This window comes from Microcaecilia unicolor, chromosome 9 (assembly GCF_901765095.1).
Source record: "Microcaecilia unicolor chromosome 9, aMicUni1.1, whole genome shotgun sequence".
In the NCBI taxonomy this organism is placed as follows: Eukaryota; Metazoa; Chordata; class Amphibia; order Gymnophiona; family Siphonopidae; genus Microcaecilia; species Microcaecilia unicolor.
In genome coordinates this window covers 174144008-174204955 of record NC_044039.1, presented here as the reverse complement: position 1 = coordinate 174204955, position 60948 = coordinate 174144008, and the positions used below count along the sequence as shown (strand labels likewise).

At 43.1% G+C, this 60948-nt stretch overlaps 1 protein-coding gene across 1 annotated transcript; it reads left to right on the top strand.

Annotated features, from left to right (window-relative positions):
* Positions 1-1500: 1500 nt before the first annotated feature.
* LOC115478066 (potassium channel subfamily K member 16-like) lies at positions 1501-36082 on the top strand. Its single transcript, XM_030215297.1, has 5 exons — positions 1501-1776; positions 18892-19015; positions 20608-20774; positions 24968-25136; positions 34600-36082. The coding sequence occupies exons 1-5, from the start codon at positions 1579-1581 to the stop codon at positions 34866-34868; spliced, it is 927 nt and encodes a 308-aa protein (XP_030071157.1). The 5' UTR covers positions 1501-1578; the 3' UTR covers positions 34869-36082.
* Positions 36083-60948: the final 24866 nt, after the last annotated feature.

Sequence of the window (60948 nt, the reverse complement as noted above, 5' to 3'; positions counted from 1 at the left end):
TTTATTTAATATTTATTTATTACATTTGTACCCTGCAGTTTCCCACACACAGCAGGTTCAATGCAGCTTACATAGTAAATATAATTAGAAAGTATTGTAAGGAGAATATTATAAATTGTAATGAGCATAGTAATAGTAAGGTTTTAAGAATATGTGAATTGAACATGGAAAGATAAACAAGGTATGATAGGGAAAAGGAAAGAGATTGGGAGGGGTATGATGTAGGGAAGATGGAGAAGAGAAGACTGGGGTATGAGTATAAGGAGTTTGGGAGACATGGTTTAAGGTATAATCATATTCATTTTTGATATGTGTTTGATTCATTTTGAAACGTTTTTTGGGATCCTTTTATTAAGCTGTGCTAAAAAGTGGCCTTAGCATGCCCTTACCTGGGTCTTTTCCCATGCACTAAGGCCATTTTTAGTGCAGCCACAAAATGGCTGATTTTCCATTTTCTGAATGAAGGTTTCCATCAGCATGTGACCATTAACAAAAACTAGCATGTGAGCCCTTACTGCCACTGGCTCAAGTGCTTATCATGTTAAGGGGTGGCAAACAGGGCAATTGGCCTGGGCCCCCATAGCATAGGGGGCTCTAAACCTGCCTCAAGCTAAAGGAGGTATAGGCTGAAGGCCAGCTTTTGAGCCCCCTCCCTGGTTTCTGCCCTGGGCCCTTGAATGCCCAACACCTGCCCTGCATGCGCTAATCAGTTAGCGCACAGTAATGCCGACATACTAAGCCCCCTGGTTACTAAACCACGTGATAGTGGCTTCCATGCGCTAATGCCAACACACAGCCCATTCACTATAAATAGGCTGTGTCAGCATTGCCATGTGGCACAGCTAGCGTGGCTTAGTAAATGGGGTGGGGTAATTGATGAGCACAGACATGGCCCTCTGTAAAAAAAAAAAAAAAAAATTGTTTTTTTTTAGTTTGCGGAGTGCACATGCAGATTACAAAATTACTGCTGGACGCTTCAGCGTCTCCCACGCTAAGCCCCTTTTGAAGTTGTGGTGAGCACGCACTAGTGCTTAGTGCATCTTAATAAAATGACTCCTTTGTTTGCTATTTCTGGTGTTTCGACCAAGAATGTTTTTTTTGTTTGTTTTTGTGCACTTTCTGTCTGTGTATCAATACCCTTGTGTATTTTTAATTCTATGCAAAGAACTAGTTTCTTTCACTGACGGCTTCCCTCTATTGTTCAGGTTTATGGTACGGTATTAAGAAACGCAAACTTTTTTTTTTTTTTTCCTAGCTCAGGGCTTGTTTCGGAGATATTTTGAGCCACTTAAAAAAAAAAAAAAGACTGCATTGTTTAATGCTCCCGACTCCCACACTTTCATCTTCGGCTGACTGACAGGTCAGGAAACTGAAACCGCCCTCTGCGACTCCCTAAACTGCTCTTTCACCGACTTTAGTTTCTCATACACAAGCGGGTTGGACTTTGGATCGCGCTGTCCGGCTCTGCACATGGCAGCCTGTGTATAACCTGTTGATTTTCATTTCTCAGTAACAGGGGAGTAAGTAGTAGCCCCCTTCTAACACCCCCCCCCCCCCCCCAAGTCCCTGACCTGGACTATGCGCCCTGCCAAGGTGCGAACGATTGTGCTGCTGACCCTTGGCTACCTGTGCTACCTACTGGCAGGGGCGGCCGTTTTCCAAGCGCTGGAGCAGACGGCTGAACATGTCGTGAAGAACAAGACACAGCGCCACAAACTCGACTTCCTGCGCAACTTCACCTGCCTGAACAAGGAAGCCCTGGAGCGACTGATGGAGGTGAGTGACGTGTCCTACAGGGCAAACTACACACACGCCACGAGAGTGGAGTTCATTCCGGGTTTTGTTGTTCCCACTAACTATCGTCACACATTTACAAAATGTTTACTATCCCTTTAAAAAAATGTTCATGATCAAAATAAAGAGGAAATCAAATACCAGGCAAAAGATCAAGCTGCGGTTTCTTTTTTTTTTTTTTTTTGTGGGACGGTGAGTATAATGCTATAATTAATGCCTAAGGATGAATGTAGATTATGCATTCATCATAGCAACAGTAGCCGAGATGCCTTCCTTTCTCGGTCTGCTTGGCTTATTTTTAAACTGTAAATGTACACGTGTAGGCTCACCAGAGAGACTGGTTTTGTTTGTTTGCGTCTGAGGTTTCCTTTCTCTGTTTCTTTTTTACAACAAACATATGGTCTCCCGCACACAACAATGCTAGAATATCCCACATTGTTCTGAAGATGTTAATTTAAAAAAGGAAAAGAGAGAAAAAAGTCAAATGCTTAACATCTTTGCCTGGTTCATTAAGACCCGTGCATGAAGGGCAATACATTTTCAGGCAGCTGACATGTAGTTTTATGCTTTCTGTCAAAAGTAAAGTGTAATCTGGAAAATTTCTGCAAATAAGCATGAGGTTTGCAGAGATGCTGCAGAAGGGGTGTGAGAGAGAGAGCGTGTAATGACCAAGAGAGGGCAGATCTCAGAGATTCTAAACCCTTGTCAAGTTCGCAAGTATGGATTACTAACTCTCGCACTTTTCTTTCTTTTTTTGTGATCGGCAGTTGATCGATTGCTCACTTGTTTGTTCGCGTACGTAGCAGTAGGAAACAGACCACCTGTTTGTAAACGGGTAAATAAGAGAGAGCTCGTATTTCAATGGAACTGTAATAATCTGAAATCCCTTACCAGAGACTCCTCTTGGTCAGAGAACTATTTGTTTACTGGTGTTCCTGCTCTTTATGTAAATGCTGCTGGGTCTATGAACAATAAGCTTCTTACACTAGATCTGTTCTCCTCCTCCTCAGATCCAGGTTTTTTGTTCATTACTGAGACCCGGATAATCGAGATATTAATAGTCCTGTTCTCTCCCACTTATGTATACCTGGGTATGAAATACTTCATTCTCCAGCTGTTCTAATTAAGAATGTCTTAAAATTGTCATTTGCCACTTCTGGGGAAACTACAGGATGATTGTATTGTTGGTTCCAATGTTATAGGTATGCTTTCAATTTATCGCCCTCTGGGGCCTTGGTCTAAGGTGGAAACAGAATTATAGGTCAAGCGTTGTGTCAGTTCCCAAGGTTAATAATTTTAGAAGATTTAAATTTTAATTTGGAAGATATTAATGATGTAAATGCTGTACATTTTAAAGTTTTTCTACTATCCTGTGATTTGACCCTCTTGGAATGTGGCCCTGCGCCTGAGAAGGGCTATACTCTCAATTTTATTGCCATCTATCTAACCAATTTGATTGATACAGGTGTTTGATCACCAATACCATGATAGACAGTAAACATTTGTTTGGATAAATCTGTTGTAAAGTGAATGCCTAAGTTAGTATCAACTAGGATTAAAATAGATGATGTCCTTTATTGGTCTAAGATGACAGATATGTTATTATCATCAGATCCCAGTGATTAGGTTTAAGGATTTATGTTGTCTGCAGCTAGTACAGAACACAGCTATTTGAATAATTCACAAAGCTAAGAAATTTGACCATATTACTCCACTTTTGACGGGATCTCATTGACTTTGCCCATCGTAGTTGCTCCTACTAGTCTTGAAAATTCTCAAATCAAAAGAAACCCTTTATCTTTACCACCTCCTGTTACAATATACTCCCTCTCGATCTCTTCACTCACAAGATCAGAATTTACTTGTAGTACCAGCCTACAAACAAATGTTTCATGAACAAACTCATGTTACAATCTTTTCTGTTCAAAGGCCGCACCTTTGGAATCTCCTACCTACGTCTTTGCAACATTTGAGTTCTCTGCAAGTTTTTAAGACCAAACTTAAGACATACCTATTTCGAGATGCATTCACTTAGGCCCAAAAGGTTTTCATAATATGCCTATTTTCTCCCCTGACTCGCTTAAAGAACATCTTTTTGTTTGTTCTGTCCCTGTCTTTCCTTAATCTAATGGAGCTCCTCACCCTTTCCCTCACTTCTGTTGTTGTCTGTATACACACTCTATCATCTTTCTCTTTTTGACCAATTCAGATCAAAACTTGTATACTGCTAATGTCCCCTTTCCAGGGTTTGGTGCAGTTTATAGTCTAGTTAGTGTATCTAATTTGTTTAGGAAGAGAATTCCAGATTTTGGTGCATTGATAAGAAAAGTTAGCATTGTGGATTGTTTTATAAGATACATTTCTGCAACTGGGGAAATGTAAAATGAGATATTCTCTGGATGACATGGAAGCATTGCATGGAGGTAAATCAATAAGTTCATTCATGTAGGATGGTGACATACCAAATAAAATTTGATGGGCCAATGCACATAGCTTTAACAAATTCTGCTCTTTATAGGTAACCAGTGTAGATTATGTAGCTTTAGCAAAGCGTGGTGATTTACAAATTAGATGAGCAGCTGTGTTTTGAACAGTTTGTAGTTTTTTTAAGAAAGCCACCTTTAATTCCAGCATAGATGGAATTACAATAGTCGATTTTTATTAGAACAAGAGATTGGGTAAGGTACGGAAGACTGGTCTTGTGAAAAATGATCACAATCTCTTTAGTTTCCCAAGCATATGGAAGGAACTAGAGACAACATTCGAGACTTGACTTGATAGCTACCTCAAGCCACTAGCTAAGCTGATTCGGTCAATGCACACTCAGCTCTACATCTATGGGGATGACGTGCAGCTACTCATACCCATTGAACCTGACTTACCCACAGCCCTGAATAAACTGACTACCTGTCTAACATCAATTCAAGAATGGGCTAAAAACAACAAACGTTGCCTGAATCCAAGTAAAACTGAGCTTCTATGGGTCCCTAACACGTGGGCACATACCAGATATCAAAATCTCTTTTGGGAATTACGAACTTCCCCTCAGATCACAAGTCCAGGAACCTTGGAATACAGCTCGATTCAGCACTTACTCTGATCTCCCAAATCCAAGCAGCCTTCAAGAGCAGCTTCTATCACTTGTGACAACTACGCTGCCTGTTTCCTTATACTGAAATTGCAAGCCTTGTCTCAGTTGTGCATACCATGATACCATCAAGACTAGATTACTACTGTAATGCACTCTACACCGGTCTGACTACAAAGGGTTTGCACCAGCTCCAATTGATTCAGAATGCTGCAGCAAGACTAATAGAAGGTTGTAAGCGATGTGACCACATCACACCGCTTTTGCAAAAACTTCACTGGCTACCAGTACAATCCAGGGCCAGATTTAAAACTCTATGTTTGACCTTCATGGCCCTTAAAGGAAATGGTCCAGAGTACTAGAAGAGCAGGATCTCCCTCTACACACCTCTAATGTAACTAAGGTCCTCCCAAGGAGGATTCCTATCCACACCCTCTCCAAAAGACATTATACGACATGATACCTGCAAGTGAGCCTTCTCCGGAGTAGCCCCCACACTCTGGAATGCAGTCCCTGAAAGGCTTCACTTAACACAAGACTATCAATATTTTAGGAAGGAGGTGAAAGCTTGGCTCTCTATTAGGCCTTTAATGGATGAAGTAAATGACACCGGCTGCAAATACTATAGCAGGACATATTTACCCGCTCCTACCCTAGCTAAGATAATGTTCCAAGCACCTTTCCGACCTCATTAGCAACTTTCTTTAAATTAATCCCTTATTTTCTTACTCCTGTTACTCTATCTTATTTATTTTATTTATTGCATTTGTACCCCACAGTTTCCCACCTATTTGTGGCTTACATAAGTACCATCAAAGGCGTTTGCCCTATCGGTGGATAACAAATACAAAGTTGTATCTATATGTTCCATCTTTGCTTATACTCTAGGCTGTCTATGAAAATGTTTTATTACGTATTGTGTTGACATTGTAATGTAGCATACTATGCCATACTTTGTATATTTGAATATATTACTGCTGTAATTGTCTATTGCTTATGTTTGACTTATTCTTGCTGTACACTGCCTTGAGTGAATTCCTTCAAAAAGGCGGTGAATAAATCCAAATAAACAAATAAATAATGAACTATGAACATAGGTGCATGAGTAATGATGAATCATGAAATACACCCTCTTAACACATTATTAATGTGTTTATAGAAATCAAATGAATGACATCCAGTGTTATACTGAACCTAATGGTGTGAATAAACTATGATATTGTGCATAAGAAAGGTGAATCACAAAATACTAAGGGGTCCTTTTAGAAAACAGTGGTAGGGTCAACAAGCGGGTAGCACATGCCAAATAGGCACTACCGCCGGGGTAGCATGGGCACCCGGTGGTATTTCCGAAGTTAGCGCATGCTGGTTCCCGCGGTAGAAAATAGTTTTCTATTTTCTACCAGGGGGCATTCCGGGTGGTAATCAATCTCTGCATTTCACCTGCGGGTTGGACGTGTTGAGTTGGAAAATACTTTGCTGTTCTTTTTGCAACAATAGTTGGTCAATATCTCCTCTACGCCAAGGTTGGCTAATGACTTTAAACACAAACCCCCCTGTTTACTAAACTGCGCTAGTGGCTGCTGTGTGCTAATGCTGATACAGCCCATTCACTTTGACTAGGCTGTGTCGACATTGCCATGCGGCAGCCAATGGTGCAGCATAGTAAACATGTGGGAAAGAATCTTAAACCTTCAAAAGTGTGTGCAAATTCCAAGAAGTGTGGCACCTTCTGTCTGCCCCATTTCTCTGTCTTTGGATACTTTTACACACCCACGCTCAAGAAAAACTTACCACTTGAAACACAATTCTGACTGCAGTACCGAGAGGGTTGTTTGTGTGATCCTTTGTCCCTGCCCCCTAATGTATGTTGGAAAAAACATAAGGAAAGTGAAAACTAGGACTATTGAACATAGAAGTAATGTGCGGAGGGAGAATCTCACCACATACAACACTGTTTGGATTTTGCACACACTTTTAAAGATTTAAGATTTTTTGAGGGGCATAATCGAACGGGGATGACCATCTCTAAGGGCGTCTATCTCTAAGGACGTTCCAGCGAAGAGGCGGGGAAACCCGTATTATCGAAACAAGATGGACGTCCATCTTTCGTTTCAATAATAAGGTCGGGGACGCCCAAATCTCAACATTTAGGTCGACCTTACAGATGGTCGACCTTAGAGATGGTCGTCCCCGGTTTTCGGCAATAATGGAAACCGAGCACGCCCATCTCAGAAATGACCAAATCCAAGCCATTTGGTCATGGGAGGAGCTAACTTTCTTTAAAGCTACTAGAAGTTCTTTTAGACGCAATAAAGGCAGAGAGCTGAGAAGGGTCTAGAAAGACATACTTAAGCGAGTCAATCCTAACAATACATTTGCATGGGTATCTCAGAAAGAAAACACCTCCCAACTGTTGAATCGCTGGTCTCATAATAAGGAACTGTTTCCGTTTACGTTGAGTTTCTCTGGAGAGATCAGGAAACAAGGAAATTTTTAAGCCAAAAACAGAGTTTCTCTATGTTTAAAAAACATTGAGAACAACCACTGTTTATCATGTGGTAAGCCACAGTTGCCACCAACGTGGCTGCTGTGGCTAATTCAGTATCTGATGTCTCCAGAAATTGTGACAAATTTTCAAGTCTCTGTTCCTGTTGATTTTGTTGAATAACTTGTTTGTTGGGTAGGTAATAGACTTTGGTAAAAGGTGGAATATTCTCCTGCGGAATTCCCAAGTTTTCCCGCAAGTATCTTTTCAGCATTTCATGTGGTTGAATCATTTGAACTCTTGGGAAATTTACAAATCGCAAGTTGAGGTTTCTCATATAGTTCTCGTATGTTTCAACTTTCAATCTTAAATTAGTAATATCTTTTACCATAGTCGTTTGAAGATTTTCTATTTTTTTTTTATTCTTGTTCTACTTTATCCATACGAGTTACCAAAGCTTGCTGAAATTTTTCAGTTTGATCCATCTTTTGCTCTAAGGATTTTAATTTCTGAGCCCCTTTAGTTGTTTGAGCAATAAATATTTTCCCCAATTGAGACATTAATTCCCATAGGGAATCCAAAGTTAGCTCCGTTGGCTTGTTGGTTAACTCTGCTGGGAATATGACCTCCTGCTCCTCCCCATGCTCTCCTCCATCGTCTCTTTCCCCCGTTACTTCGCTCGATCTGGCTCGTCCTGTCTCATCAAGCTGGAATCTATTCCCCAGAGCGGATAGGGTCGTAGCGCATCCCTGCGCCGGCCCCTGCTCTCCCTGAAGCAGCGAGCTTGTGATTGGCGGTTGCGGGGACGGAGCTCTATGGTCGGGGCTCAAAGTTGTATCTAGCCCAAGGGATGCCGTTGACTCCTCAAACTGCAGCGCCCATCAAGGGTCCACTCCCGATCTGTAATGCAGTCCCCTGCAGGCTCACGAACTGATCCATCCGGTCCAGGAATAGAAGGAGGTAATGGGGTAGTTCGGGCAGTACACTTCCCTCTCCGTTTAGGCATAATTGCTATGAGGGATGTGAGCGTGCAGCTAGTCACAAGTGCATAGCGGCCATCTTGGATCCCTATTTGGGTTTTTATAATTTTTTTTCAGTGACTATCTACATGTATTTTAATTATCATTTTATTTTTTTGTCATATATGTGTAACATATTACAGAGTCCCTCATGGCCTTACCGTTATTTCCATATTTTATTTTTAGTGAGTATTTTATCACCTACTTATTTTATCTTTCTTATTTCATTTATTATATTTGATTAATTATGTTTTCACTGTACCTTGATATTTTTTGATAAGACCTTTTAGTTGTATGTATACATTTCTTGGACTGCATGTATATTTAGATTTTATTGTGTTTTAATGTCCTTGTTTTTCATATTCACATTCATAATGTGTTAACCAAGGTTTATTATCTTACTCCCCCTGTTTAGAAAGCCACGCTAGCAGGTGCCACGTGGCACTGCCAATACACCCATTCCACTTTGAATGTGCTGTGACGGCATTACGCCATTGGCAAGCCACTAGCGTGGCTTTCTAAACAGAGGCCTTAGTATTTATTGATCATCTTTATACATACAATTATCATAGTTTATCGACAACATATGGTTCAGTATAGCACTGGATATGTCATTTATTTGTTTTCCATATTCACATTAGTAATATGTTAACTAGGGTGTACTTCATGATTCATCAATATTCATGCACATACGTTCATAGCTCATTATAACATTCAGGTTCAGTATAGCACTAATATGACATTCATTTTCACAAAAGATCACCACATCCACTTCACAGGTTTTTCACACATTAGGTTATCTATTAAATCAAGTGTTTATAGCATTAATTCACTAACACTGCACACCAACATTGGATGTTTTGTTTAGTTTTTTGGCACTGTACATATGTCTAGTATGTTCACTCCGACTAGTTTATGTTCAGCAGTCTAGCAGACACAATTCAAATGTATTTTTTTCTGTCAGACACCATTATCACTTATCATCAACGTGGTAGGTGTTATAATGTATACTTTTCAACGTCATCTGAGTTTGTCATTAGATATCAACATGGCCACTGTACACTCACTTGCTCATGTCCACACAGCCTTTTCAGCTTATTCTGTTATTTTCATTGACTGTCTTGTTTTTTTGCGGCTGCCTCATTATCCTTTATTGTATTATAAGGCAATACTCATGTGTGCATTGGTTTTGGCGCACCTTTCTGACGTTGTGGACTGCTGTAGTCATTTCCTTCTTTATCTCCAGGTAATATTATGTCTTATGTTTTTTTTATTTAGTTCACACTTATTCATGCATAGTTTTTAATGAAATTATGTGTTTATGATAACATTCACATTACCTTTCAGTTTTTGTGTTTCAAGCATGAAGACAGCACAGCTTCACTTAAAACCTGCATGACTTTACTTAAAACCCTCACTGTTATATCGTGGGTGTTACTTTTTCCTGTAAGTGGTTTATACTGTTTTTTCACATCTCTTTATTTAATTATGTTGTCACGGATGATCTGTTTTCATAAATGCCCTGATGCTGAGTGAGCACTTTTCTCCGTGCACCGATCATCCTCTCTCCGTTAATGGTCAGCCAGACTTTTCCACTTCTTTATGATGTCACATCTGTGAATGCTGACGTAATAGCGCTTGGATTATAATAGTCTCACTGAGGAGCGTCCAGTGTGAAACGAAAATGATAAAGGGGATGGGACAACTTCTCTATGAGGAAAGGCTAAAGTGCTACGGCTCTTCAGCTTGAAGAAAGAAGGCAGCTGAGGGGAATATGATAGAGGTCTATAAAATAAGGAGTGGAGTTGAATGGGTAGAAGTGAAGCGTCTGTTTACGCTTTCCAAAATACTAGGACTAGGGGGCATGTGATGAAGCTACAATGTAGTAAATTTAAAACAAATTGGAGAAAATTTTTCTTCACTCAACATGTAATTAAACTCTGGAATTCGTTGCCAGAGAATGTGGTAAAGGCGGTTAGCTTAGCAGAGTTTAAAAAAGGTTTGGACAGCTTCCTAAAGGAAAAACTCCATAGACCATTATTAAATGGACATGGGGAAAATCCACTATTTCTTGGATAAGCAGTATAAAATGTTTTGTACTTTTTTGGGATCTGGCCAGGTATTTGTGACCTGGATTGGCCACTGTTGGAAACAGGATGCTGGGCTTGATGGATCTTTGGTCTTTCCCAGTATGGCCATACTTATGTACTTTTGTACTTATGACATGGCATAAGTGGGTCGCGACTAAAGTTGGATGCATAACTGCGGACTTACACTAATATTCTATAACTGATTGAGCACGCAAATGTGCCATTATAAAATACTAACTTAGCGCCCAGTTTTTTGGTGCCTAACTCTTAGTGCCATTTTTAGAATCCCCCCTCCCATCCCTCTGGATACAGAATTTTAAAAGCACCTCTTTCTGCACATAAAGCATTGTTGGGTACAAAATGGATTTAATATTATCTTCTTAGCATCCTGCAGCCGCATGAAATAAAATGAAACAGGAGACTAATTCCTCCAATTTAAAATTGAAATGCTGAAAACTTTGAAACCTATGGCAAAATTTGAAAATTGTACAATTAGTGCAATTTCCTGATATTTCTACTTCTTGGGAGCTAAACTGTCCTACCACTAGCCCTTCTGGATAGTAAGCAGCTGATATCTGAAAACACAAGTTTCTCAGCTGCTTTCATTAGTCTTGGCTTTCTCACTGGCAAATTTCTGCATTATAGATCTCCCTGGTCTGCTGACCCCTTGACCATGCAAAACCATGGATGCCTCTATTTTAGTGTTCTCAAAATGGTGGTATGAGAAAACCCCAGTGAATGTCATCATTCATCACATACTGATATATTCTAGGGATGTGCAGTCCAAAAATGCTTGTTTTATGTTGTTCCCCATGTTGTTGGTGGTGGGAAATTTTGTTTTGTTCAGGTTTGGTTTTTGTATTATTATTTGTTTTTTTGCAGGACCCATATCATTAGTAGTGTACACTCTTTTGGTAAATGTGCACACTCACAGTTCACAATGGTTTATACGCACTCCTCTGCACTCTCACAAATAGTGTGCACTCTTTTGGCACAGTGCATATTGTTTTTGTAAGAGTGCACGCTATTAATGACAACCCCCTCCCAATTTCAAGAATTTTTGCCTGTCATGTCAGGAAAAAAATGCTAGGATATGACATGAGAAATGTCAGTTCATATGAATGCACATCCCTAATATATCCCTCTTTCACATTTGTATCACCGTAGATCTAGAACTCATATATACTCTGGGGAATAGATGGTAGGAGAACAGAGCTAATAAAGGTTAAAGCTACATTTCAGAACTAAAAAGCAATGTTTCAAGTTCAATTTTCAAGTTTATTGAGGGTTTACTACCCAGCCCATTGCAAATTACATCTAGGTGGCTTACAAACTAAAAAGAGGGAAACGGAAAGGGGGGAAACAGATTTGATACAAAAGGAAAAAAGGGTAGAACTACAATACTGATAGAATAACAAAGGAAGGTACAAAAAAAGGGGAGGGTGGCTATTATCCAGACCAGGGACGTAGCCAGACACCCAATTTTGGGTGGGCCTGGGCCCAAGATGGGTGGGCAGAAGAACCCCGCCCCATCCCACAGGTGATTTGGTCTCTCCTTCTCTTAACCTGCATGCATACGGTCTCTCAAACATCCCCCGTTTCCCGCATACCTTTTAATAGCAGATTGTCATCCAGCAGCAACTAATACACACTGCTCATGTTGGCCCCACCGGCTATTCACCACTGACACAACTTCCTGTTTCGCATAAGTGGGAATATGTCAGAGGGAAGGCTATGGGGCCGGTGCAAGTAGTCACTGCTCGCTATTTTTTCGAGGTATGCAGGAGGGAAAGTTGTTGGGAGTTTTCAGCTGGTGGGGCTTGGGAATCTCTGCCAGCCACATCATAGGTGTTCGGCTACTAGGTGGACCTGAACCCAAAGTGGATGGGCCTGGGCCCACTCGGGCCCACCCTTGGCTATGCCACTGATCCAGACTTATCTGTCAAAGGGAAGGCCTACCATAGGCATCCTGAAAGAGAAACGTTTTTAAGTCAGTTTAAAATTTTTGAACTAGCATATATTCCCACAATTATTTGGGGAGTTTATTCCAGTTCTTTGGTCCTTGTACTGAAAAAAATAGCCGACCATATGTGCTCATAGAAAATGTCCTTAAATGATGGGACGACTAGGTGGAGTTGAGTTGTTGATCTTAACGTTCGTGAGGGAGTGTAGAGAGTAAGAACACAGGAGATGTATTGAGGTTCACCGACTATTAGGGTTTTATGAACCAAGAGCAACGTTTTGTAGGTAATTCTGTGTGGTATTGGCAGCCAATGTGCCTCCTTGAGAAATGGAGATCAAAGTTTTTCAATCCTGTGATCAGTTTTATGGCGGTGTTTTATACAAATTGTGGTTGACGGATATCTCTTTGATTAAAGCCATTGTAAAGAGAGTTGCGGTAATCAAGTTGGGTTATGACGAAAGAGTGAATCAGAATGTTTAGAGCTTGAGGATATACTAAGATTTGATTGATCTGATTTCTTGAAGACGAAAGAAGCATCTACGAATTATGGTGTTGATTTGTGGTTGAAAGGATAGTTTCTCATCCAAATCTTCTCTCAATTCCGTCACTGTAGAATGTTGTGGGACCGGGACCGAAGAAAGTACGAGAGGGTGTGTCATAACAGTATTTGGGGAGTTTGAAAATAAGAAACCTCTGCATTATCAGGTTGAGGATAAGCCTAGTACTAGTGAAGCCACATTGCCATCTGTGTCAGTTTAGAATTGATGTGAGAATGATGTAGAAGTTGAATGTTGTCCACATAGACAAATGCTGTGAAGCCTAAAGATTGAGCCCAGGTCAAGAAAGGTACCATAAAGATATTAACAGAGGCATAGCTGGGGGGGTGCCCAGGGGTAGTGGCTTGCTACCCCAAACGGACTTTCCACCGGTGCCGCGCCTATTTCTGTCGCAATTTAAAACACGCACCGGTCGCCAGCAGCAGTCCACTCTCCGCTCCCCCCCCTCCGCCTTCAAGTGGCTAGCTTAGGGATATTAAATAGCATAGGTGATAGATAGAACCCTGTGGTACCCCTGATCTGCAACAGAAAATGTGATTTGAACATTATACATTCTGATTATGAATCTACGTAAAAGTGGTTTGAAAGATATGATTGAAACCCAATCAAAGGCTGTGTTATGATAGTCCTAAATGATATAATCTATCCAGAAGAATGCTCTTTGATGCCGATATTTAGGCATCATATACTAGGAATCTAGTCCTCTAGCACTTAATGTGCCTGACCCACTCTTTCCTCCCATGTTAGCGCCCCTTTTACAGTTACACGCTTTTGGAAAGTTAGGTGCTAAGTTATAGAATAGCGCTAAGAGCATTTATTCATGTAACTGCAAATGGTGCTAATTAATGCCACCTAAAGTTCATTATTGGCAGGTAAAGCAATTAGGGTCCACTTAACAATTAAAGAGCTCTTTTACAAAGCACGCGGTAAGCCCATGCGGGCTTACTGCTCGCTAAAAAGGGAAGTAACGCTGGGCTACCGCAACAGCCCGGTGGTAGTTCCCACCCCCAGCATGCTATTTTATTTTTGTAGCGCTGGTGTGTACCCGACAATAATTGGGCAGTGCTGCACGCTGCCTGGTTACCACTGGGTTTGTGCGGGCAGCCCCTACACCACCTCAATGGGTGGCGGTAAGGATCCCTCTGAAATGACTGCACGGCAAGTGCGTCACTTGCCGCACGACCATTCCTGAAGAAAAGAAAGACCTGCCTTTTACCCACTGCAGTAGAACGAGACCTTGGCGCACATCAAAACACGCAACACCAACGCAGGCCCCCTTTTGCCGCAGCTTGGTAAAAGGGGCCCTAAATTAGGTGCTATTCTATAACCTGCACATGCAATTTTCCATACTGGTCGCAAAATTGTGCACCCAAGTGTATAGTATTAGGGGGCTAATGAATAATCAGTTAAAAACCCAGCCCCCTAGTATGTGGATTCTCCACTCTGTTTTTGTGCCTTTTCCACTCTGACTCCTCCTTAGCTGCTCTAATGTATGTATTTGATTCAAGTGGAAAAGGAACCCAGTAATGGCACTTGGGCTGCAAAAACAATGAAAAACACCTATATTTTGTTCCCTCAGAGAAACCCTATTTGGTTGGAAAATAAATAGTAAAATATACAATTTATAAACAGCTAAGAATAGAAGCCCTAAATATATCTCTCTTTACCTTTTGTTCCTGCCCTCCACCATTCTATTATCCCATCCACTTTCAAATCCCGACCCTCCCTTTCCTATTTTCACTTGTTTTTCCTCGGCCTGCTTTAATAGCCTCTGTTACCTCCCACTTTCACTCTGAAGGATCCCAGATCAATATTCTTATCCCAACAGACTAGCACACGAGTATAAATAATTTGATCTCTTTGGAGCCACAGATTAGATCAAACTACCATCATTGCTTGATTTTCTACATTGCATTCATGCATTCAAAAGTTATGCCATCAGCAGACAACACTTCATTCTAACATTGCAGACTGAGATTTGATGCCACCCCACTGTCTCATAGCTCTAAAAATTGACTAGCCTACCGGTTAGCACACTGGGCTGATAACCACTGTCGCTCCTTGTGGTCTTGGGCAAATCCTCCGTTGCCTCAGGTACAATATTAGATTGTGAATGTGAGCTCTCCAGAGGACAGGGAAATACCGACTGTACCTGAATGTAACTAACCTTGACTAACTTCTGAAAAAATGTGCGAGTTAAATCCAAATCTATAAACGGCACTAAGGGCCTCTTTACTAAGTCACGCTAGCGATTCCTGGCGCGGCAAATGAGAGGACGCCCATCCAATTCCTATGGGCTTCCTCTCATTTGCCATGCAGGAATCACTAGCGTGGCTTAGTAAAGAAACCCTAGGGTCTTGTACTAAAGAAAAAGAATATCATCGCCGCAACTAGTCCAGAAAGCACGCTATTGTTTCTCACTGGAGCTAGTTGGCAGACCATCCTGCTTATTTTCGAAGGAGAAGGGCGGCCATCTTCCAACACAAATTGAGTGATGGCCGGCTTCTAATGCCAGCCAAATCGGTATAATTGAAAGCCGATTTTGGCCGGCTTCAACTGCTTTCCGTCGCAGGGCCAGCCAAAGTTCAAGGGGGCATGTCGGCATGTGTACCGAAGGCAGGACGGGGGCATGGTTAAGGATGGCTGGCCTCGGCCGATAATGGAAAAAAGAAGGTCGGCCCTGACAAGTATTTGGCCGACTTTACTTCGTCCCTTTTTGTTCATGACCAAGCCATGAAAGGTGCCCAAATCGACCAGATGACCACCGGAGGGAATCGGGGATCACCTCCTCTTACTCCCACAGTGGTCATCAACCCCCTCCCATCAAAAAAAAAAATTAAAACACATTTTTTTGCCAGCCTCTATGCCAGCCTCAAATGTCATACCCAGCTCCATGACAACAGTATGCAGGTCCATGGAGCAGTTTTTAGTGGGTGCAGTGCACTTCAGGCAGGCGGACCCAGGCCCACCCCTCCCCCCCCACCTGTTACACTTGTGGTGGTAAATGTTGAGCCGTCCAAACCCCACAAAACCCACTGTACCCACATGTAGGTGCTCCCGTTACCCTTTAAGGGCTGTGGTAGTGTTGTACAGTTGTGGGTAGTGGGTTTTGGGTTTTTTGGGGGGCTCAGCACCCAAGGTAAGGGAGCTATGCACCTGGGATCAATTTGTGAAGTCCACTGCAGTGCCCCCTAGGGTGCTCGGTTGGTGTCCTGGCATGTGAAGGGGACCAGTGCTCTACAAATGCTGGCTCCTCCCACGACCAAATGGCTTGGATTTGGCCGGGTTTGAGATGGCCGCCATTAGTTTCCATTATCAGCGAAAACCAATGGCGGCCATCTCTAACGCTGGCGATCTCTAAGGGCGGCCCAAATGTTGAGATTTGGCTGGCCCCAACCGTATTATCGAAACAAAAAATTGGCCGGCCATCTTGTTTCGATAATATAGTCGGGTACGCCGCTTGACGGGGCCGTCATTAGAGATGGCCGCCGTTATAGATGGCCGGTCCCATTCGATTATGCCCCTCTAATTTCACCCCTCTTCTTCAGGAGGAGCACTGATTACCTGTTTCATTTTGTATTTCCTACAAACTGCTCCTGTTGGTGCATACGATTTATCATTCAGGCCAACCTTCATACTTGCCCCAATACCTGAATTCCTATTGTCCCTCTACAACACTTTGCTCTTCTCAAGAACATCTACTGCAAGTTCCTTCACTTCGTTTCATCCATCTTTCTTCCCTGCGTGCTCGGATATTTAGTGTGATGGGTCTCATCACTGTAATGCTGCCCCGTTAGCCCTCCGGTTGAAGATTGCTGCCCATTTTAAGGCTCACTTAAGGCCTACTTATTAGTTCAGGCCTGTGATTCTTACCATAGCTGCCTGCTGGTTCAAGTGGTAACATGATGGTGTCTTTCCCTACTTATATTTAAGACTCTCTTACATACTATTCTTAGTATCTATTTCTCTTTACTATCAACATTGTAGTTCTTTTTCATTTTCATTCTTTACCACTTATTGCATATATATTTTAAACGGCTTTGATGGATTTCCTTTAAGCGGTATATCAAGCTGTTAATAAACTTGAAACTCGATTAACACATGTTATCTGCTGCAGGGCCCATAGGAATAAAATAAGTCCTGCGGCAAATAACATGAGAGGAGCTCATCTTTAGTAAAAGGCTCCCTAAAGAAAGAAAAAGTTTGAGACACTTAGGGGTCCTTTTACTAAGCCGTGCGCAAAGTGGCTGGGCTACTGTCCAGCGTAGGGTTTCCTGCATGCTTTGGCCACTTTTAGCATGGCAGTAAAATTGCCACACTTTGTTTGGTGTTTTTGTAATGGCCATGTGCTAATTCCCCTATTAGCGGTAAATTTTTCTTTGTGTTCATTACCGCTGGGAGCCCTTCCCGCCATCTGTTTAGAAGTAAGGGCTCCCTGTGCTAATCAGGTAGCATGCAGTAATGTGCCTGCGCTACTCAATTAGTACAGGCATTCCTACTCTCCCCACCCCAAGACACGCCTCTTGTGGCAAAAAATAAAAAAATATTTTTTACCACAGAGTAGCACGTGCTGATGACCAAGCTACTTTTGGATGTCTTAATGTGTCCCGTGGTAGTGCCCTGGGGTGGACTGAGAGTACTCTGGGCCCCTGGGCAGTGAGAGTACTCTGGGCCCCCCCACACTGCCCGCACTGCCACCCCCACACTGCCACCGCCCCCCACACACACTACCACTGCCCCCCCTACCTTAAAGGGCCCTGGTGGTCTAGTGGCTTCTTTGGGGGTAGAAAGAACCCCACTCTCTCCTGCCTGCCTGCTGCTGCTACTCTGCCCGGCGCTGTGTTTTTAAAATGGCTGCTGAAACTTCCCGCAGGGAGTCTCAGCAGTCATTTTTAAATCATGGTGGTGCCGGGGAGAATAGCAGCAGCAGCCACTCAACCACCAGGATCCCGGGGAGGGGGCTGTAGTGTGCGGCAGCGGCAGCAGAGGGCAACCGGACAGATCCTCTGGGTCCCCTAGAGCCTCTGGGTCCTTAGGCACTGCCCGGTTGCCCAAATGGTCAGTCCGCCCCGTTAGTGCCCTTTTACCGAGTCGTAGGCCTGTGTTAGGCCTACCATGCTTTAGTAAAAGAACCCCTTAAGGAAGAGTCCTGCATTTTTTGTCCAAGTTTAAGCCTGTGTTTATTCCCTGGAAAGTTAACATTTACACAGAAACAGAGAAATATGATGGCAAATAAAGGCCAAATGGCTCCTACAGTCTTTACAAGTTAAATCAGATACCCAAGGGATCTGTTGCCATTTCAGCCTGGTAGTCCCTCCTCTCCCCTTTTATGTTTTAGGTTAATGAGAACCATTGTTGTGATCCTGGTGCCAGAAACCAACTATCCCAGGGAATCATTTCCCTCTTGTAATAAACCTTCCCACGGTTCCTTATCTGATCATTCCTAAGGCTGGGAAGTGGGAACCATATGACATGGCAGCTTCCAGAACCCTCTATTGTGGACTAGAAGCCTAGATATATCATGACTCACCTCAGGGGCTATGAGTGCTACCTTCGCAGCATCCCCTACCCCACTGATCTGGGGTGTGGAAGACCTAACCTGGGAGTCACCAGACTAGCTATGCATTTATGTACATTCTTTTTCTTTAAATTTAGGATTTATATGCTTGCTTTGGGATTTCAGAGTTCATTTGGATGCTGTCACAATAATTGCACTCTATATCAATACTGAGAGAGAAGAGAAGATGGAGATGGTGAAACACAGTGAGAAAAAGAAGGAAGGGGAAATCATTGGGGTTCTTTCCTCCCTGCCTATAAATGAAAGGTATTTGTGGGCTGGCTCACTACTGTTTGCTAATGAATTATCAACTCTAATACTCTTCCTAATTCCAGGTCATTACTGAAGCTGTGCATCAAGGAATACACCCTGTGGCTAACGAATCGCTGCAGGCTGAGCACAGTAACTGGGATTTCAGCAGCTCATTCTTCTTCGTGGGCTCCATTGTAACTACCATTGGTAAGCAGGCTTTCAACCCATCTGCTGCACTTTCAAATATTCAAAGCAGTTATGCTCCTAAGCATAAGTCTGGGGTCTGGAACTCAGAGGGGGAAGGGAGGCAGAGGGGGGTCTGGAACTCGGAGGGGGGATGGGGGGCCTGGAACTGGAAGGGAGGGAGGGAGGGACTGGAACTCGGAGGGGGAGGGGGAGGGAGGGGGAATGCATCACCTGTAAAAAAAAAAAAATGTCAGCACCCCCAATCATTTTGAAAAGTTGGCTCCTATGTATTGGGTAGTGCTTAAAAATAGGACTGACATTTAAGCGGTCCCATTTGTGCACTAACCCTTTCCACTTAAGTGCTGAATATCAGCACTTAAGTGACCGAGTGCTGACTCTGCCTCTGGGGACTCTCCATGAAGTTACATAGTAGTTACATTTAAAACAAATAGGAGAAAACGTTTTTCCACTTAATGTATATTTAAAGTGTGGACCTCATTGCTGGAGCAAGTGTTAAAAGTAATTAATGTAGCTGGGTTTTAAAAGATTTGAGACAAAGTCCATAAACTGTTATTAAGGGCCTCTTTTTTCCACACTGCCCTTTTATCACCAGGTAAGTCCCCAGTGCAGAACAGTTTAAAAAAAAAAACTGGTGTGTCGGAAATGGCATGTGGAGGGAGGCAGCCACTACCGGCGGGCTTCTTCAGTAGCCTGGCAGTAGTGCCTGATTGCTACATGCCACGCCCATGGTAGCTGTACTGTGGCACTGTGGCATTGTAAAATGGCCCCTAAGGTAGCCCTGGGGAAAGTCACTGCTTATCCCTGAGATTAAGTAGCATGGATTCTTGCTACTTTTTGGGATTCTGCCAGGTACTTGTGACTGCGACTGGCTACTGTTGGGAAACAGAATACTGGGCTAGATAGACCTTTGGTTTGACTCAGTACGGCATCTCTTATGTTTCTTATGCTTAAGATAATTGGCTTATGTTTGGCACTAACTGCGATATTCTGCAGCACTTAGGGGCCTTTTTACTAAGCTGTGTAAGCATCTACGCACGCCAAAATGGAGTTACTGCCCTACTACCATACGGTTCTTGCAGTACTTTCATTTTTGGCGCGCATCCGAAAAATCATTTTTATTTTCTGATGCGCGTAGGTCATTACCGCCCGGTTACTGTGTGAGATTTTACCACTCGGTCAATGGCTGGCGGTAAGGTCTCAGACCCAAAATGGACGCGCACCAGTTTTGATTTTGCCGCATGTCCATTTTCAGCAAAAATTTTTAAAAGGCAGGTTTTTTTTGCAGGCGCACTGAAAAACGGAACTGCGCATGCCCCAAACCCGCGCCTACACTACCGCAGGCCATTTTTCAGTGCACCTTAGTAAAAGAACCCCTTAGCCGGTTAAGTGCCACTGCGTTTTAGCAGCTAGCCCCGACCAAGTGAGTTAACTGGTCAGTAGCCGGTTTCATCATTTTTAATATCAGGCAGTATATATTTAGCACAATAGCATTTCTCCTCAGGCCCTCACAGATGCTGATTTCTCTCTAAGCAAAAAAAAAAAAATTGTTAAAATCAGAAATTGATTTGTATAACTATCTCATTTTCCAACAGGTTATGGCACTTTGGCTCCAAGAACTGCAGGCGGTCAGATCTTCTGCGTTATTTATGCCTTGTTCGGAATTCCTTTAAACATTATAGTTTTGGGTCATGTCAGTAAAGGTCTTTCATTGTTGTGTGAAAGGCTTGGAAGATGTTTATTAAACAAGGGACTGGAAAAGGTAATTTTTCTCTAGGGAGAATAAGATATTTTTTATATAAATAATAGTTTGTTACAATATTGTCCCTTTTGCAGAAAAATCTTTCAAAAAAACCTTTTTAACTGAATTTTGGTATTCTTCTAAAGCCTACATTATTTATTAGCAAAATTTGAACATGTGCTTCATCAAAATAAGTTGAAGTTACAAAGCCACGAAAATAAAATACAATATATGAAACTGATACTCATTCCCCCAGATCCACACAGTACAAAGCATATGTAATTCCCGGGTCTGTCACCCCTCATTGAGAAACTCACTGTGTGGGAGACTGGGGCTACATACTTCACGAGAGGCAGCTCTTTGCTAGAGCCACAAGTCCTGGGACCTAGGGTTCTCCATTTCCAAAAATGAACAGCCCAGTCCAGATGTTCTACAGCAATAAAAGTTTACTTAAACTGCCCAGGAATGGCTCCTGGCTGGTTAAATGGCACTTATGCTTCGATCTGGCAATATTCAGCAGGAGATAGACGACTATCTCCCGCTGAATACTGCTGATTAGCACTTAATATTCAGCGCATTGCTGGCTAAGTTTGGCGACAAAATTAGGGCAATGCCTCACTTATCAATGGGGTATCTCTCTCTGTTATGGTTTCAGTATTATGTTTACGTACTTTTTTAAAGAAACCGTTATATTGTATATATATATATATTTGTCTTTTTTAATCTGCTGTGATTCATGTGTTTCCTGTGAACACATATATCTTATTTTTTATGAGTGTTCAGTAAAACCTGTTGCTGAGGCTGGACTATTGAGAAGCAACATACCACTCAAACATTGCACTCTCAGCCCTCCCTACCTCCTTAGACGCTATAGAAGCTATTGTGTTGTAATCTATATGAATTACTGCAAGAATACCATGCACTGTCAGTGCTAATGCAAAAAACCTCCAAACATTTAGCTTCGGGCTAGATCTTTTTTTCTTTTTTTTTCGTGCAGCCTCTGTCAACAGTCTGTTCTTGTGAACGGTGTGATTTAAAACAATGCTGGATCAGCAGCTCAATATGTGTCTCAATTTTCTCTCTCTTAGGCCCTCATAATCAAAAGCAAACTCCGGCGCTAGAGACTGTTAACGCCATACTAGCGCCGTAGTTTGCTGCCGACCCATGATCAGAGCCCTCGAGTGCGTGAAACAACGCACTCGAGGGCTCGTAGCACAAGTAGCATGCAAATGCATGCTAAACAGGGCTCTTAGGGCAAGTAGCTTGCAAATGCATGATAATCAGCGCTTAACACATTCATCCCCAATGATCAGCGTCCAGCGCACCAAAGATTGGTAGTTCTTGAGTTTCAGGTTGAACCTTCATGTAAGAATTTCAAGGTAGCTTTGACAACGTATTATTTTGCAAAGGTAATTAGATCACCTGGCTGAATTTTGTTTTACTATGATTCCAGGGTCTGTATAAATCTCATCTTGGATCACTTTTATTCTCCCAAACTCTAACAATACTTTTGTGATATCGTAATGATGATTTTGACTTTGTTCAAAATATAGCAATAAATATTTTGTTAAATTAAGGAGTAGGGCTTTTTAATTGATTTTTTTAAATGTGTTTGTTGCTTTGTGCCAGTGAATTCATGTTTTTCTTATTTCTCATCTTGATTATGGAAATATGGCATATGGAAGAATAACATAAACCAACATTAAACATTTTTAGACATAGAGGATTATTGGGAATATTTGTAAGTATGATCACATAACTCCTCTGTTAATAAAGTATCTCTGGTTGCCAGTTCAGTTTAGTAATTTATTAAAAATTCTCACTCTGGCACATATGGAGGGGCATAATCGAAAGGGGCGCCCAAGTTTTCCTGATGACGTCCTCGCAGGACATCCCGGCGAAGGGGCGGGGAAACCCGTATTATCGAAACAAGATGGGCCTCCATCTTTCGTTTCGATAATACGGTCGGGGACACCCAAATCGCGAAATTTAGGTCAACCTTAGAGATGGTCGTCCCCGATTTTCGGCGATAATGGAAACCGAGGATGCCCATCTCAGAAACAACCAAATCCAAGCCATTTGGTTGTGGGAGGAGCCAGCAGTCGTAGCACACTGGTCCCCCTGACATGCCAAGACACCAGCTGGGCACCCTAGGGGGGCACTGCAGTGGACTTCAGAAATTGCTCCCAGGTGCATAACTCCCTTACCTTGGGTGCTGAGCCCCCCACCCCCACAAAACCCACTACCCACAACTGTACAACACTACCATAGCCTTAAGGGTAAATGGGGCACCTAGACGTGGGTACAGTGGGTTTCTAGTGGGTTGTGAAGGTAGGGAGGTTGGGCCTGGGTCCGCCTGCCTGAAGTGCACTGCACCCAATAAAACTGCTCCAGGGACCTGCATACTGCTGTCATGGAGCTGGGTATGACATTTGAGGCTGGCATAGAGGATGGCAAAAAATATTTTTAAAGTTTTTTTTTTTAGTGTGGGAGGAGGTTAGTGACTACTGGGAGAGTAAGGGGAGGTCATCCCCGATTCCCTCCGGTGGTCATCTGATCAGTTCGGGCAACTTTTTGAGACTTGGTCTTAAAAATAAATGGTCCAAGTAAAGTCACCCAAGTGCTCCTCAGGGACGCCCTTCTTTTTTCCATTATCAGTCAAGGGCGCCCATGTGTTAAGCACGCCCCAGGCCCACCTTCGCTATAATTATGACACGCCCCCGTGAACTTTGGTCGTCCCCACGACGGAAAGCAGTTGAGGACGCCCAAAATCGGCTTTCGATTATGCCAATTTGGGCGACCTTGGGAGAAGGATGCCCATCTTCCCATTTGTGTCGAAAGATGGGCGCCCTTCTCTTTCAAAAATAAGCCTGACAGTCTACTACAAATGGCTTCCTCCTTATCTGAGTAATTTAGGCATTCCTTATACTCCTGCAAGCATGTTACAACCTTTGCAGGATCATAGAATGATCATGCCTCACATCTCTAAGGCTCATTGGGAATCTACATGCTCAAATGCTTTTTTTTTTTTTGATTGTTCCTGTACTTTGGAATCTTCCAAAGATAATTTGTGAAGAAATGAATTTTAAAAAATTCAAGAGCTTATTGAGGACCCATTTTTTAAAATTTGGTTAAAAAAGATATATTGATGAATGTGGAAAATAATGCTCTTTTACATAGGGCAGATGCTTGGCAAGCATATTAAGGGATGGGATGGGAAGGGAAGGGAAGGGTAGAAGAGAAATGGATATGGTAAGGAAAAAGAATGGAATTGGATGAGGTTTGAGATTGTATGTGTTAGGTCTGCCCTATCATGATTTATGGAGTTCTTTTCTCAAATGATTGTGTTTATTTTTTAAATTGTAAACTGCCTTGATTTGATAAGGAGAGATGGTTGGGCTTTTTTTTTTCTTGATTCCTCCTTAACCTGTGGACCACATATTAATCAACTTTGGAGGACAACAGTCTTTCAAATGAGGCAGTTATGTTTAGTTAGGCCTTTCTTTAACCAGCGTGCTTATGCTCTGTTAGCTCAAATGCTTATACTACCTCATTTGGATTATTGTAATGTCCTGTTTTTTGGCTTGTTTTCTAACAATCTTAAAAAATTGCAGCTGATACAGAACACAGCGGTAAGACTAATTTTAAAACGTAACAGATATAGCAGTATTACAACATACATTGGGAAATTAAATTGGTTCCCTGTTAATGAGAGAATTAAGTTTCAAGATTAAACTTACTTCACTCATTATTGGACATTTCTCTGCGTGTTCGAGATCAGTTGATTTTACGCCCACCTTTTTATAAAAATGCTAAGTTTTTGAAAATGGTAAATTCCATATTTTCAGTATTGAGAGTATCATTGTGGAATTTTCCTCCTCCTTATATTAGGACAGAATATAACTATGTTATTTTTAGGAAGAAGGTGAAAACCTTTTTATTTCCTAAAAATGTTTATTAATAGGATTTTTTTGTTATGTTTGTAATTTGAACTAATTTTGTATTTTATCGTCTACTTTGTACACTGCATTGAACACTGAAGTGGGGATACTAGAGGCCAACAAGTTAGTATTTAATTTGATTTGAAACTGTAATTGTAGACTGAATATGACCTGAATTAATTTGGATTTCTTATTTGTAAGTATGATATACCTACTGTAGTGACTGATATTTTGGGTGAATTGGATTATATGCACTATTTATTCTTTTTTCAGAAAAAGGTGAAGATTCTTACCATGCTCTTTTTCCTGGTGACTGGGATCATAGCATTTCTGGGCATACCACCTATATTCTTCATGGACATGGAAGGATGGACCTACAGGGAAGGGGTTTATTATGCATTCATCTCCCTAAGTACCATTGGGTTTGGGGATTACGTAGCAGGTAAGAACATCGGTGCAATTTCTTTAAATTATTTCTAGAATTGCTATGTGTTGAAATAGAGTGTGCATTGTGGACATCTAAAGAGATTTCTATAAATGTAAACTATACCTGGACATGGCACCCTGATTTCAGTCAGTATTTAGTCTAGCCTAAAACAAAATTTAGGAGTCCCTTTACTAAGGTGTGCTGAAAAATACTAAGGTGTGCTGAAAAATGGCTTGCGGTAGTGTTGGCCCGAGTTTTGGGCACGGGCCAATCCATTTTTCAGCACTCCTGTAAAAAAGGCCTTTTTAAAATTTTTGCCGAAAATGGACGTGCGACTAAATCAAAATTGCCGTGCATCCATTTTGGGTCTGCGACCTTACCACCATGTGGTAAAGTCTCACATGGTAATCGGGCGGTAATGACCTATGCACGCCAAATTTTGGCCGTGCATATCAGATGCGTGGCAAAAATGAAATTATTGCAAGAGCCACATGGTAGCAGTGCGGTAACTCCATTTTGGCGCACATTGGGTGTGCGTAGACGCTTATGCAGCTTAGTAAAAGGGCCCCTTAGTATAGTTACATAAGTACATAAGTATTACCATACTGGGACAGACCAAAGGTCCATCAAGTCCAGTATCCTGTTTCCAACAGTGGCCAAGCCAGGTCACAAATACCTGGCAAGATCCCCAAAAAAGTACAAAACATTTTATGATGCTTATCCCAGAAATAGTGGATTTTCCCCAAGTCCAATTTAATAATGGTCTATGGACTTTTCCTTTAGGAAGCCGTCCAAACCTTTTTTTAAACCCTGCTAAGCTAACTGCCTTTACCACATTCTCTGGCAACGAATTCCAGAGTTTAATTACACATTGAGTGAAGAAAAATTCTCTGATTCATTTTAAATTTACTGCTTTGTAGCTTCTTTTAATGCCCCCTAGACCTAGTATATTTGGAAATAGTAAACAGATGATTCATGTCTACCCTTTCCACTCCTCATTATTTTATAGACCTCTCTGTCTTTTCTCCAAGCTGAAGAGCCCTAGCCGCTTTAGTCTTTTCTCATAGGGAAGTCGTCCCATCCCCTTTATCATTTTCGTCGCCCTTCTCTGAACCTTTTCTAATTCCACTATATCTTTTTTGAGATGCAGTGACCAGAATTGAACACAAGTTTTATGCAATATTTTCTACACTGTGCCCTTTTCATGGGCCCTCTGTCCAATATGCTCACTAGCAAGGGATGGGGGGGGGGGGGGGTTCTATCCTGGGATAGGGTTGATAATGGTCACCACTTGGTGCAGTCCTAGGGGCTCTTTTACTAAGCTGTGTAAGCGTCTACTCGCACCCAGTGCACACCAAAATGAAGCTACTTCATGGCTACCGCTTGGTTCTTGTGGTAATCTCATTTTTGGCGTGCATCCGATAAGCGTGGCTGAAAAATAATTTTTATTTTTGGATGCACGTATCGGACGTGTGCCAAGTGGCAGTTGGTGAGCGTAGGTCATTACCACCCAGTTACTGCGTGAGACTTTACCGCTAGGTCAATGGCTGGTGGTAAGGTCGCAGACCCAAAATGGACGTGCAGCAATTTTAATCTTGCCGCACATCCATTTTCGGCAAAAATTTTAAAAAGGCCTTTTTTACAGGAGTGCTGAGAAATGGATTGGTGTGCGCCCAAAACCCGCGCCTACACTACTGCAAGGCATTTTTCATCTCACCTTAGTAAAAAGAGCTCCTAATGATTTATCTGGGCAGAGAGAAGCACACTGTCAAGGTCCTCAATATGCAGGACTGACAGTCACTCATGAAATCTTCTCCATACCAATGGCATGGTTGTCCTAAGTTACTCGAGTAGCTATCCAAGTCCCACTCCTGGGAGCTACTCCAGACCCAGATAATCAATACTGGTCCCTGGAAGCTGGAGCAAGCAACACTGAGATGAGTGATATAATTGTTGAGATACTCGCTTACTAAGCACAATAGGAAAATATTTGGGGGTGCCCATACAAAAGGTCTTATAAACTAGGAACAGCAACTTAAAAGTAATCCTTGCTGAAGTGGGCAACCAATGTAGTTCAGCCAAAAGTGGAGAGATGTGATCAGTCTTTATTCCTCCAACCAGTGCCGTAGCGAGAGCGGCTGACACCCGAGGCGGTTCGCCACTGCGCACTCCCCCTCGGCGCACGCATGCACCCCCCTTGGCACATGCACACCCCCCGGAGCGCATTCTTACCAAAGGGGGCGGGAGGGAGGGCCGCTCCGCCCCGAGTACACGTCGCTGGGAGCTGCGTCGGCTCCGCTGGTTCCCTGCTCTCTCTCTGCCTCGGAACAGGAAGTAACCTTTTCTGGGGCAGAGAGAGCAGTGAACCAGCGGAGCTGACACCCCCCCCCCCCCAGCGGCGTGCACCCGGGGCAGACCGGCCCCCCTTCCTACGCCACTACCTCCAACCACCAGATGTGCCACTGTATTATGTACAAGTTCTAGTCTTTTCAGACTGGTCCTAGTCAGTCCTTGAAAAAGCAAACTACAATAATCCAGCCTGCTGGTAACTAGAGCATGTACAATCTTTACCAAAGAGAATTTGCTAAGAAATTGTTTTAGCTGGTGGATCATTTGCAATCGATAATAACAAGACTACAACATTTCCTATTTGCAAATTAAACCAGCAGAGAAGGAACAATGAAGAAACTGTGAGTGGTGGGGAGGCCAGGTCCTGATGAAGGAGGAAGCTGAGTCATGGGGGAACTGGACAGGAGCCACAGATGGCAGAGCCAAGTCCCATTTCCCAGAGGGGTTGAGCCTGCATGGAAGTGAGCAGGAGCCATGGGAGGTGGCTACGCCAAGGTCTTCTCCCCTCTCAAAGTAGATAGTCGGGGAACTCAGCAGCAGCCGTGGGAGGTGGGGACACAAGATGCCATTCCCCTGAACAAGAGATAGCGCTGCAGATTGCAGCAAAACATTTACTGCCAAAAAATGAGATCAGCTCCCCTCCGGCACTGCCGCAGCCATGGTAAAAAAAAAAAAAAAAAAAAAAAATAGAAGTTAAGTTGAAGAGTAGCTGTTTGGAGAAGGGGGGAGTGCAGGGAGAGGAAAGAGTGAAAGTGGCGGAGGGATAGTGAAAGGAAGGTAGCAGGGAAGGTGAAGACCGCAAGAGGGAGGATGGACAGGAAAGGGAGGGGGAATGGTGCAAAAAGATGGGAGGAACAGCAGAACGTGAAATGGAGGAGAAACCTATATGCTCACAACAACATATATAGGCCTAATTCGCACCCACCCACTCCCATGAGAGACAGACACACATACATGCATGCATGCCCCATGATATGCACACATGCCCCATGACACATACATGCATTCCTTCATGCTCTGACTTCCCACTCTCACATCCCTACATATAAACAGCTAATTTTTCCTTTTGGTGATAAATATATGTTACATCATACCATATTATACCATTAACGATCTTATGTTCACAAAAAGAATAAACCCCAACAATAGAGGGAAGCTACAAAGTATAATAATACACCATTAATGAAACATAATTAACATCATTTAGAATAAAGATATGTTTTAAGAAATTTCCGAAATAAGAGGTAGGAAGATAGTTCTCTAAGCTGCCGAGGGAAACTATTCCATAACCTAGCTCCCTGAAAGGGAAAAGACAGCTCAGCCTGTTTCATTTAACTCCTTTCAGGGAAGGAAAGCTGAGTTTCATCTTATCAATTGTATGTGCTGCTAGCCGATTACTAGCAAAAAATGTAAAATCTTAGTAACCCCTTCGGAGTTCAACCTATAAAATGATTTAAAAATCAAACTTCCTTTTTAAAAGCTATTCTCGCATTGACTGGAAGCCAGTGTAAAAAATCTAACAGGGGTGTTTCTCTTTTAGACCTGCCCAAAGTAAAAATGAGCCTAGCAGCTGTACACTGCAAAAGCTGCAGCTTCCTCTGCAACTTAGCAAGGCCGCCAAGAGACTGAGCTGGGACCGAGGCAGGGCTGCCACTGCCAGGCCCCGATCCAGGATCATCGCTGCCCCCCCCCCCCCCCCCGGACTGCTGCGTAGACAAAGCACAAAAATGGTGGGGCGGCTGGCGCCCAACGTGGGGGGGGGCACATTTTGCCCCACCTCCCTGCCGCTTGCCGCAACTCCACATACCTTGGCTGGCGGGGTTCCCTAAGCCCCGCCAGCAGAAGTCTTCCTCCAGAGCTGTTCTCCACTACGTTGCCTGCTTTTCCCCTCATGTTGCACATGCTCAGCGCCGGAGTTTTCTCTCTCCTGTCGGGAAGCGATCACCTGGGTCCCATCAAGAGCAGGAGAGAGGCAGACCCCAGCACTTGAGCATTATAAGATGTAGTACCTGTCAAGCGCCACTGCTGAGTCCGAACCTGCATTGACAATATTGGTATCCTGTATCCCCTGAAGAGCCCTTTGGTGAAATGGGTCCATTGGGTTTGGAGCCTTCCGTGACTACCATATGCAGTCAAGCTCACAGCCAGTTAAGTCCAGTTGAACTCTCACATTACTGTATTAATTACAGTCTGGCAATGGGAAGCGCTGGTTGTTTAGATATAATTTCTTTTATTCTTGCCACGATTTCTGGTATTTACACAATGCAAAAAGAAAAATAAAAAAAAGAGATATAATTAGTTTTGCACAACCATAGAAAAGAACTGTGACCAGGACGATTCAGTCACTCCAGTTCTGGAGTGGAAGGTCACCACTTTCTGAGGTCTTTTCCCCTGTTTTTGACTTTTACTTTTCAACTGTATGGTGTTAATTCATATCAAAGTTTACGCTCGCTTTTGGTTGCATTTCTGAGGTTGACTTCAAGCGAGCTTCCTTTTTTTGTGTTTGTTACTTTTGTATACATATACCCCAATAGTCACTAATATGATTGCCAACTGGCTCCAGATTCACCCAACAAAGTTGACCCAGGTTTACCCTATGGCATGCAGGGACTTGTAGTGTTACTTTTCTTAGGGAATCCAGTTTGAAGATCGGAACTACAAGTCCCTGCATGCAATAGGGTAACACCTGGACTTGATCAACCCTATTGGGTGAATCTGGAGCTTACTGGCAACTCTAGTTACTATTCCCATTCAAACAACCCCTGCTACATTTACCATGGCTGTTTCAACTGAGTCCCCACCCCACCCCCCACAACAGACATACCTGAATCTGCGAATAGAGGAAAGGGGAAATGAGCCATGTGCAAACTACTTGTACCCAGGGCCGCCGAGAGACTGGGCCGGGCCCGGGGCAAGGCCGCCCGCAGGACCCCGCCCCTGCCGCTCCCCCCTCCACCGGCCCCCCCCCCCACCTCCGTTCGCCACCGGGACAGGCCCCCTGCAGTTGAAATCACAGCACCTCTAACCTCCTTATGAAAGTGCTGCAGGCAGCAGCAGATCGCCTCCCTTCGGCCCTCCTTCCCTCTTTGTGTCACGCCCGCTCGAAGGGACAGTTATGTCAGATGAGGGCGGGACACAGGGAGGGAAAAAGGCCCAAAGGGAGGCGATCTGCTGCTGCCTGCAGCACCTTTCACATGAAGGTGAAGAGGGCACTGTGATTTAAATACAGGGGGCCCGGCCCCCGGTGGCAGACGGTCGACCACGGAGGGCGGGTGGGACTGTGGGTGCCAGGCTCCCCTTGGAGGCCTGAGCCCGGGGAATTTTGCCCCCCCTGCCCCCCCCCCTCGGTGGCTATGCTTGTACCACATCCTCTGGCAACAAATTCCAGAACTTCATTATGCATTGAGGGGCCCTTTTACAAATGGCGCTCCACAAAGTGGCCTGCGGTAGTGTGGCGCGGTTATTGGATGTGTGCTGGACCATTTCTCTTCCCACATCTGGAAAAAAGGAGGTTTTTGGGGCCAAGAAATGGACGTTCGACAAAATGAAACCAGCATGCGTCTATGGGCCTGAGCTCTTAACACCACCCATTGACTTAGCGGTAAGGGCTCATAATTACCTGCGTAATGCGTGAAGCCCTTACCGTAGCTCACACATCCAGCGCACGCCAACTGCCGATTACCGCCGAGGACGCCTCCGTGGTGGAAATAGAAAATTGTTTTCTAACATGGGTTTTTGGCACACCCAAATTCAGAATTAGCACCAGGCGCACACGCTAGCTGGGCAGTAATGCCAATTTGACGCACGCTGCAAGCGAGTTAGGTCCTTACACACCTTTGTAAAAGGGCACCTGAGTGATAAAATATCATCTACATTTATCTATAACGTACGAGTAGAGACAAGAAGTAAATACAGCAAACCTTTGCACCAGTCTTGCTGCTGCTACAAAAACTGTTAAGATTTATCCATGAAATATCTCAGATTTTTTTTAGTGAAAAAATGCCAGTGCGAAATTAAAACAATTGTTGATACTTTAACTCCGTGGTATGTTGTGATGTGAACTTATTTAAAAAAAGCTTTTTCTTATTTTATTTCTTTGAGGGTATGTTTTAGGATTTTTTTTTCGTTATGGGAGTTATTGACAGCAAGAAGCTGCAATTTAGAAAAAAGGTAGTGGAGATCTAGAACATCTGATGCAGAGTGGAAGATGTTCTTCTGGTTTATACTTGAACTCTCGCTGCTGTATTGTAAAAACGCCAACCCTGCTAATGCTTGGAAACCGTTCCATTTCCATGCTGAAACAGATGTTGTCCGACAGCGTGCCTAACGCTTCCAAATTTTCCATTAGCAAAGCAGATATTACATTTATATGACTTAATGAGCAATTAAGGTACGATGAAAGAAATACTGCGTAGCAAAGGTTTCACATGTCTGTGGAAAGACCGCGTACTTTGGTATACATAAACCAAGGAGAAAACATACAAGGTGACAGAATTCTTCATTCCTGTTTGTAGTACATGTCAGGTTGATGAAAAACACCATTTGCAGTACCTTCCTTGGAATAGCTCTGTTTTTGAAAGGGAGCAGTTGGGTGCCTTTTGAAGGATCTTACATGTTTATTTTCTGTCTGATATTCAGTCGATGCTATCAGCATTACCTGGTTTTTTACTTTTGTCGGGTATGGTAGTTAAATAAAATATGGATATGCAGCATCAGACCTGGATTGCAGCCAGTACTGAATATCCGGATTGGCCATGCCATCCAAATAGTGGTGATATTCAAACCAGTATCCAGCTAGCTTATAGGTCCTTTTACTAAGGTGCAGCGAAAAGTGGCCTGCACTAGTGTAGACGCGTGTATTGGGTGCGTGCAGGTCCATTTTTCAGCGCACCTGCAAAAAGAGGCCTTTTGGGGGGGGGGGGGGGCTGAAAATGGACATGCAGCAAAATGAAAATTGGCACACATTCATTTTGAGCCTGAGACCTTACCGCCACCCATTCATTTAGCGGTAAGGTCTCACGCGTTAACTGGGCGGTAATTGTCAGTGCACGTACAATGCTAATTAGCACCCAGTTAGCGCTACGCACCGGAAACTTTCCGGTGTGCATAGTGGGTGAGCGTAAAAAATGAATTTACCACCCGGGCCACATGGTAGCTGGTCGGTAGTTCTGAATTGGCGCACGTAGGCACCTACGCAGCGTAGTAAAAGGGCCCCTAATTGAGGTAATGACATATGCGCGCCAAATATTTTGGGGGCATGTGTAGCGGACACGTGCCAAAAATAAAATTACTACAAGGGCGATGTGGTAGCCATGTGGTAATTCCATTTTGGCGCAAGTTGGGCGCGCATAGATGATTACGCAGCTTAGTAAAGGGGCCCCTATATAAATAGTCACATATGTATCATAAAATTGCCAAGTCTCCAAACCCCCTCTAAAAGATACATAGGTAGGGGCCAATCTAAGTTCTAACTTATTTCAGCTGTACAACAGACTATGTGTCATGAGTTGTCTTTAGGCAAAGGTTTTGGACACAGGAAGCCTCAGTTTATATGCATTGGTTGATCATAAATTATAAGCTAGTGCAATTAATTCCACCAAATATAAGATGGCACCAGTTTATAAAAGTCTTATAGGTCAAAGTTAACAAGTTAAATAGTATTCTGGCTTGGACTGGTAACCAATGTAGTTTAACTAAAAAAGAGTTACTTTCTCCCATGTAGAACTTCCCAAAATCACACTGTATATATAGTGCCACTGAATACATGTATTAATTTAAGTACTCTGTGTTTAATTACTATGTTGACCACTACTGCTGAAAATTACCCTATTGGGCTCATTTTCAAAAGAGAAGGACGCCCATCTTTCGGACATATATCGGGAAGATGGGCGTCCTTCTCACAAGGTCGTCCAAATCGGTATAATCGTAAACCGATTTTGGATGTCCCTAACTGCTTTCCGTTGCAGGGATGGCCAAAGTTCAAGGGGGCGTATTGGAGGCATAGCGAAGGTGGGACTTGGACGTGGCTAACACTTGGATGTCCTTGACCCATAATCGAAAGAAACAAGGACGTCCCTGATGAACACTTGGACGACTTTACCTGGTCGTGTTTTTCTTAAACTAAGGCACTAAAAGGTGCCAAAAATGAACAGATGACCATCAGAGAGAATCGGGGATGACCTCCCTTACTCCCCCAGTGGTCACTAACCCCTCCCACCCTCAAAAAATATCTTTCAAAATATTGATTGCCAACCTCTATGCTAGCCTCAGATGTCATACTCAGGTCCATCACAGCAGTATGCAGGCACTGAAGCAGTTTTAGTGGGTGCAGTGCACTTCTGGCAGGTGGACCCAGGCCCATCCCCCCTACCTATTACATTTGTGGAGGAAACAGCAAGCCCTCCAAAACCTACCAGAAACCCACTAAACCCACATCTAGATGCCCCCCTTTCATCCGTAAGGGCTATGATAGTGGTGTACAGTTGTGGGTAGTGGGTTTTAGGGGGGGTTGGGAGGGCTCAGCACACAAGGTAAGGGAGCTATGTACCTGGGAGCAATTTATGAAGTCCACTGCAATGCCCCCTAGGGTGCCCGGTTGGTGTCCTGGCATGTCAGGGGGACCAATGCACTACAAATGCTGGCTCCTCCCACAACTAAATGGCTTGCATTTGTTCTGAGAAGGACGTCCTTGGTTTTGAAAATCACTGAAAATCAGAAATGACCATGTCTAGGGATGACCATCTCTAATGATGACCAAATTTCAGGATTTGGACATCCCTGATCGTATTATCGAAACGAATGATGGACGTCTATCTTGTTTTGAAAATACGGGTTTCCCTGCCCCTGGATTGGGACATTTTGCGAGGACGTCCAAATCGAAACGAGGATGTCCCTTTCGAAAATGCCCCTCCACATGTCTTTTCATTGGTTGTCCTCCTTATCCCATGCCAAACTTGGGTTTCCATTAAATTTTTGGAGAGTTATTTTGTCCCAGACTGACAGACATTTTCCACCCTTATGTATAAATTCTTTCCAATGTTCTGTTGGTGAAAAAAAAAAAGAATAAAAATGGCACAATTTAATGCGAGGTTTTTTTCAAAGCACTTGACTTTCTTCTCTCACCATTCAGGTTCACATCCGGACAGAAAATATTATCGCTATTACCGAGCATTGGTTGCTATTTGGCTAATTTTTGGACTAGCATGGCTTGCTCTTCTTTTCAATTTATTGACTGAGTATTTGGAAGACACTGAAAAGAAAATTGTGAAAGACTTCCGTGAAAAGGTAAAAGCCAGTAAAGAAAAGGAAAGACCCAGGAGTGCAGCTCAGCATGCTAGTTCTGGTCATGTAAAAGATGATGTTCTTTTGGACACTGTCATACTGCAACAGGACGGATGACAGCATGGCAGACCCTTCGAGCACAAGGAACGAGGAAGAGGCAAACTTCTAATAGCATAGCTTGGACTATCGAGTGTGGGATTCTCACCGTTAAGAATTATGCATCAGAGCAGTGCCAATACTAAGAAGATGAAGTAGTTATGGAAAACATGATGCCAGCTTTCAATGTACTTCAGTGCTTGAAGGGTTGAATTGTGTTACATTTTTGATGGCATAAATGCACAAACAGAAGAGTTTTACTGCATGAAACTATTGGTGGCAATTCTATAAATAGGTGCTCCCCGTTAGGTGCCCCAGTGTTGTGTGGGATGTGCCTATTCTATAATGGGCACCCAGATTCCATTATAGAATGCTAAGGTAAACCTGCGTCAAAATTGAGCTGCACCCAGTTATACCAGGTCAGTGTCAGGTGTGAATGGTGTGCCTCAGTGCAGCAGGCATCTCATGTAACTGACAGTATTCTATAAGGTGCACATGTAAGTGGCAACCATGTCTGTCCCATGCTCCGCTCATATGTGTGCGTAGCACATATATGCGACCTTATAGAATAGTGTGTAATGTACTTATGCATCTATAAGTGACACTTTTCTCTGCACTTATATCTGTAAGGCACATGTAACTGAATGCACTCATTTACTTTATTGTGAGAAAACGTCTTTACTTCCAAAAGGAAAGCAACGGTTCATCTTTTGGGATTCCAAATGACACAATAATGTAGTAGATGACAGCAGAAAAAATTCAACTGCCCCAGGCAGTCCAAATAGCTATTCCTGTCCAAACAGATATGGGTGTATCCTAGTTGTCAGTCATAGAGCTTGACTGCTTGTAGGGTATCACTTCTTATCCAGGACAGTTTTATCGTCTTCCTCCTTATATTCCATTCTTTGGGGGAGGTTGAGTTAGCGGAATCTATTAACTTACTCAGCTTAACACACCCTCTTTCTATATCTAACTAGAAAAGCTTGTAATAAATAGTCAAAATAGCTACCAATACCAATGTAGATGATACCCAAACATCTAGTATCCTAACACATTTTGACCATTTTGGACTACCACCAAGTGACTGCACTGACCTGGTTGACACACAGCCTGTCAGATAGAAACCAGAGTTTGTGGTTATTACTGTGGGGTTAATTCTTAGCCTAATGGTTAGAGTAGCAAGATGGGAGCCAGGTTCAAATCCCACTCTGGCTCCTTGTGATCTTCGACAAGTCACTTAACCCTCTATTTGCTCAAATGGAAACTTAGATTGTGAGCCTCTCAGGGATAGGAAAATACCTACTGTAACTCATCTTGAGCCACAACTGAAAAATGCTTGAACTAAAGCCTTTCCCTTCCCCACTTCTGTCATGGGTCTTATATAAGAATGTTCATAGTATTGTAAAGTCTTATGTCCAGGGCTTTTTTTGAGGGGGTACTTGGGGGTACTGAGTACCAGCACCTTGTCCATTGTCTGCTAAAAATGACCCATGGTTCCCAAGTTTTAATGAAAGAGCTCAGGCTCTACACACCAATTCTGCCTTGTCATAGATACTGTGACTGGTTGCAGGCAGTGGCGTTCCTGGGGGGGCTGGCATCCGGGGCGGATCACCGATGCGCCCCCGCCCCCCCGGGTGCAGCGTCCCCCTCCGGATACAGCGTGACGCCCCCCAGGTGAAAGAACCCCCCGGGTGCAGCTCGATCCCCCGGCGAAACCCCCCCCCCGGGTGCAACGCCCGCTGGGGGGGGGGGGGAGTGCCGCTCGCCTGCCGGCTCTTCATTTTCATGCTCCCTCTGCCCCGGAACAAGTTTGTTCCGGGGCAAAGGGAGCATGAAAACGAAGAGCCGACAGGCGCGCGACACCCCCCCAATGGCGTGCACCCGGGGTGGACCGCCCCCCCTTGGTACGCCACTGGTTGAAGGGGGCCTGGCTGTTGTGGGATGGGTCCCTCAGAAATCACCCCACCCCTGAAGGGAGGCCTGGCATTTGAGTACCGGCACCTTTTTTGCTAGAAAAAACACACTGCTTATGTCATTGTGAAAGATGTGTATCTTAGCCTTCCAGAGATATAAGTATTTTGATTGTTTAAAAATGACTCAACACACATGACAACCTTAGGTCAGCTCTGTACACCAAACAGATGTTTACATTGGAGAGGACTTGGAAGCTTCAAATGCAACTAATCTGCAAAAGTAGTGAAAACAACCCAGCCTGGTAAACGCATCTCAAGTAGCTTTGATGAGGTGATTTTATTTTGTCTTGGATACTGGTTTTCCAAGATGGCTGCCAAAAGTTCTATAATGCAGTTATAGTTTGACAGCTGTTTTGACCAATATATTTCGACTCACTGTTTGAATGCTGGCATGCACTGTGAATCTCTGTTGATGTTTCTAATAAAAACCTCATTGAGGATTCCACATGAGCTTTTTTGAACTATCAAAGACTTGGTGCTTAATAAACTCCTTTAGAACCTTGGATGCATGTTGAGCACATCTCCATAAGTGGAATTCAAATAAAGTCCATAGTTTGTGATTGTGGTCTTGCAAACCAGACAGTGGATCATATTGTAACAGGATAAACTGCAAGTAAATCAGGAGACTGAGGCAACAGATCCCAAAGCAAGAGAAACTTTATTGCCGGCAAAGACACAGCTCTGAGTAGCCTCAGGAAGACTGTGAGGGGCATAATCGAACGCAAATGCCTATCTCCATGGGCGTTTATCTCCGAGAACGGGTCCGTGAAGGGCGGGCCGAACCGTATTTCGAAAAAATGGACGTTTTTGAGCTGGGCGTTTGTTTTTTTTTAGCGATAACGGAAACTAAAAACGCCCGGCTCAAAAACGTCCTAATCTGAGCCATTTGGTCATGGGAGGGGCCAGGATTGGTAGTACACTCGCCCCCCTGATATGCCAGGACACCAACTGGGCACCCTAGGTCAGTGCGGTGGACTTCAGAAAAAGCTCCCACATGCATAGCTCCCTTACCACGGGTGCTGAGCTCCCAACCCCCTCCCCCCAAACCCACTACCCACAAATGTACAACACTACCATAGCTCTTAGGGGTGAAGGGGGCACCTACATGTGAGTACAGGGGTTTTGGAGGCCTCCCATTTACCAGCACAATTGTTACAGGTAGGGGGGGATGGGCCTGGGTCCACCTGCCTGAAGTGCACTGCGGTACCCACTAAAAGTGCTCCAGGGACCTGCATACACGCAGGCCTCTAGGACTTGTTGCTGCTGTATAACATTGGCACACCAGTTGACATCTGAAGACTAATCTCTCCGAAAACGTCCTTTATTGGAATAAGCACGTTTACTCACAGTTAACTGCAGAGGTTGTGCCCCACTGGCAACGAATCTCCATGGTACTGAGATTAGCAGTAGGTCAGAACTGGCAGAATGCTGTACAATGCCCTCTTTCAGCCACATTCAAGGTAAGAACTAAGTTGTCTAATGTGGCTAACACAGGAAAGGGAACTAAAACTGGCTTACAAAAATGGCCACTACCGCATGGACTACAACAAGAAACACAACAGGGCACACTCTGACCCAGTAGGCAGGGGGGAAAAGCACCATGGGAGAAGAGCCTACCAACAACCAACATCGTGAGACTGTAACAAAACCTAATGAAATCACGGAGCCCAATACCCTACACCCACCACAATGCAATGCTGATGTGACCCTGTAGTGCACCCGAGAGCCACATCTGACCCAGGGAAAGGCTGTGAGAGGATCAAACACATTCTGCTGTCATGGAGGTGGGTACGGCATTTGAGGCTGGCATACAGGCTGGGAAAAAAGTTTTAAAGTGGGGTTTTTTTTTGGTGGGAGGGGGGTTAGTGACGACTGGGGGAGTCCAGGGATGTCATCCCCGATTCCCTCCAGTGGTCATCTGGGCAGTTGGGGCACTTTTTTGGGACTTGTTCGTGACAAAAAAGGGTCCAAAAAAAGTGACCCAAAATCGCGGTAAAAACGCCTTTTTTTTTTTTTGATTATCAGCTACAGACACCCATCTCTCCTCGGCTGATAACCACGCCCCAGTCCCGCCTCCGACACGCCCCCATCAACTTTATTCGTTTCCGCGACGGAGTGCAGTTGGAAACGCCCAAAATCGGCTTTCGATTATACCGATTTGGGCGGCTTTGCAAGAAAAACGCCCATCTCCCGATTTGGGTCGAAATATAGGTGTTTTTCTCTTTCGATTATAAGCTGGTGTGTGTCTTTCCTTATCTGTCACATACATTTATAGATACATAGTAGTAGTCATGCGCATTGAGTTCCTAAAGCATTACACAGGACCCGAGAATCGAAACTTAACTCTAACATCCAGCTTACTGCTCAATACACAGTGCATTTTCATTACATATACCATAAAAGGAATTCTACTGATAAGCATAAGGCAGAAGCAGAACCCAGCCCAAGCTACAACTCTTATCTGGTTGCACCAGCATCCTCCAGCAAACTGTTCTTTTGCAAAGCTTCAGTAGTTCAGCTAATTATTACAAGTTATGGCTTGATTCTTTAGCAGAGAGAGAGACACAGCCGAGTGTCATTTATGGCAAAAGCTTATCCCTGAGTTTTGACACACAATTCATTGTCTCTACACAGACAAAGTGTTCTACTAATAAGCATAGTGTAGAAGTGAAACTTAGCAGGTTAGGACCATCATGTTATCTTGCTGCTGTAGCATCCTGTCAGCAAGCTGCTGCAAGGCTCAGTTCAGTTACAAGTTAAAATTTCCTTTAGCCAAGCACAATACAGTGTAGTTTATAGCAAAAAGTCCTGAATCTCCAGGTTCAATAAAAGCTACAGTAAAAGCTACCCTTTACAATATTACATAAATCTGTAGTCAGTGTTCTGTCATAGGTACACTAAACTTTATACAGCATGCAGCTCCTGAGGCTGGCTTCAAGGCCTAACCCCTCTCATCTGATTTGTGCATACTTGCTGCATGCCAGAAGAAGGAAAAACGACATAAAGAAGAAGAGGCAAGTTATCTTTTGAATATGAAACTAATATGTAATATATCTGTAACAGGATTTACACTCCAGGAGGAGAGGAAAACATTGAAAGACATTTAAACATTCTTGAAAAGTTGTTAAGAGTGTTTCAGCTAAGATTTTATGTAAAAAAAAAAGAAGTATAAATTCATACATTTGAGGTGATAAAATTGCAGATGAAAATTAGCTTTGTGGATGGAAATGTTGGAATAGTTTTAGAATAAACATTATTTGCACAAAATACAGAGGGACTGCTATTTTGACTTTCTCAAATTTTCAACATCATTCAGGAGATCTTTTTGATGCGTGCTGGTCCATTTATTACTGCGTGTGGGAAAAAGGGTATTTTTTTTAATGGGACAGGAAATGAGTGTGCACTAAAATTAAAACTAGCGCACACCTATTTACAGCCTGAGCTCACGCATAGTAACCATTTGGCGCAAGCCAACTGCTGATTACTGCCAGAAACACCGCGCGTGGTAGAAAATTAAAAAATAATTTTGTCCGCCGGAATGAGTGCGTGCCAGATCTGAAATTACCACCAGGAGGGTGCGCTAGCCTGGTGGTAATCTTATTTTGGTGTACACCACACATGCATAGACCCTACCTCAGCTTAGTAAAAGGGCCCCTTAGAGAATAAATTACATTCTGGGGAGCTTGGGCAAACAGCCTGCAGAAAACAAAGGTGGTGATATTACCTCTGTACAGATCATTTGTGAACTTTCCTCCAAAACACTGTGTTTGGATCTGGAGGTGGCATCTCTGGGATAATATAAAACATGTACAGACTATCAAGAAGAGGGCACTGGAGTAGCAGTATAGGAGCAACTGGGTGTCATTCCTGTCTTTACAAAACAGATGGCGTGAGTAAGAGATGAGGGAGGTCAGGGGAGACTATTAGTTTAGGAGTGGTTTTGGGAAGGGGCAAACATTTTCTTTTTGCTTCATTTTTGTGGTTTTTTTGTGTATTATGTGGCCTTCTTGCAATATATTCAGGCAATAGTTACCAACGTTCCTCCTCTGGGAACAAACTTGCCTTTGCACAGCCTGGCTGACCTCACCTCTTCACTGCCAGAACAATGCAGTCCAGGCATGTGGCTCTGTGTCTGTGCTTTAAACTTTAGTGGTATGGTTTAGAATTTGCCTCTCTGCTAAATTATGACAGCCTTTGTCCCATAATTATTTTAGTATGGTTTTAAGTGGAGGACTATCCTAGTGGTTAGAGAACCAGGCTTGATATCAAGGGATGCTCAGTTCAAATCCCACTGCTGCTACTTGTGATCGTGGGCAAGTCACTTAACCTTCCATTGCCTCAGGTACAAAATTAGATTGTGAGCCCTCCAGGGACAGGGAAATACCTAGTGAACTTGAATGTAAGTCCTTGAGCTACTACTGAAAGCAGTGAGAGCAAATACATTTTGTCCCACATACACGTACAGACAAGAGTTGGGGGTGACAAAAGGAAACAAGGGAATTCGGAAAGTCACCCCCAGAATAAACATGATGGCAGAGGAAAAGGTCATGTAAATATAGAAAACCACCTAAACTCACTAAGCACATGGAAAGCAATGAGCACAAATGCTCACAGTTTAAGTTAAAAGGTTCAAGACTTGCAAGCCCTGATGTTTGAAGAAAACTTGGATATTGTTGCTATTACAGAGACGTGGTTCAACAATAGCCATGAATGGGATGTGACCATTCTGGGCTATAATCTTTTTAGGAAGGCTAGAGAGGGCCGAAGAGGTGGAGAAGTGGCGCTGTATGTGAGAGACAATATCACAGCGGCTGAAATGCGGGGAACCTGGGGAAAGGAAGAAGCTTTATGGATTGTCCTAGAAAGAGAAGACGGAACCTGTATCCACAGGGGGGTTATCTACAGACCTCCGGCACAAACGGAGAAGTTAGACAAGGATCTGATAGAAGATATTCAAAAGATTGTTATGAAAGGGGAGGTGCTACTGTTGGGAGATTTCAATTTGTCTGATGTGGATTGGAATATTCCGTCTGCAGAATCAGAAAGAAGTAGGGAGATTGTGGATGCCTGTCAAAGTGCCTTGCTCAGACAAATGGTGACAGAACCCACGAGAGAAGGGTCGATGCTGGATCTAGTGCTCACAAATGGAGAAAGTGTTTCCAATATTCAGGTGGATGCCCGTCTATGTAATAGTGATCATCACACCATATGGTTTGATATAAGGACGAAGGCGGAGCGGGGATGCTCAAAACTCAAAGTACTGGATTTCAGACGTACTGATTTTGATAAAATCGGGGAATATCTGAAGAAGGAGCTGTTAGCCTGGGAACTTAAGGCATAGGAGATGTGGAAATTCAGTGGTCAAAGCTAAAGGCTGCTATAAATATGGCAACTGATCTTTATGCAAGGACAGTAAACAAAAACAAGAGAAGCAGGAAGCCTATATGTTTCTCCAAACAAGTAGCTGAAAAAATAAAAGCAAGAGAGGCTTTGTTCAAGAAATAAAAAAGAATGCAACGAGAGGATCATGGAAAAGATCATCGGATTTTGATGATAATATGATGATAAATATGGCTAGCGAAAGTGCGAGCAGAAGAAAAAATGGCTAAAGATGTAAAGACCTTTTTCAGGTATATTGGAGAAAAGATAGGAATGGAATTGCGTGACTGAAAGATAATGACAATGGCTATGTGGAGAGTGATGAAGATAAAGCGAACGTGCTAAACAATTACTTCTCTTTGGTGTTCATGGAGGAAAATCCTGGAGAAGGACTGTGGTCGGCTGCCGAGGAAACATCTGGGAATGGAGTGGATACTGCACCACTTGCAGAAGAAAGAGTTTATAGTATGAAGGTGGACAAAGTTATGGGGCCGGATGGGATACATCTCAGGATACTGAAGGAGCTCAGAGAGGTCTGGCAGGACCTCTTAAAGATTTATTTATTTAATAGATCTTTAGAGATGGGAGAGGTTCTGTGGGATTGGAGACAAGCTGATGTGGTCCCTCTTCACAAAAGTGGAGACAGGGAAGAAGTGGGAAACTACAGACAGGTAAGTCTCACGTCGGTTGTAGGAAAAATAATGGAGTCGCTGCTGAAATAAAGGATAGTTAAATTTCTAGAAGCCAACGGGTTACAGGACCTGAGGCAACATGGCTTTAGCAAAGGAAAATCCTACCAAATGAATCTTATTGACTTCTTTGACTGGGTGACCAAAGAACTGGATGAAGGGCGTTTGCTAGATGTAATCTACTTGGATTTCAGCAAAGCCTTTGATACGCTCCCCCACAGAAGACTTGTGAATAAGCTGAAAGGCTTGAACTTAGGACTGAAAGTGGTGAACTGGATAGGAAACTGGTTGACTGACAGGTGGCAGAGGATGGTGGTAAATGGAATCCTTTCGGAGGAAAGGAAGGTGAGCAGTGGAGTTCCTCAGGGGTCAGTGCTGGGGCCTATTCTGTTTAATATATTTGTGGGAGATATTGCTGAAGGATTGGAAGGAAAGATTTGCCTTTATGTGGATGATACGAAAATAGCCAACAGAGTGGATACCCTGGAGGAAGTAGAAATGATGAGAAGGGATCTCCGAACGTTAGAAGAATGGTCGACGGTCTGGCAGTTGAAATTTAATCATATATCACAAATGTACTCCAATAATCAAAAAAACATGCTTTAATTGTTAGTGATACAAGTACATGTATTATCAACAAACATACATAGGTTTTCCAGAGCTCACTTCCTCCAGTCTTGCACACCTTCAAGCACTCCACATCATGCTTCTTAATAACATATCCAACACCCCCCCCCCAATAACAGAGGTAACTTTCTTTGTGCTGTCGTTATACTGTGAGAATTGAATAACCTCTTTCACTTAACTTTGATCAGTTAGTAAAAATCATGACAAGCCAAAGTCAACAGCAAACATCAATATCGCTCCCTTCCTTCGATGATGACAAAAAATAAATGGACTAAGTTTCAAAAAATCGCTGTTATCCAATTTTTTAAAAACTTTCTGATAGATATTAAGCAACACCAAAATGCTGCATAACCAATTGTAGCTCCAACTTATAAGGGTGCTTGGTGGTCCTTCTTGGCTGGGGATTGTAGCTCCAACTTATAAGGGTGCTTGGCAGTCCTTCTTGACTGGGGAAAAGCCTGTGTAAAAACCACGACAAGTCAGCCGTTCAGCATAACTTTAACTCTCTCTGTTCCTCAATGCGAGACCGCATTTCGGTAGTCCTTCATCAGGAGGAACTTGTTCTCGAATCCTGCAATATTAATCAAAACATGCCCGCACCCTCAGATATCACAATTTCAAAATGCTGTAAACTAGTAACATCATATCATCTTATTAATATACATTGTAGCTGCTTACCTTTGAGACTAATGTCTAAGCGGGGTGTCCTAGGCACCGCCCATGAACGTTACGCGTCTCTTACGTTCTTACGGGATTTAAATACCCGAACTGTACCGCCCCCTCCATTCATTTTCAAGCTCTAAATCCATTCCACTTCAAGGTTGAGGCCCCTTGGGGCCACCGTACCCCATGTGAAAATGTAACGTTCGATAGCAAATAATTGGGCGCTAACATCGCCACCCCTACACGAGGGGGGGGACTTGTACTAACACTAGACATTTTAAATCTTCTAATGTGTGTCCTTGTCTAGTCCAATGAGCTACCAACGGCGCTTCTCTTTTTTGAATTCTGAGATTGCTAATATGTTCTGCCAGCCTTTGTTTTAATTGTCTTTTAGTATGTCCAATATAACGTAGTTGGCACGGACAAAATATACAGTACACCACTCGTTCACTGTTACAAGAAGTGTTGGCTCGCAAATAAAATTTCTGTGTAGAACCAGGGATAATAACCCATTTAGCAGTAACCGAATGCTTACAGTAAACACATCTCCCGCAAGGGGAGTGCTGCCCATTGTATACTTCAGCACTGGATCTCTTCAATAACTCACCCAAATTAGCCTTACGACGATATGCAATTTTGAGGTGCTCGTTGAATTCAGAATGCACAGTCAGAACGTGCCAATATTTATGTATCAGATGCCCTATTTTGGGTGCACAGTGGGAAAATGGGAGCACACAAGCCAGCGCTGTACTTGAAGTCTCTTGTTTGGGTAAAAACAACCATGCTCTGTTTACGTATAGCGCTCTTTTGTATGCCTTCCTAAGGACCCCTAAAGGATATCCCCTTTGTCTGAACCGCCACATCATGTCATAGTAAGTGACGGCAGATAAAGACCTGTACAGTCCATCCAGTCTGCCCAACAAGATAAACTCATTTTACGTGATATGCGATACTTTATATTTATTTATTAGAATTTATTTACCGCCTTCTTGAAGGAATTCACTCAAGGCAGTGTACAGTAAGAATAGATCAAACATGAGCAGCAGGCAATTAAAACAGTAAAAATATTCATACAACAATACAAAGTATGGCATGGTACACTAATTCAGAAAAAATGCTTAACTATCGCAGTCCTATTCAAGTGCAATATCAAGAAAATAACAAAACAAACTGCACTTTTTTCTTGCAAAAATGTCCTTAGACTGGATTTTAAATTCTTCTACTGAAGAGCATATTAGCGATCTAAGGTATCATGATGATAATTACTAGATGGCTGGAGTGAGTATAGGCTTTTGTAAATTTATTCAGGATGATGCATCCCAAATTTCATTGAAATTAGTCAAGTTTTGGCAGAGTTATGCAGAAAACAAGCTTTAGACAGTTTTTTTTTACATACAGTATACATATACAAAGAGAGACATGTATTTACTACCTAATTAAAATTCCAAATTAAAGGTCAGTTATAACTTCCTTCTTCTTGTTAGAACTTGCCAGCTACAGCTCCTCCCCTGGGGATGAAGTGCAGGGTATAGAACCAGGTCATGTGACCGGTCACACAATTAAAGCAGTTGAGAGTGTGGTGGAGACTAGTAAAATGCTTTCAGTGCTAATAGAAGGACATAGATCTTTTGACACCTGCTCCTGGGGCAGCGTAACTGTCTTAGCACCTTACCAGAGCCTGCAATAACTTAATTTACAGTTTAGATTTGCAAGCCAACCGTTCCAGGAGGGAAGTCATTCTATCCAGTAGGACCCCAAGAACATGACAAAGAAATATGTCGGTGTTGATTATGTGGCAATAATTCCATCTGCAGCATCTGTTCACATTATAAGCTTTAGATCTGCTCCCAGTGTGAGTCAAAAATCCATATCCCCTATAGGATCCCCTAGTGCACGGGAATACTACATCTTTCTCAGAAAAACTTGCAATGATATTTAAGGATTTTTTAAAAACATGTATGTGTTTTTGGAAGACAATGCTAATCGAATTCTAAAATGAAACATGGAATATTCTGCAATCAGAAGCTTTATCATGTAAGCTTGAAACTGATAAAAGAAAAAGGCAAAAGGTTAGAAAGTTAATTTCATTGAAAGATGCTGAAAGTTTAAGTTTATGCATGTTTTAAACAGGAGATGTAATTGCCATGCCCAGATTTGTTTCTTTGAAAACACGTTAACTCTATTTCAGGACTGATATGGAACACAAATGCATGAAAACTATCATGCCAAAAGTGAAAAGTTTAGATATGATTTCCCCACACCCCAAATTCCCTGATGTATACTGTCAGTGATCCACAAATTATGTACTTTATGCAGTTTTCTGCTTCTTCGGACTTTCAACTCAGAAACAGGATTGGAAAGTGGCATTTGCAGAAACCTTGTTGACTCTAATTTATATTCCACCAGGCATTGCAATGACAGCCTTTGGTTGGGAGTCATGCACCAGTGTGCCTTCCGAGGCCCCTGATACCTTAATCTGGCCACAAGGGGTCCCCGCTGCATGACGGCTGAGGTGTAAACTGCCTCAATAGAGTCCCTGGAACCCGAGGATCTGAGCCAGTTTCCTCTGCATGGGTGTACCTACATTGACAATGAGCCCTGGGCTGATCCAGTGCCCTACTGATTTGATGAACCTTTCTATTTCAAATAATTCCCTATTGATCTGGAAATGTTCTCACAGGAACTCATATGTTTTTTCTCTTGTGGAATCTTTCGCCACAGTGTGACATCTTTGGGTGAAAGACTGGCTATTAAAACCTTTATTGAAAAGGTTTCCTGAAAAGGTACAAGTGAAAAACCATAGTGAACCATGAAAAGTACTCTTCGTATAGATGACCAAAGTTGTTAAAACACATGCAGACTGAGAAAAATTGCAGGAAAACCTGAGGAAATTGAAAGACTGGGCATCTGAATGACAGATGAAATTTAATGTGGACAAATGCAAAGTGATGCACATTGTAAAGAATAATGAAAATCATAGTTACCTGATGTTGGGGTCCACCTTGGTGTCATTGTAGACAATACGCTGAGATTTTCTGCCCAGTGTGTGGCGGCGGCCAAAAAAGTAAACAGGATGCTAGGAATGATTAGGAAAGGGATGGTAAATAAGACCAAAAATACTGTAATGCCTCTGTATTATGAACATAAGCACATAATGTGTTTTAACAACTTAGGTCATCTTCAGGTCCTCAGACACTATCCCTAAGGTCCTAAGGTCCCTCTTCCTGTCTGTGTATATCAACCTCTCACCTCCTGACATAGAGCTCCCTTGGATTTCTACTTCCCAAATGCATCACTCTGCACTTCTTTGTCAAGTATCCAAGTTTATTCAGGGCTACTACCCCACCCATCATGTTATCTAGGTGGCTTGCATAGTGCAGTTAATGAGAGATAGTGAAAAGAAAGTTGATTAGAGGGTCATAAGTTGGACAGAGAGGAGAAGGGAGTTGAAATACAATTATTGATAATAAAGTGGGAGGGAGGGGGAAAATACATGAGGAAGGGGGATGTGCATTAAATTTTAACTACCAAACAGACCATTCTTCCAACTTTTGTAGATCTTTTTCATGTTTTTCATTTCCTCTGCTGAAAGGGTGAGTACCTTAACTCCAGCAGTCATTCAAGTAATACTTGGTGTACAACTACACTGATATAATCTCAGTAACTCTTGTAACTTGCAGCCACTTCCCCAGTGCTGTAGAATAATTCCATAAGGAATCCTGTTCAGAAGGAATGGATCCTCAGGAGCTTAACCGAGATTGGATAGCAGAGCCGGTAGTGGGAGGCGGGGCTGGAGGTTGGGAGGCGGGGATAGTGCAGGGCAGACTTATACGGTCTGTGCCAGAGCCAGTGGTGGGAGGCGGGGCTGGAGGTTGGGAGGCGGGGATAGTGCAGGGCAGACTTATACGGTCTGTGCCAGAGCCAGTGGTGGGAGGCGGGACTGGAGGTTGGGAGGCAGGGATAGTGCTGGGCAGACTTATACGGTCTGTGCCAGAGCCGGTGGTGGGAGGCGGGGATAGTGCTGGGCAGACTTATACGGTCTGTGCCAGAGCCGGTGGTGGGAGACAGGGATAGTACTGGGCAGACTTATACGGTCTGTGCCAGAGCCGGTGGTGGGAGGCGAGGATAGTGCTGGGCAGACTTATACGGTCTGTGCCAGAGCCGGTGGTGGGAGACAGGGATAGTACTGGGCAGACTTATACGGTCTGTGCCAGAGCCGGTGGTGGGAGGCGAGGATAGTGCTGGGCAGACTTATACGATCTGTGCCAGAGCCGGTGGTTGGGAGGCGGGGATAGTGCTGGGCAGACTTATACGGTCTGTGCCAGAGCCGGTGGTGGGAGGCGGGGCTGGAGGTTGGGAGGCGGGGATAGTGCAGGGCAGACTTATACGGTCTGTGCCAGAGCCAGTGGTGGGAGGCGGGACTGGAGGTTGGGAGGCAGGGATAGTGCTGGGCAGACTTATACGGTCTGTGCCAGAGCCGGTGGTGGGAGGCGGGGGTAGAGCTGGGCTGACTTATATGGTCTGTGCCAGAGCCGGTGGTGGGAGACAGGGATAGTACTGGGCAGACTTATACGGTCTGTGCCAGAGCCGGTGGTGGGAGGCGGGGATAGTGCTGGGCAGACGTATACGATCTGTGCCAGAGCCGGTGGTTGGGAGGCGGGGCTGGTGGTTGGGAGGCGGGGATAGTGCTGGGCAGACTTATACGGTCTGTGCCCTGAAGAGCATAGGTAGAAATCAAAGTAGGGTATACACAAAAAGTAGCACACATGAGTTGTCTTGTTGGGCAGACTGGATGAACCGTGCAGGTCTTTTTCTGCCGTCATCTACTATGTTACTATAAGCATTGCCATACTGAGACAGACTGAAGGTCCATCAAGCCCAATATCCTGTTTCCCTGGCCAATCCAGGTCACAAGTACCTGGCAGGATCCCAGAACAGCAAAACAGATTTTATGCTGCTTATCCTAGAATATGCAGTGGATTTTCCTAAGCCCGTCTTAATAATGGCTTATGGACTTTTCTTTCGAACCCTGCTAAGCTAATGAATTCCAGAGTTTAAATACTTGCTGAGTGAAGAAATATTTTCTCCGATTCATTTAAATTTACTACTTAGTAGCTTCTTTGCATGCACCCTAGTCCTAGCATTTTTGGAAAGAATAAACAAACGATTCACTCACATCTACCTGTTGCACTCCACTCAGTATTTTATAAACCTCTATCATATCTCCACTCAGCTGTCTCTTTTCCAAGCTGAAGAGCCCTAGCTGCTTTAGCCTTTCCTCGTAGGGAAGTCATCCCATCCCCTTTATCATTTTCATTGCCTTTCTCTGTACCTTTTGTAATTCCACTATATCTTTTCTGAGATGTGGTGACCAGAACTGCACACAATATTTGAGGTGCAGTTGCACCATGGAACAATACAAAGACATTATAACATTCTGATCTTTGTTTTCCATTCCTTTCCTAATAATTCCTATCATTCTATTTGCTTTCTTAGCCACCGCTGCACATTGAGCAGAGGGTTTCAATATATCATCAGCCATGACACCTAGACCCTTTTCCTGGGCGGTGACTCCTAATGTGGAAACTTGCATCATGTAACTATGGTTTGGGTTCCTTTCTCACATGCATCATTTTGCACTTGCTCACATTAAAAGTCATCTGCCGTTTAGATGCCCTGTCTTCCAGTCTCATAAGGTCCTCTTGCAATTTTTCACAATCCTCTTGTGATTTAACAACGATTGCTCCATGGTGCAACCCCACTTTGAGTATTGCGTTCAATTCTTGTTGCCATATCTCAAAAACGATATAGCAGAATTAGAAAACATTCAAAGAAGAGTGACCAAAATGATAAAGGTGATGGAATTCCTCTCATATGAGGAAAGACTAGAGGTTAGGACTCTTCAGCTTGGAAAAGAGATGGCCGAAGGGAGATATGATTGAGGTCGGATTTTGTAGACGGGCTTAGGAAAATCCACTGCATATTCTAGGATAAGCAGCATAAAATCTGTTTTGCTGTTCTGGGATCCTGCCAGGTACTTGTGACCTGGATTGGCCTCACAAACAGAAGGTGGCCAAGTCCATGAAAGAGAGATCTTAAAGGCCCCTTTACCATCGGGGTGTGAGTGTCTGGCAATCAGTGTCAGGCTCTGACATAAGACAGCAGGAATCATCTGAAAAATTGAAAAGAGCATGTCAAGAGAAAAGCATATCACCTTCAGGATGAAGAGAACACTTTCTTCAGTGAACCACTTGTTCCAGTTCTATATCAACATTTTGCATGTTGGGAATATGGGATACCCTCTTAATTCTTCTTCTCGATACCCTGTCCTCACTTGGATTCCAGGGCTCTGTCCTTTCCTGGTTCTCTTCCTACCTCTCCCTCCGCACCTTTAGTGTTCACTCTGGTGGATCCTCTTCTACTTCTATCCCTCTGCCTGTCGGCGTACCTCAGGGTTCTGTTCTTGGTCCCCTCCTCTTTTCTATCTACACTTCTTCCCTTGGTTCATTAATCTCATCCCATGGCTTTTCCTATCATCTCTATGCTGATGACTCCTAAATCTACCTTTCTACCCCTGATATCTCACCTTGCATCCAAACCAAAGTTTCAGCGTGCTTGTCTGACATTGCTGTCTGGATGTCTCAACGCCACCTGAAATTAAATATGACCAAAACCAAGCTTCTCATTTCCCCCCCAAACCCACCTCCCCGCTCCCCCCCGTTTTCTATTTCTGTTGATGGCTCTCTCATTCTCCCTGTCTCTTCAGCTCGAAACCTTGGGGTCATCTTTGACTCTTCTCTCTCCTTCTCTGCTCATATCCAGCAGATTGCCAAGACCTGTCGTTTCTTTCTTTACAACATCCGTAAAATTCGCCCCTTTCTTTCCGAGCACTCTACCAAAACCCTCATCCACACCCTTGTCACCTCTCGTTTAGACTACTGCAATCTGCTTCTTGCTGGCCTCCCACTTAGTCATCTCTCCCCTCTCCAGTCGGTTCAAAACTCTGCTGCCCGTCTCGTCTTCCGCCAGGGTCACTTTACTCATACTACCCCTCTCCTCAAGACCCTTCACTGGCTCCCTATCCGTTTTCGCATCCTGTTCAAACTTCTTCTACTAACCTATAAATGTACTCACTCTGCTGCTCCCCAGTATCTCTCCACACTCGTCCTTCCCTACACCCCTTCCCGTGCACTCCGCTCCATGGATAAATCCTTCTTATCTGTTCCCTTCTCCACTACTGCCAACTCCAGACTTCGCGCCTTCTGTCTCGCTGCACCCTACGCCTGGAATAAACTTCCTGAGCCCCTACGTCTTGCCCCATCCTTGGCCACCTTTAAATCTAGACTGAAAGCCCACCTCTTTAACATTGCTTTTGACTCATAACCACTTGTAACTACTCGCCTCCACCTACCCTCCTCTCGTCCTTCCCGTTCACATTAATTGATTTGATTTGCTTATTTTATTTTATTTTTTTTGTCTATTAGATTGTAAGCTCTTTGAGCAGGGTCTGTCTTTCTTCTATGTTTGTGCAGCGCTACGTACGCCTTGTAGCGCTATAAAAATGCTAAATAGTAGTAGTAGTAGTAGTAGTAATTCTGTGAGGAAGTGCCTAGGCAAACCCTAACTCCCCTTAAGGTCTCTCCTCTCCAGACCATCTTAACAGATCTAAAATTAGGAAGACTAGGCAGATCAGGAAGGATAAAACTTGTGAGTAATGGAAAAATCAGGGAGGCCTCTGGAGGAGCTGAAGGGAGCCTCCAAACTCTTCAGTGATAGCTGAGAGACTGCTAAGAAGAGAAGTTTGAAACACTGCAGTCTGAGTGTCAGAGACTACTTGAAAATGTTTTGAGCCTGAACTGGTAAGCCTGTTATGGACCAGGCCTTTGTTGTGTTTACATTATAATATTCCTTATGTTGCCAGTCTGTCTTCTTTCTCAGACTGGCAACATAAGGTGTCCAGTTGGTGTCCTGGCATGTCAGGGGAGCGAGTGTACTACGAATCCTGGCCCCTCCCACGACCAAATGGCTTGGATTGGGATGTTTTTGAGCTGGGCGTTTTTAGTTTCCATTATCGCAAAAAAAAAAAACCAAACAAACTGCCCAGCTCAGAAAGGACCAAATCCATGGGAATTTGGTCCGTTCAAACCGTATTTTTGAAACAAAAAATGGACGCCCATTTTTTTCAAAAATACGGTCTGTCCCGCTTCTTCATGTACTCATTTTCGGACATAGACGCTCATGGAGATGGGCGTTCGCGTTCAATTATGCCCCTCCACATATCTCTGCCAAGGCCCCAGGGTTCACTCACACAATCACAAACTCATATTCATGTAGTTTCTTAGGGGACTTAAGTTAAGTTAAAAGATGCTGCCATGTAATGCTCCTTCATTGGTGTCACATGACTTAGTGACGTAAGTATAGTATACAGCTCCAGTAGCCATACTGATGATCCTAGAGCAAGCTGGATTCTTAGTAGGGGGTCAAATCTATATGGGACCAACATGAGAGTAATCCAAAGGTAGTGTCCATGGAGTTTGGAGATCATGTAGATCCTGTGTCATCAACAGAAGGAATCAATGTCATCTTAAAAGCTCCCACACATTATATTTTAGGATGGTTATTCCAAAGAATCCAGGATATAACTGCAGCAGCCAATGATCTAGCTTGCGTAACTATTCTACAGATAATATCATCATTTCACCACCAGAGGTCACTATGCACTCATTTATCTGCTTCTAAAAACTAATTAGAGCAATGAAGTGTGTTGAATGATTCTGTATTAAGACACTCAACCAACAATTAAGAACTAAGTAAATACTTCTGTGTCATTCATTCAGATGTGTCAGCAGTTTCCAGGTTTTAAACACACAGTGAAAATCAGGATCTCACAAAACATGCTATCTTTACTCACTTCATCCCCAAATGCATCTTCAGTTCCTACATCCCAAACAATATAGAATCTGATGGCAGCTCATTTAACCTTCCCACTGCAGTACTAGGCTCATTTCTGGCTTTACCCTGGATTCCATGCAATGCTGTACTTAGCCCGTGCCTTCCTGAATTCTAGAACAGAGCATACTGAGAGTAATAACTATTATTTAATTAAATAAAATCAATAGAACTCTTCCTCTTTAACGACTGCAATTGGGAAAACTGTTCCATGTTCCTGCCACTATGTTCATTTCATTTCTGTTGTCAGTAGTGCACTCAATAATGTGGACTGTCTATCAATAGTCTCTATTGCAGTGCTTCTCAACCCAGTCCTTGAGGTACACCTAGTCCCATTAGGTTTTCAGGATATCCACAGTGAACATGCATGAGATAGATTTACATACCATGGAGGCAGTTCATGCAAATTTATCTCATGCATATTCATTGTGGATATCCTGAAAACCTGATGGGACTAGGTGCCTCGAGGACTGTTGGGAAGCACTTAGCAGTGTTTCCTAAGTTGGTCCTGGAGTACCCCCTTGCCAGTCAGATCCTTAGGATATCCACAATAAATATGCATGAAAGAGATTTGCATATAATAGAGATGGTGTATGCAAATCAATTTCATGCATATTCATTGTGGATATCCTAGTCGGGGACAGTGCAGGGAGGCAGAGTGGCATTTCGGCCCCACTCCCTGTGGTGACATCATCTTTCTTTATCTGCAGAATGGCTTGAAAGTGTTCCAGTTTTGAAATGCAGAATTTTACCTGGGTTTGTCATCGCAGCTCTTTGTGCGCATCTGTGCCTGTGCCTGCTTGTTTTCCATCAAGCTAGTTAGAGACAGTGCAGGGAAGCAGAGTGGTGTTTCAGCCCCACTTTCTGAAATGACATCATCTTCCCTCATCTGCAGACCAGCTTAAAAGCGCACCAGCATTTGAGGCGCAACTCCTTAGGCACACTGCAGAAGGGGCACGTCTAAGGGACAATGCCCCTTAGTGTGCCCCTTTGTGGGCAACTTTGTAGTTAACTTATGGCATTGTTTTTTATATTTTTAATTATTCTTATATTGTTGTTTAAGATTTCATTCATGCATTGGTTTAATCTGTACATATAGTAGTTACTACTTTTAGGTGAGGGGGGCGGGATTTGGGCTGGGTGATTTTGTTTGCTTTAGCAAGGAATATGCCATTTTTTGAACAGCAACATGCTTCTATCAATCAACTGTTCAAATATCATGACTAATATTATCCAGGTACTCTTTTCTCATAGGTCACCTTGAGGGGCATAATCGAACGTGAACGCCTATCTCCATGGGCGTCTATGTCCGAAAACGGGTCCGTGAAGAGGCGGGACAGACCGTATTTTCAAAAAAATGGATGTTTTTCAGCTGGGCGTTTGTTTTTTTTAGCGATAATGGAAACTGAAAACGCCCAGCTCAAAAATGTCCTAATCTGAGCCATTTGGTCATGGGAGGGGCCACGATTTGTAGTACACTTGCCCCCCTGACATGCCAGGACACCAACTGGGCACCCTAGAGGTCAGTGCAGTGGACTTCAGACAACGCTCCCACATGCATAGCTCCCTTACCACGGGTGCTGAGCACCCAACCCCTCTCCCCCAAAACCCACTACCCACAAATGTACAACACTACCATAGCTTTTAGGGGTGAAGGGGGCACTCACATGTGGGTACAGTGGGTTTTGGAGGCCTCCCATTTACCAGCACAAGTGTTACAGGTAGGGCAGGGATGGGCCTGGGTCCCCCTGGCTGAAGTGCACTGCGGTACCCACTAAAAGTGCTCCAGGGACCTGCATACACGCAGGCCTCTAGGACTTGTTGCTGCTATATAACATTGGCACACCAGTTGACACCTGAAGACTAATCTCTCCGAAAACGTCCTTTATTGAAATAAGCACGCTTACTCACAGTTAACTGCAGATCAGAGGTTGTGCCCCACTGGCAACGAGTCCCCCTGGTACTGAGATGAGCAGTAGGTCCGAGCTGGCAGAATGGTGTACAATGCCCTCTTTCAGCCACATTCAAGGTAAGAACTAAGATCTGTAACGTGGCTAACACGTGAAAGGGATCTAAAACTGGCTTACAAAAATGGCCACTACCTCATGGACTACCGGAAACAAAACAGGGCACACTCTGACCCAGTAAGTAGGGGGAAAAGCACCATGGGAGTAGAGCCTACCAACTACCAACATCGTGAGCATTTGCCACAAGCTAGTGGAATCACGGAGCCCAATACCCTACACCCACCACAATGCATTGCTGATGTGACTCTGCAGTGCGTATAACAGAAAAGGTGTCACATTCACCCGAGAGCCACATCAGAACCAGGGAAAGGCTGTCACAGGATAGAACACATTCTGCTGTCATGGAGGTGGCTACGGCATTTGAGGCTGGCATACAGGCTGGAAAAAAAGTTTTTAAAGTGGGGTCTTTTTGGTGGGAGAGGGTTAGTGACCACTGGGGGAGTCTGGGGAGGTCATCCCCGATTCTCTCCAGTGATCTTCTCGTCAGTTGGGGCACTTTTTTGGGACCTGTTCGTGAAAAAAAAGGATCCAAAAAAAGTGACCCAAAATCGAGGTAAAAACGCCTTTTTTTGTCGATTATCAGCTAAAGATGCCCATCTCTCCTCGGCCAATAACCACGCCCCAGTTCCGCCTTCACCACGCCTCCAACACGCCCCCATCAACTTTACCCATTTCCGCGATGGATTGCAGTTGGAAATGCCCAAAATCGGCTTTCGATTATACCGATTTGGGCGGCCACGGGAGAAAGACGCCCATCTCCCGATTTGGGTCGCAATATAGGCATTTTTCTCTTTCGATTATAAGCAGGCTTGTCTCATATGAAGACATCACATTTAAAAGCTAGATCTGGGTCATTCATCTTTTTTGCCTTCCTATACCTCAGTGCCATTATTTTACATTAATGCAAGGTCTGTTGTTAGTAAGAGGCTTATTATCAGATACTGGATAGAGGAAAGCAATCCAGGATTGGTTTTGATTATGGAAACATGGTTGACTTCTATAGATGATCTGATTCTTCGGATCATCTGTCCTCCAGATTATAAAATATTATGGGGATCATTTTCAAAAGAGAAAAATGTTTAAAACGTGGCAAAAAGCAGCATTTGGACATGTTGCAGCCTAAACTTTCAAATCACTATTTGCAAAACCTACTTGCAAACGTTTATCTATGCAGTTCGTCTGCAGTTCGTCCAAATCTTAAGAGGCATGTTGAGGCGGGATTAGGGCATTCCTAATACTTGGATATTTTTCTGCCATAATGGAACAAAACAAAAACATCCAGGATTTAAACTAAGATGTTTTGAGCTGGACCTGTTTTAGTAATTACTAAGCCACAAAAAAGTGCTTGAATGATCTCTGGAGGAATAAAGGAATGACCCCCCCCCTTACTCCCACAGTGGTCACTGACCCCCTCCCACCCTCCAAAGATGTGAAAGAAATAGTATATACTAGCCTCTATGACAGACTCAGATGTTACGGCCAGACCTATTAGAGCAGCAAGCAGGCCCCCAGAGTTGTCTAGTGGTTGGTGCAGTACACAGTGGAGAAGGGGACCCAGGCCCAGAGTCCACTCTAACTGTTACACTTGTGGTGGAATGTGTCAGCCCCTCAAAACCCAGCAAAAACCTACTGTACCCAATTATAGGTGACACCTGCAGCCATAAGGGCTATTTCAGTGGTGTACAGTTGGGTACAGTAGGTGTTTGTCATTTTTTAGAGGGGCTGACAAATTCCACCTGGGAGCTTTTAGGTAAAGTCCACTGCAGTGCCCCCTAGGATGTCCCATTGCTCTGCTGGCATGTCTGTGTGGCCAGTCGACTAAGAATGCTGGCTCCTCCTACATCCCAATGGCTTGATTTTGTGCATTTTTCACTTGGACCTTTTTTTTTTTTTTTTTCAAAAATGGACCAAAAAGATAAATTCACAAAGCACAAAAACATCTAACAAGGGGACATTTTTGAAGATAAAAGATAGACATTTTGCTGTTTCAAAAATCACTATATTTGCCACCTGGATTCTGGAAGTTTTGAGCAAAATGTCCAAAGTCGGACTTAGACGTCATACCAAAATGCTCCTCTATATCAACCAGCATAAGCGGGGAGGTGGCATTGTACTTATATATAAAAGGGGTTTTCTTGGATTAAGATTGTAGATTGTTGGAATGATCCAACTTTAGAATTACTTGTATACAAGTTTTCAGATCCCTCATTTGCGGATACTCTCTGTATTGCTTTTTCTATTGCCTGTCTAATAAGTGGCTTGAAGCCAAAGATAGATTGATGATCTTGTTTTTAGGAACTCAATTAACAATAAACATGTTTTGCTTATAGGTGATATCAATCTGCATTTAGAAGATGATACTGATTCTAAAGTTTTAGATGGTTCTGCTTATCTGAGGGCACTAAATTATTTTCGGCAACCCTTCCCCACCCACCCATTCTAACTCATGATAAAGAAAATCATTTGAATCTTGTGGCATACATTAAAAATCCTTCATCATATATTCAGATAGAATCCATTAATTGGAATCCTATGGTATGGTCCGACCATTATGCTCTTGATTTAAATATTAATTGGAGAGAAAAATGTCATAAATCATTGGCAGAAAAGTCCAGCTATTTATCTAGAGTGTTTTGGAGTAAAGTTAATGATAGACTAGTATGAGATCCAGTGTGGGAAGCTATTTGGATGACTGGGATAAAATTAGTAATGATATTCTGAATGAGGTGGCACCAATGAAAAGGAAAAATGGTTCCAGAAAGAAAGAAATGAATATATTGTTTGATTCTGAATTAATTAGAAGAATCTTTGTAGGTGTTCAGAATGACAATGGCACAAAACAACTAATGAAAGTAATAAATTAGCATGGAGACAGGAAATTGAAAGTATAAACAGTTAATTAAAACACTTTCATCTTCTTGGAAGCTGTCTTATGGAGTCCCAAAGGGTTGTCCTCTGTCCCCTACAATGTTTAATGGGCTGATGAGTTCTTTAGGTTATAAGTTTTCATCTGCTAGTTATAAGATTTTTACTTACGCAGACAACATAACTATACTGATACCAGTTGGTGATACACCTTCTGAGACTTCATGTAGTATTGCAAATTGTGTACGGCAGCTTGAGAGATGGATAGCAGATCATTTCTTCATTTTAAAGATAAGACCAAATTTTTATTGATTGGTCAGGTTGACCAAATTTGGAATGACGCTCTTCTTCAAGTAGATGAGTGTCATTCCAAATTTGGTCAACCTGACCAAGTAGATGGCTTAAAATTTAAATTTGAGTCCCAACTTAAAATTTTAGGAGCATTATTTAATAGTCAACTTACACCAGAGCTGCAGATATCGTCCTTGGTTAAAAAATCCTTTCTCTTAATGAGAAAATTGCTTAGAATTAGAAATTTGTTGGATTCTCAGGTTTTTCAATTAGTGGTTCAAAGTTTATTGGTCTCACAATTGGATTAGTACAATATGTTTTATGCTGGTAGTACAAAGCTGCTGATGACAAAATTGCAGACCTTAGAAAACATGGCGGCTAGGTTGATTTTTTCAGTCCATCATTTTGATAGTCACGCCTCTGTTGATATCTCTACATTGGCTCCCTATCGTGGCACGAATAGAGAAGATCTACACCCTGGCTTACAGAATATTGTATTATATTTCTTCGGAGAAGGAAATCCACAAATGTGCCAAAAATTATTTTACTGGCTTTTTCCCCCCAATTCAAACCTTATCGTTCAAAAAGAGCTTACCACATTACTCTTTATTATTAAGTTGTACATATTTGGAATTCTGTACTGATTGCCATAAGGAAAATAGCTTCTTATCTCTAGCATTTAGAAAATGTTTAAAGACCTATCTTTTTAGGACATATTTAAGCCAAGATATTTAATTTTGCACTATTTTGGTATGTCATAAGATGCTTTGTACTTCCCGATGTTTGTTTGGCTTCTTATATTGTTTTCCGCATTGAACATTGCAGTATATGCGGACTATTAGACTATGGGGGTCTTTTACTAACCCTTAGCTCGAGTTATCTGCAGCAGGGCCCATATGAATAAAATGGGCCCTGCTGCAGGTAACTCAAGCTAAGCTTTAGTAAAAGACTCCCTATGTTTTATTGTATTGTATTGTATTGTATACCCTGAAAACGTGATTGGCAAGGGGGTACGCCAGGACCAACTTGGGAAACATTGATCTATGGAACCATAGTGTTCATCAAGGTTTCCCAAACCTGTCCTACGGAAACCCCAGCCAGTCAGTTTTTCAGGATATCCACAATGACTATGCATGACAGAGATGTGCATACCAAGGAGGCAGTGTATGAAAATCAATCTCATGAATTTTCATTCTGAACACCTGACTGGCTGGGATTCTCTAGGACAGGTTTGGTAATTACTGGTGAACACTATTGATGACATTGTTCCCTGAACTGAAAGCAGAGAAATAAAAAAATAAAAACACAGACTAAAACATAAAATCCTATTCATGACATGGGAAATGAAACAAAATGACATTTTTTGCCTGCACACTCCTACGCTATTTTTTTGTCATACTCCTGGGTTAAGTTCATCTGTGACCTGTTCTTTGAGAGCTTCCTTTCCGCTGAAAATAAGTGCATATCTCTTCTGCATTATTTAGACCTCTCAGGAATGAATAATGTATGTGTGGTGATTCACTTCAGGAAAAGCAGCAGATTTTATGAATGTTCAAGAGTCACTGTCATCTTACAGCCCAATAGGTGATTCGCCTCGCCTGTACAGTCCAGGCTCAGGTTTTCCACGTAGAGTCTTTTGGCCTGTGTGCTCTGTGGACTAGCTCATTTGATATGCAGAATTTTTGGAAGAGTTTATACCAGGGAAAAAAAGCTTGCTAGTGCATCTTTGATGGAAAAATTAGTCAAGGAACAATGCTACTTTGTGGGTGCCTGGTGTTCTTAAACTGTGCTGTTCTTGCTGGAGACAGATCAGTTTATGTAGATGTCTGGAGTTCCCTTATCAACCCCTGCTAGGGCCTGTGGGTGAACCTGTGCTGTGTCAGCAGCTGTTCCTGGACATATGTGGGCTGATATTCAAAGAGGCATATATGCCTCAAAGCCAATTATACATTTACCAGTGGACATTATATGCATAATTTGTTTATCTATAGAATTTCAAAAGTTATGCTGATAGCATCAAGCCATTGAACCCATGGTGGTGGTGGTGGGGGGGGGTGAAGGATCCAGAGAGCAGCAATTTTCAGCCAGATTCAGTGAATGGTGCCGAAAATTAGGCACCAGGAGTCATTCGCGCTCAGCGCCGCTCTATAAAGAGCAATCCGGGCTGAGGATAGCACCTAGTGGGGATTCTTACAGCCAACTTTGAGTGTAAATCCTACCATGCAAGTTGGGCACAGATCCCTAGAATTCTGGAACACTGCGTGCATCTTTTGTGAACACCCCTGTCATGCCCATTTATATTTATTAGAATTTAATATACCGCTCAAACTAACTAGCAGACCTGAACGGTGTACGCAATATAAAACAAAAACAAAAGTAAGAAAGGAACTCCATTATTAGACAGGAAAGATGTACCTCATTCACACCTTATGTACAAGGATCAAACATACACACACTATAGAAAACAGGAGCAGGAAAGGCATAACCAGAAAAAGGGGAGGGGAGGGACAAAGGGAAAGGAAAAATAAAAGATAAAAGGTAAAAAGGTAAGTGATAGCCTGCAAGCAACAACCTCCCTCAGAAGTTTGGGTTATAGGCTTGTTGGTATAACCAGGTTTTCAATGCAATTTTAAAGTTT

What these genes read in the sequence shown, in the direction of transcription:
- LOC115478066 (XM_030215297.1), top strand. Translation starts at nt 1,579, where the DNA reads ATGCGCCCTGCCAAGGTGCGAACGATTGTGCTGCTGACCCTTGGCTAC. An exon ending in CTCCATTGTAACTACCATTG is followed by an intron (nt 19,016 to 20,607) that starts GTAAGCAGGCTT and finishes ATTTTCCAACAG; the next exon opens with GTTATGGCACTTTGGCTCCA. An exon ending in GTTTGGGGATTACGTAGCAG is followed by an intron (nt 25,137 to 34,599) that starts GTAAGAACATCG and finishes CTCACCATTCAG; the next exon opens with GTTCACATCCGGACAGAAAA.